Source organism: Athene noctua, chromosome 2 (assembly GCF_965140245.1).
Source record: "Athene noctua chromosome 2, bAthNoc1.hap1.1, whole genome shotgun sequence".
NCBI lineage: Eukaryota > Metazoa > Chordata > Aves > Strigiformes > Strigidae > Athene > Athene noctua.
Genome location: NC_134038.1, coordinates 68,050,630 through 68,122,718, shown reverse-complemented (window position 1 = coordinate 68,122,718; position 72,089 = coordinate 68,050,630). Strand labels below are relative to the sequence as shown.

Genomic DNA, 72,089 nt, shown 5'->3' with positions numbered 1-72,089 from the left:
ACTCCGCTCTCTCACACACCCACTCCCTGCCTCCTGAAAATGTATTTTTTTAATGCCCACACTCAGAAGGAAGAAATAGAAGTGCTGCAATTTCAATATACTCGTTTTGTCATGAATTTATAGAACCTGCTTGCTTTCTGCTTCCCCCATCCCAAAGACTTGGAGAGCCATGCAAGATTCTTTCGGCCGCTGCTGGCAGCTGATCCCAGCTACCGAGGCATGCCAGTGTCGGCCGCTGCATTTCCCTGGTGCCACGCAGCCCGGATCAACCAGTCCCTGAGCTGGTCGTACAGTGCAATCAAGTCCTCTGTACCGAAGAATAAAACTTAGCTGTTATGTAAAATATTTGTGATTTCATCTGCCACGCAAAAGATGCCTTTGTTTAGTTCTGATTCCTGCCCTGGAGGATCACACAAATGAGATGTAAATCCATTCTTGTTCCACCAGCAAAAGAGGTGGATCCTGCCTGCTCTTCTGTTTCAGAGGGCTGGCTCTCACATGCCTTTACACACTTGCATTGGGGGGGGGGCAGTTTCTGCCTCCCCCACATCACTCTTACATCTCTCTTCTTCCTTAGAGGGCTGTTACAGTTTTGAGAAGGCCTAGCTCCACTCCGTTGGCTGTCACAGGAGAAAAATTCTCCCTTCCCGAGCCTCATGCTTACAGGAAAGCCCATGCAGACTTTTTAAATATGTATCATCCCACTGCCTTTTATCGAGGAGGACTGCTGTGGATTTCCATTGCTTCATTATGCAAAAAAAATATAATCAAATATTCTGCCAACCAAACTGGCTGTGAAAATGAAATGTTACAAGTGACCCAAATAAAATTTAACCGCTATGTTTCTCATTCACTCATAGCAAAGGTACAGCCATCGCCAGCTTGGATCCCTGACTACAGATTACAGAAGCAAAATTCCTGGTGTACTTTAGCAGTTTATATATTTTTAAAGCAAAACAAAACAATTAATTCGGTGTAGAGTGATTCAGATACAGGATTCTAATCTGCATTTCTAGAGTCTTTCAGGAAAACACTGGTTTCCACCTAAATGGACACAGGTTTGCCACCTGGATGATAATCCTGATGCAATTTCACACTGATTATCAAGGACTTTTACTGTGGCATAGCTGATCAGAGAGGAAGCAGGCTCATAGGTGATTCTGTAGCTGTCTAGGTGGTCTGTAAAAGCCTCTTACTTTCTTCATTTTTAATACCACCCAGAATTGCTACATATAATGCAGCAAAACAGAATAAAGAACTAAGAATATTAAAAATCAGTTTATGCTGTGTGAGCAACAAGGTGGTGATGAGACCCCAGAGGAGCCTGCTGATCGATTTTGTTGTAGGAGAGCAAGGCAATTTCATTGCCAAGAAGCACCGCTGAAGAGGGGAGAATTACTAATAGCACAGCAGCTCCACATAGCATCCATAGTTCTGCTTAATCTTGTGCTTGGGCAACAGCACGGGCAGCAAAGCTTAGAGATGCTACCTGTGTCCCCAGGATCAGCTGATGGTTAAACTCCACAGTATCCATCAGTGACCACTCTCAGGTAAAGGATTTAAATTATATAGAACAAAATTTTGTCAGGAAAGCCTCATTTTGAAAAGTAAGGGCTGCAGTTACCAGGACTAGACCTGATCCCTCACCACACTGCTTCTGCCCTCCTCATCTAGACAGGGAGCCTGTGCTTGGCTTCATGCTGACCTGCTACAGATTCATGTGTTTTAAGGTCTCATTTTGATCTGATTTCTATCAGCTACAGTCCCACCACAAGTGGAGTGTTTTAGGGAAGATCACAGCCAGTTCCCCAGCAGCTCTCAGCCTCTGCCTCCACCCCACCTTCCCCCGTCACTCAGACGTGCCTGGTGCCAGGCCGCTCCTGTAGCTCCTCTCACTCATCACCAGCTGTCCCGGCATGAGGCAGGTTTCCTTCCGTTTCCTCAGCCTTCTCTTCCAGGCTGGAATCCAGGCCAGTTTCTCCTCTCTCTAAACACAAGGGAAGAAGCAAAGAAGACCTCTCCTGAGCAGTGTGGAAATGCAGCCGATGCTTTTCACCCTTCAGACCGAGGACTTCAGCTTCATGTCTAACACTGTCTACTAGGAACTTGCAGGTGTACACCCAACACATCTGTTTAAGTCGAATAAAAGCCAGGCACTTGTTTCATCCTCCAAATGGAAACATTTTTGTACTTTCCTCCAAGAACATTAATTGTTTCATAAACTCAATGTTCAGCTTCTTTCTTCAGTTAGTTAACAGTGTTTCCAGAAACACTCAATCATCTGCTGACTTTGAAGGACAGCTAAAACACACAGCAGCAGCAATCAGGGTGCATCAACTTTTAGGCCAAAAATAGGAAACTCTCCTAGCAGTAAACTTTCTTTGTCACTTAATTTTGCAGTTACATTGATTTTTTTTTTTTTTAACAGTTTGGGCCACTGTTTGCATAAAAGATGCTTTAAAGAGGTACACTATATTGGTTTTCAAATTATTTGCTAATGCATTCCCATACCAATTTCTGTTACCTTTGCTGTGTGTCCCCTTATATTAAGAAGGGACTTTAAATGACTATCCTAATTCCAGAACAAACAAGATAGGAGTGCCAAGATGTATTCTTTCTGCCTACTCCTGCCATTTTCAAAATCACTGAATTGTCCAAACTCATTGCTGCAATTCTTTTCAAAATCCCATTTCATTGTTTCTACTGGGCTGCTTAGATGCACAAGTGACTTTCCAGTCAACCCTTAAGCAAAGAAAACCATTCAACAAGTACACCCTACACATTCTGTACTCCTAATAAGCACACAGCTTTTTATCTGCCCTCTGGTAACTTTACCCAGCAGATAAACAAGGCTTTTCCTCTTTCAAAGCTTGGAGCAGCCTCCAAAGCCTCCCCAGGTAAGCAACACCTCCACAACCACCCTCCAGCCAGGTAACCCAACTCTGCATAAAATACAGGATAATTACAGCTTAATTTCAGTAGCAGGTGCCACTCACTAACCCACTTGCCATCTCCTGGGGAGCAGAGGCAACTCGACTTCACCAGAGTGGGCCCTGTGGGGAAATACTGTGAAAAGCTGAGCCTGAGAAGATGTTTAGGCCATGCATTTGTTTTTTTTGCAGCTACATATGTTCTCTTTCCTCTGTGGTCTATCTATCCTCATAGCCAGGGATCCTCAGCCCTGCTGATTTCAGCTTGGTACCTGAATCATCCTCAGGTTTTCTTCACCTACATAGGTGGCAGGTGGGCAGGCATATTGCTGGCCAAACATAGGCAAGTGGCGGCTGGCATCCTCACAGCCAGACTCCCAAGCACCCCAGCCACAGCTTCCTTATGCACGTTCTGCATTGCAGCTTTGTCCTTTTGCTGATCACCCTCATGATGCATTTAAATGTCTGACACACTCCACGTAGGACTCATCCATCAGGCACGTACACCTGGCCCTTTATGGAGTTATCCCACACATCAGGGACCCTTGCCAGCAAACTACAGTGTGTGTGTAGCGAGCTGTGCTGTCTGCCTAGGCCAGGTCCCTTTGTTTTCATTCATCTGCGGCCATTAGCATTATTCTGCCCATGACAGGAACGTGACATGGTCGCCTATGTTTTTGTAACCAGTCTTAGATTTCAGTCACTAACAAAACCAAGCCAGGATGGAAAATACACTTTTTCACATGGCTGGGAATTGAATGGAGACTAGCTGCTTAACCAACAAGAAAGCAGTTTTATTCTTTCAGGTGCTTTTTCCTTAGCCTAATTGGTGTGGTTTATATTTTAATTAATGTTACTTGGTTTGTTCAGGCAGTTTTAACTTGCTTGTTCATCCCTCTGCAGGTAGGAGGTGTCCTTTGTGAATACAATCAAGTCTATTTGTAAGACAACAGTAAGGAAGTCATAAGTTTTAAATAAAGCATCTTGTAATAACTTAGAAAATAAATATCTATAGTATTTTGAAATTGCAATCAGCTAGTCCCTCTACTGACACAGAAATCTGGTGGAGGAACAGCAACATTATCTGAGGGAAACTGAGGAACCAAAGTTTAGTGACATGCTGAAAATTTCTGATGGAAAGAAAGACAAAGCAAAGTTGTGATCTGTATTCAATTCAGCCTACTGAAGGTCTGCATGCATTATCCTCTACACCTCCTTCCCTCCTTAATTATCTCTCCAGCTTCAGTGGCTCTCAGTCTCAGGGTCACCAAAGCCACTTGCTAGTAACCTGATTGCCAATGACAACAAAAGACTCAGAATTGCCTATTTTGATTATTGTTTCATTTTCATTCAATTCACAGCCAGTCCATAGTGACAAGGGCTTCTTAATGTCTGTCTGATGATCTGGAAATTCACATGAGTGAGTGAAAATAGCTGCCCCTCAGAAGGAAGTCATAGTCCAGAACTACTGGTCACTTGAGGACCCCCAAATGCCTGCAGGAGCTATTTCATTCTAAGTGCCCAGATGTGTACTTATTCCCCCTTCTCCATCACCATGGGGTGATACTTCAGCTTCCTCTGGTAAAGCTGCCTGAAAAATATTTGCTGTGCAAAGATCAGAATGAAGCAACAATTAAAACTGAGTGAGGGCATTGCTGAAGTTTAAAGGACAAATGCTGGCAGACATTCAGAGAGAGAAATATAGAGATGATGGGCATGTAATTTTGCAACACCAGAGCTCTTTCTGATGTGTGATTTCACACGGCCGTAACTGGCAGAAAATTTCCAGAAGGCCTTTTAAAAATGAAGTAAGTTTTCGAAATACTCCAAACTTCCTTAGGCACAGCTCAATCAGCCTTGAGTGGGGGAATGAGAAGGCAAAGATTAAAAAAAAAAATAATGGAACAGAGGCCAGAACCCCTCCCTTTGCTTTCTAGCTTTTCACCACCCACTTGTCAGGTAATAGCAACGCTAAGACTGCTGTTATTGCAAGCAGGCAGTTTTCTTTGGGCTTCCAGATCCGGTTGGGATGACAGCCTTACGCAACAAAGCTGCGGGAGCCTGTGAAGGAAACACCGTCAGTGCTGAATTGGCAGCTCGGCGCAGGAGGCAGAGCTGGCAGTGATTTGATTTAATTTGTCTTCCTTGCACAGGCACTTCCTTGCTACAGCCACGACAGGTGTCTGGAAAAAGGGCTGGGAGAGAGAGGTGCATGGGAGAAAGAAGAAGGTTTTGCTAAGCCAGCCAGTACCTAATGCTCCTGTTGAAATACTCAGGGAAAGAAAAAGGTATACTCTGTCAAACGCCTTTTCTCTTTCACTCCCCGGATCTTGATCTCAGTGGTTTTCATGTGTGAGAACCACTAGCTACCTAGTAATGCCTTTAAGATATTTAAGGTCTCATCCTCATGACATAAACACAAGAAGGACAGTTTCAAGGTATTAGGGAGAATGAAGTGGTGGGATCGTTGTGCAGAAATAGTAATGATCTCATTCACAAGAACTGGTCAGGGCCAGAGAGATGTGTCTTTTAATGAAAAAATGTAATACCAACAAATATCTGTAACATGACTCCAAAGAAGCTCTCAGAGTGGCTTTTAAATAATTGAAGAGGGAGTTTAGATGTTGTTGAATGGTAATGCTCCGGCTTTCAGGCTAAGTTTTCTAAAGTTTACTACACACTCCAAAGACAGAGTGCATTCTAGCTTGAAAACAGGGCTGAGCGAGCTTTGAGCTGCACTGGGATCAAAGTTTGTTAATATTTTAATGTTTCTAGCATGATGCCGAGTGCATGAAAAGTCTGAGCCTTGGGGACCATCTTGCTTAATTTATATAGTGAATCACTACCAAAAACCAAGGCTGTAGTTTTGCCTTCCTGATGGCAGATTAAATTCTAGCTATTCTCAATAGTCCAAAACTGATCACTAAAGCAACCTCTTCTTCCCTTTCTACATTTTTAACAAAGAAAATAGAAAATAAATCTTGTTCAAAACAATAATAGGCAATCAGGAAAATATGTTGAAGCTGACTGTCATTAGTTATACTGCTTTTCAGGCTAGTGTAGAGATAAATCAGATCAGCATTTGGCAAACAAAACAGTCATGCTGGCACTGGAATGATTACATGCACTGTCAGAAATGCAAGTAAAGGCCCTGTCCTGGTTTCGACTGGGGTAGAGTTAATTTTTCTTCTCAGTAGCTAAAATAGTGCTGTACTTTGGATTCAGGATGGGATTCAGTATGAGAAGAACACTGATAATACACTGATGTTTTCAGTTGTTGCTAAGAGATCAAATGCTTTCCAAGTCCCCATGTCCTGCTTGTACACAGGCGTACAAGAAGCTGGGAGGGAGCAGAGCCAGAGCACTGGACCCAAACTGGCCAATGGAATATTCCATATCATGTAACATTGTTCTCAGTATATAAAGCAGGGTTGGCTGGGAAGGAAGGGGCGTTTCTTTCTCACTCTGGGATTGCAACTGCGGGATCTTGGTATTTCAGGATTGCTATCCAGGAATGGGCTGGGTGTCAGTCAGCAGGTGGTGAGCAATTGCATTGTGCATTACCCATTTGTACTTTCTGTTATTGTTTTATTCTATTTCAATTATTAAACTGTTTTTACTCAACCTACAAATCTCCCTTTACCCCTCCAATTCACTCCCCTGCCCTGGGGGGGAGGGTGAATGAGCAGCTGCATGGTGTTTGGCTGCCTGCTGGGTTTAAACCATGATAGGCCCTTCAAACATTCTGTCTATTTAAAGTTAACTCTGGTCTACTTAAAATAGATGACTATGAGCAAACATGATCTAGTAAAAGGAGCACTGAGAAGCATGAATGAGTAGCAGTAATCACAAAAAGCTGCCATTAGCAGTGCACGTGTGAAGGCCTTGACCATTGGACAAGCAGTAGCAAGCTGGCTGCTCAACAGCAGGACAGGCAGGTGGATCAGGGAGAAGAGGGACCTCTCAGGATTCTTCTTTGTCCCTAATATTTCCACATAAAAACAGGAAAAGCAATGGTTCCCCAGCTCCATGGGCAGAGGTGTTAAAACAGGAGTCTTTCTGCTGAGAGGGTGATGTAGCACAGATCTCTGTATAGGAAAAATTTTTGTCAGCCTTAGCCTGCAAGCCTTACTTAGTTCTGCAGTGAGCAGAATGAACAAGAGTCCAAAGCTCAAAATAGGTTTGGACACTAAAAACCACTGTGCCATCCATGACACATTTTAGCTCCCCTGCTGTCCCCACTGCCCCTTGTAGTTCCGTTTTGCTCAGAGAAAATATGCCAAGGTAAAACCCAGGACAACTCCTTTGTGGCCACTCAAATAGTAAGAGAGTTGATGAGAAGGGCTGTACCTGTCCTCCTGACAACAAACTTGCTGAAAGTCAGAGATGTCTTGGGAGGCGTCCCCCATCCAAAGAAGTCCATACGGACGACACTGCATTGCAATTGCTACTACTTTCACCCTCCCATTACACAGTACTGGGCATTACGGGAAGATCTTCTGTGCAGTGGGTGTTTTGATGCAGTTCTAGTTTCTGGTGTCCCAAAGCAATGAGCTGTCTCATCCTGCTATGGCTGCTGCCCTGCAATGTTTATAGTGGGTGGGATGGAAGTGGAAGTCCTGGGTGTGTTGGACCTTGCCACTTTTTGAAGTGACTTGAATGCAAGCAAAGGCTGTCTTATTTGTACAGCTGCTTCTGGCCAAGCTATAAACTGAATTCAGCTATTTTAGGTGAGCTTTAAGCCTCAAAGAAATAAAAAGAAAACCAGATTAATGTTTTCCCGTGTCTGATAAAGCAACAGACCTCAATATATCAGGTAGTCTTTTAATGTGACAAATAAAGAAGCAAAAATTGTACAGCTCCATGTATACCAGTATGAGTGGTTTTACCTCATTCTAAAAGACTATATAAAGTGATACAAGTTTTTACCCTAGTTTGAAAAGACAAAAAAAACTCTGATGATTTTGTTACAGCTTTGCTCATCCCATCACAACATGATTCCCCAGAAGGTTTCTCTAAGAATGATGCATTATTCTGTTTGTCATGAGAGACTCACATCTCAGAGATGTTGCAACATGACATTGGTTTGGTGTTTGTAAAAGACTTCATAGCAGCTAGACAAGCCAAGGGCTTTAGGAAGCAGAATGACACTGTGTAGAGGCCAGTTAATCCTGTGGCAACCTGGAGAGTGCTATTGCCTGAAGCTTTTAAAAAAGCACCAATCACTGATCTGGGCCTGCAGTGGATCTCCCAAAATAGCCTGGTACTGACTATCCTACTGGAAAAGAGAATAGCACAGCCAAAACCCTGCTAGCATCTGGCACCAACATGCCTCCACATGTCGTGAATGCCTGCTAGCAAAGATTCATATGGCCATTATCCTATGAAAGGTTCATTTGCATATCTGTGCCACTTGGGAAGTGAATATTGTTTATATTAGCCAACAACTGATGACAAAAAAGAGAACGTCTGCCTGGGACATGGTGTGCTTTCCAAAGCCGAGGTGAATTGGTCGTCTGCAAACACAATGCCATGCGACATGTCAAAGTGCTTTGAGATTTGAACATGGGAATGGCATCAGAATCCAAGTCATAATTCTGGCAGTTTCAGATGCCACCCTGTTGACAAAATATTGTACATGCCTAAAAAAGGGTTTCCATCAGGCTGAGGTACAAGGTGGAAAGATGTCTGGAAGAAAAAGACCCCAAAGAAGAACAACTCCAAGCCCTTGCAGCCCAGCTGTAGGAAGATCAGGCTTGTCACCATCACTAGCTGAGGGAACAGTGCTGAATATGAATCCCAGATCCAAAAGCACCTCAGCCTCCACATTGACCTCTGAGCCTGCCACACCAGCAGCTCTGTCAAGAGCTACTCTTATCACAGAGTAAACTATGTCCCAGTAACTCAGCACTTATGGCACTTTTAGAAGAAAACTGGAATACAAGAGCTTCTTCAAAAGCATATGTTCACCTTTCTCCCACACCTACACAGAAGCACAAGGTGCAGAACAGGCTCCACACACACACACATCACAGTCATCACCACAGGCAGGGGGTTTGCAACCACTGAGTTCTCAGGCAAATCTCAAAACGCTGTGACATTTTCATCTGTTGTGGTTCTGCCACACTGAAGCTGTGCTTGGGCTGCAATCAGGTATTATTGCCCAGTTTGGACTGGCTCTTTGCCTGTGACTGGAATACCAGTTCTCAAATCAAACAGCCATCAGGGGAGGATGAGATAGGAACAACTCTGGGCAATGCTTTTCTAACATTTGTTTCCTCTCAGAGGCGTATCAAAACAAAACATTCATTTGCTTCCTCAAGACATTTGGAGACGAGTGGGCACTACCTTTTTACATTACTTTTCTTAATGGTTAGTAGAACACATTTTGGTGTGGTTAATCCCCTCGATGCCATAACAGAACACATCTCTAAGACCAACAGCACAATCTTGCAAGCCCTTCCTTTCTTTTGGTGAACCTCTTTTAGACGCATTATAGTGAGTTGTGGAGGAGCAATGACATGTTTCAAACTTCATTTGCTTTTTAAAAGATCTTCCTGGTTGACAAAATGCTGCCACAGAAAAAAACCCACAAGTCACTGCGCTGCTCAGTAGCTCATCAGGGTACAAGAAGTCCCTCCTATGTTATACAAAAGGACAAGCTGAACAGCTGGAGCACTTTCCCCTGGACTTAAAAAATCAAGGATATTTTTTGTTTTAAAACCTGTAAAAATCCTATGGAGACTTTTTCCTCTCAGCTAATTTTGTTGGCAAGGTCAACTGGAAAAGGTTTCTGGCATTTGTCATGTCTGTTGGGAGGCCTTCCACACAGTGTGAAAACCCATCTCCTGACGTGGCTGGAAAGGCTCTCACCGAATCATAGAAGTCACTCACCAGCCTCCTCTATTTTTACTGAGTCAATAAAGGAAATTCTCACCACCGTGATTGACTGATTCTTTGACGGAGCTGCAAATATGCAGGAGGCATAATATCAGCTGCTACACAGACATCCCAAACATATGCTGCCAGTACCTTCAGTCTTGGGTTGCAGCTACCCTGTTATTTTAGTATTAGGTTTATCCTTTAACAGCAAGTGCTAATCATTCCACATCATGCAGTGATTCTGAGGCCTCTGCAACTTGTCACTCCAGACCGGAATGATATTAGAAAAATCAGTTTATGACTTAAATGAGGAAAGAACAAAACAGTTCAAGAACAAGAAGCTGCACTCTGTCACAAATACCTAAAAGACAGCATCATGTATTTTAAATGCTTTGAATGACAAAGTTTTGACTTGTTTCAAAATTAAAAATAAGATTATTTTCCAGTACTTTAAATAAAGAGTTTGGTCAACTAAGCACTCCTGGACAAATATTCATAAATTAAAAGATGCAAAAAGAGTAATAAATACCTCTTTATTGTTAGAAATATTGCAGTGCTGGGGAAGAGGCAGTAACTTCGAAGAAAAGGAAGAGTACAGCTGCCATAAAAGGGACACTTAATTATAGCAGGACTCTTCAAACTGGAAAAGAAATCCATGGGTGGGGAATATGCTAGAGGTCGATAAAATCAGGAATTACAAGACAGTGAAAAACAACTAAGCCTTTTCTTTACTAATACAATAACAAGGAGGCATTAAATGTTTAAAACAACAGAGACATGCATCTTACTAGCACAGACTTAACCTGGGGAATTCTTTCCCCCTAATCACTGGGGGAATTACAGGTTTACATGGATTCAGAAGCAATTGGACAAACCCATGGAACAAAAAGGAAATTCATTGATAGCTAACAGGCACAAGGGCGCTTCCTCTGGTTTAACATGTTCCTGAAACATAAGTCACTGGAGTCTGGAAGAGTTTCATCATATGATCTGATATCATTACTCTTTGCTTACAAATCACAGCTGCCTTCAGGAGGTGCATGGGACTTCATGAGCTTAAACCTTTCCTGGGGCATCCACATGGTTAGACCACCTTTCAGAATACAAAACACATGCAGGAAAGTCAGTTCCATTTTACACTTTAATAAAGTAAAGTAAAAAGATTACAGTTTTTTATATCCTCTTCAGACTGAGATTTTGGGGTGAGGGAGAATGTATATGACAGACAATAAGACCCTGTGTGATTAGGAGGTGCTTATCACTTTCTGAAGTTGTACAGTTTCCCAACTGCAGGATGAAGACAGAAGAAAGAATGTTTTCAAAATCAGCATTTCATGATGATAAATGCTTATCACTGAAACACTGTATTTAAACAACTCAGAGGAGACCAAATACCTGTCATCAAATGTATTTGTAATTTATTTCAATTTTTCGGGTATACATGGCAGGTGCTGGAGACACGCACTAATCCTTTTTCTTATATTGCCACCTGGCGGTCGTAGGCATATGGAAGCAATAAACTCACAGATTTTTCAGTTAAATGACCATAGTTAAGGCATTTAAAATAGCATCCATTCTTTTTCCTCTGAGACAGCAGATAAGTACTTTTTAAATACAGGATTTGTAGGGTGAGGGGCTGTTTGGCTTTACCACCAATATGATAGTTCCTGGGTGTAATACAGTTATCTCTTGATTATCTAAATAAATGTCTGTGCTGGCCACCCCAGGTCACAGGGAAACAGTTAGTATGGATTGCAGCTCTGCTGTGGGCTCTGGACACCATCTTGGGCTGGATGCCATGCTTCCCTGGGCAGGCACCCCACATTCAGATGGAGGCAGGAGATGAGCAGAGCTTCTAGCCAGAGCCAAATCATCATCTCTTTCTTCTGCCTGTACATTTGCCACATGGTCACATCTTGCAGAGATGTCAGTGTATGCTGCACAGTGGGTATAGGGAAGGCCCCAGCTCTATAGATACACGTGTTAAAATCTGCAGCGCTCAGTCTCAGGATTGAAGTGCCACCACACACAGTCCAGCATGTGCAAAATAATATTGTAGGAAAGGCATGTGATAAGGCTAGTTTAAAGTAGAAAGGATTATAAACTTGGACTTCATAGGGGAGGAAACTGTAAAAGACTTTAGACTGGTCTACTGTAATGAATCCTTGTCTACTGGCCCAGTTTTAGGTCCTCCAATACTGGAAAGATGTAAACTGGAGCAAGTGCAGCAGGGGGCTAACAAGATGGTGAGGGAGCTGGAGCAGTTCCCTATGAGGGAAGGCAGAGGAACAGGACTGGTTCAGCCTGGGGAAGAGTGGGCTTTGGGGGCACCTGGTAGCAGCTTTCTGGTATCTAGGAGGAGGCTGTGAAGAAGATGGAGCCCAGCCCTTTTCAGTGGTGAGTTGCAGGAAGATGAAAGAGAGGGCATATGCTGAAACAAGAGCAGGTTCAGTCCCCCTGTACTCTGCACTGGTGAGGCCACACCTGGAATATTGTGTCCAGTTTTGGGCACCTCGATACGAGAGAGATATCGAGGTGCTGGAGCGAGTGCAGAGGAGGGAAACGAAGCTGGTGAAGGGCCTGGAGAACAGATCCTGTGAGGAGAGATTGAGGGAGCTGGGACTGTTCAGTTTGAGGAGGAGAAGGCTGAGGGGAGACCTCATCACTCTCTACAGCTGCCTGAAAGGACATTGTAGAGAGGTTGGTGCTGGTCTCTTCTCACAGGTAATTAGTGACAGAAGAAGGGGGAACAGCTTTAAACTGCAGCAGGGGAGGTTCAGACTGGACATTCGGAAAAAAATTTTCACAGAAAGAGTGGTCAGACAGTGGAACAGGCTTCCCAGGGAGGTGGTGGAGTCACCATCCCTGGAGGTGTTTGAGGGTCGTCTGGATGAGATGCTGGGGGATATGGTGTAGGGGAGAACTTTGTAGAGTAGGGCTGATGGTTAGACTTGATGATCCCAAGGGTCTTTTCCAACCTGAATGATTCTATGATATAAGAAGAAACTTTTTCACCGTGAAGAAACGTGTTGCTCAGAGAGGCTGGACAGTGTCCACCCTTTGAGATTTTTCCAGACTAGACTGGATGAAGCTCAGAGCAGCCTGGTCTGATCTCATAGCTGACCCTGCCTGGAGCAGAAGTTTGGACTAAAGATTTCCTGACCTCTCTTTCAATTTTAATAATCCCATGACCCTATTGCTCTGTGAACACAGTCTGCTTTTATTTTAGTTAATGAAAGCTCTGTGCTAACTTTCAGTACCACTAACCTACAGAAATGCATTCCTGAGCAATTAATGGGAATTGCAGAATTTCACAGCCCAGACATAAATGCTGTTTTGAGTTATGATAATACTTTTTACATGATAAAACATACCCAAATTATTTTTGATGGGTAGAAAATATTGAAGCTGTCCTTAGACTAGTAGTAGCTAGCCAGAAACAGTATTTACACCTTTTTGTTTGCTTTACCACACTACATTTCATGTAGCTATAACTATAGGGGCAGTCTACCAGCCTGAATCAATTCTCACCAGCTACAGAGAGGCTCCCACCTCAACTAATACCAATGGGCTTAGTGAACTGGGACTGTTACTGAAGGCACAGCAATGTTTGTGATACAGAAAGACCATATGCACGCACCAAAGAAATGGAAGTTTGACCAAAGCACCCATGGTAGGTTCCTACATTGCACCTTTAGTGCCAGTGTAGGTTGGACAGACTCACCTTGAAGACATACACAGAGCAACCTACAGACATCTTAGGCACTTCCCCAAGCTGCAGCTTCTTCAGTCTCCCTGGCTGAACCTCTTCTGCAGAGAAACACAGGGTGAAGCTCCGTGCTCTCTGCAGACAGCGATGACAACTTGTAGCATGTAGAGAACCGATAGGTGACTGTCCCATATAGGACTGCCTACCATGTCAAAGCAAAGAGCTTAAAGAGCAGAAAGCTCCTATGCTCTAAAAAGTGTGTCTGTGGAGTACAGATATTCTCTGAGGCATGTCTTTATATGAAAACTCCTAGGATGGAGACTCTCCGAGATTATGAAACAGAAAGGCAAACATAACGATTACTTTATCTTGAAAAGCACCAGGAGGGCTTCCCTTGGGGAAACTGTAATCAATTCATTTTTGTAGAGGAGAAGAATTCCCCCCAGTGGCAGGTAGACAACTTATGCTTTAGCAAGGGAGGGTATGCTGCTCACACATATGCCAGTAATTTGCTGTCAGAGAAAAAGGAGGTAATGAGATTGGACAGCCCGTGTAAATACCAAAAGCCTAAAACCTAAAGGAAGAATCAGACACAGAGACATAGAAGGCAGAAGAGAAAATACCAAGAGGATGTTATACTAGATATGCATAAACTCTCTTAGGATCATGTATTAAAAAGCATAAGATTATCTTACAAGAACAATAGGAAGGGAGAAGAGGATGTTGAGAACATAAAGATTGTTTATATGAGGATTGAGGGGCCTGCAAGAATGGAGAAGAGACTAAGAGCACAAAACGCCTTTAGAAGAACAGTAGATGAGTAAAAAGGCTTAGGAAAAAACCCACAAGATCAGGCATCCTTGTTTGTACAAGCTCTTGGTTCAAGGGGAAATAGCTTCTCTGCAGTAAAAAATCTGGTTGCTGCATCCCTTGTTATTTCAGTTGGGATCGGCTAGAGTCTATGTAAGGGTGACACTACTGTAACATGGCAATTACCTCAAGCATAACACCTCCTCTCCTCTTGTCTGTACAGCAATAATGTTGGCTGAATCAGGCAAACACCAATTACATTGAGCAGCTCTCAGAGAGCTCCAAGTCTAGGGCAATGCCTGGTTGGTACAGGTACCCCGGGGTACTGGAACTAGCCCTGTTATTTTACAGCATCAAGCTTTGTCATATGGTCTACTCTAAATTCCTTTCAGAAAGAGCGAGAGATCATTTTTAGCTTTATGACTGCACTACAACATAGATGAATTACTGCAGAAAATAAAACGATGATGCTAGCAAAGTTTAAAAATGCCATTGAACACAAGCTACTCAGATGCAGTCACCAGAGCTGGTCACACAAGGTAAGAGCAGGAGCTGTGCTTGAGTATGAGCATCAGGGACTGGCAAAGGGAGCCCACAGCCCTCAGGCTTTCTATCAGAAAAATCTGGTGGTTGGCAGAGGCACAAAGGCAGCCCCTGGAGTGACTGAAGGAAGGTCCCACAACAGTATGAAGATGTGCTGCTACACAGGGAAAAAGCGGGAATGGTTGGAGGGTCAAGATCTGGGAAAGGTGTGGGGTAAACACAACGCCCTACCACCTCAAAACTACCACCGCAGATCCTGATAAAGTACTGCTGGTAAAGGAGCAGTAGTAGAGCATTGCTAAACTGTGCTCAGCAACTCCCACCTCCAACAGCTTCCTAATGCACTAAAGGCAAATTCTGATTTTTGTACTGTCAGAGATTTGTCTCATCCTTTGTACAGCTCCAGATGCTCCTTAAAACAGAGCAAGCAATATTTTTGCTGCCCATTTCAGTTATTTTAAAGTTTCCTTATTTGCAACAGCCACTTCTTTAAAGTGAGATTCGAGTCTAAATGAGGACACAGCTGTTTCCTCCTCTTCCCTCATCTCCGCAATAGCTGCAATCGGCAGTGAGCCTCGGAGCATTCTTATTTCTTCCCGTAAAATATTTGGGAAAACAGAGATTACTCAGAGTTGCAAAAGTGGTGTTTTCAATAGCTGAGAGCTCAATAATTGACTTCCTTGAAATTTTCACCAGCTTCTAGTTACTTCTGGAGTCCAGCCCACAAGACAGATGACAGCAGAAGATTATACAGGGGTTTTTTAAGGCTTAGTATTACATGGAACCTGCTCCTTCTTTCCCATTTCATAACTGAAAAATGGGCACAATTGATAGCTCGCTGCGGGCAGAATCATTTAGCAAGCCTGCCACGTCGAGCCCAGGCAGGTGTTCTAGGGCTGAATGTCAGCATCTCTCATCTTCCCAGTTTATACAAGCAGCTCGTTCTGTCCTCCAGATCCCAGTGGACTCCACAGCATCCTTGACACTAAAGTCAGTGACAGCACAACTTTTTGGTCCAACACGGACCTGAGGATGCCCACCTCCTGGATTGACAGATTTAAGATGACTTTGGATAATATCAATAATAATTTTATTTTAGTTATAGATCTCAGATTATAAACAATACCCATGCCGTTTCTTGCTTGCTTTTTCACAGATGCCTCTACTGTAAGACAAAACAATCCTACTCCTTCGAGTCTGACTACATAAAACAGTCTGTTCATATCCTTGGCTATGAAGTCTCCTCAGAGCAAGCATAAAGCCAGTAAAATACTTTTGATAGTGTACATCTAAAATATTGATGGGATGGCTTTACCTCAAATATATCAAGAGGTATTAGAATATTCTTTGCAAAACTTTATCCCATCAATTTTTTTCAACTCCATTCTCAATGGCACTGTACAGTGAGCAGAGAATTTCAGAGTAGCATGTACATTGACAACAGCTCATTTCTTAAAGCATTATTTCAGACTAGTCCAAAAGAAAGTGTAATAAACTGTAGTCTTCTAGTGCATAATGTTTTATAATCAACAAAAAAATAATTTTACTCGACTAGTATCAAGTCTTAAGTTTTGATCTCTGAATAATTCTAGAGCTTCATTTTCAGAAGCAGATGATGTATAAGGGCTCTTATATGTTCACTAAAGCAGAGGAAAAAGCCTCAGAGAAACAATAAATTGTTTGTCTTTCCCATATATTAGCTCTTTAATTTGTAAGTTTAAAGAAGTCTTTAAACATCTTTGCTCAGTGATAAACGGACCTTTTTTTTGTCCATGTAAAGACGCCAGAATTGAGATTTCCCCCTGCAGAACATGACACTCTCCTTCCTAATGGTTCATTTTCCAGGTGCTCTTTAATGGGACAGCTTGGAGAGGCTAATGGCACCAGCTTATTTACATCGCTTTTGAATCAGGTAGGGGGAAATAAAACACTAATACAACCTTACAATGAAAATTTGAGTGGAAATAAAACACTATGTTGTGTAGTATTTGAAAGCAGATGCCACCGAGTTTCAGGCTGAGATGATTATAGGCTTTTGAAATATATTTATGGCTATATAGAGTTGATGCAGAAAGATGCAACAGCTGATATTTTAAAATGAAAAAAGAAATAATTTGGAAACTTACCCACCAATTGCAGTGTAGGAAACAATTTGCTTCCTGGAATTGAGATTTTGGGGGTAAAACCCGATGTCATTATTGTGATATTTTCCAATAGCAACCACATGGACAAAACAATAAAGGGGTTTTAAAAATAGATATTTTGTATTGTTTTTCTTTCAGTACCATGCAAGCTTTAAACCTACTGGCAGAGCCCATCATTAAAAGATAAAACATTAATTACATAAGGGCAAAATGAGCTGAGTGTTGATATTTCGTCAGAGCTTTAGTTACATATTTGTAAATTGGGTTTTTTACCTGGGTACTCTTAAGAGTACACCAATCTTGTCTCTCAGTTTACACACATGGGCACACATCCTTACGTGTTATTTTAATCAACTGGATCATTTCAACCCACGTCTGTCTGAAAGGTAAAATGTTCAAAGATAAAAATCCACAGATTTTATAGGCTTGAAATAGAAGAAAAAAAAAATCCATCAGACAAGATGCTGCACCTTGAGGTCACATGCTGGAGACGAAAATCCACACATAAAAACTGTAAAAAGTAACTTATCACAAGAAAACTGATGAAAAATCACAATCTGCAAAGGGTCTAAATCCGTGGGAAACAAGGCCTCATCTGTGTCTGTGCTTATAGCAACATTTAAACATACGCTATAATTTAGTGGTAAGGTACATGAATGCATATGTCAATCAGCCCATGGTACTTCAGAAAGTGGCACATGAGGGCTGCAGAGGCACTAAGCAGCTTAGCTCTCTAAACCTGCATAGACACAGTTCTGTGCATTTTGGATGCAAAGGTTGGTTAAAAAAATCCTGTACAGTAAAGCGTAAGTAGCACTAAGGAGAGCCTCAGTTTATAGGGGATACTGCGACAGCTTTGTGTCCTGCTAGATCACAGCGGTTTAATGTAAACACACTGCCTTTGACCAAACTGGTTAACAGAAACGAAGACAGAAACTCAGAAATATGTAATGCTATAGTTAGAAAATTCATGCAGACTATTAGATTGCTATAGACAGGTGCATTCTGATGAGTACCATCTGCCTCTGGGCCTTCATCACTTGAACACCACCTTTACACCTTACCTTAGGACTGGCAGGAAATGGTAGTGCAAAGCTGGGACCACCCCAATTCCAGACAGCCAGTTTTCACCCCTGACCACTGGATGTATCTTGCATCACATCGTTAAGAGAAAAAAAAAATTGCAATATCAGAGGCTCTGTTGTGAAAAGTCAGAGCTTCCTAAGATTGGAGTTGGCAGGACTATTTGATAGTCTTGAAGATAAATGGAAAGAAATAAGATCACATTTACCTCAACTTTGGTTTTATTGTATGACGCTTTACTATCTGCTATAAAAAGAGTGATACAAGCAACTTGCAAAGTACAGAGGCTAACTCCATCTTCCAAAATACACCTGAGCACAATTAGAGTTTTCATTGAGAGGAGGCCATGAAGAATAATCATATTTTAAAAAAATAAAAAAAAAAAAAAAGGATGGGTAGGAATGAAAAGAGGCATGGCATTTCACAAAAGACATCAGCATTTCACAAGAGACAACAACAGAGCATAGAAGAAAATGTAGAATAAAAATGGATACATATAGAAGATAGCCATCTCGGTAGGTAAACAGGACTACAGTCGGGTCAGTCAGGTGAATATGACTGAAGCCCTTTTTTTTTTTAATGTATTAAATACTACATGAATGTATGCACTACTTTTAATGAATTAGAGTCTCTCTGAGTAGGTATATACAAAAGCACATGGAAGAAAACAGAAGTGGTAGCCATTCAGTGAACAAAACCAACAGTAGATTCTTTCAAATAAAAACCCAATTAAGACAGTTTTGGGGAAGAAAACAAAAAGGAAATATAGAAAGAAGGCAATTGATTCCAGAAATATTTATCAAACCAATATAACAAGAATAATGAAGTAGAATGAATATAGGAAATGTCTGGCAAATGTTTGCTTTTCTTCATTTTTTAAAACAAACTGAACAAACCCTAAATTTTCTAGGCACTTATAATAAGCTTAAAGGGTACTATTTTGCTGTTTAAAGAACGCTGTTCTTCATTAGGCAGCCAATGATATCCCCAGAATGATCACTATAACACTGATTTTTCCTTGATATCACACTTACATCGATCCAAATAATTTTTTTATATTAGTTCAGATAATGAAATCTGTATCTGACTTGCTACCCCGATGCTGATTTACATGATGGTTTGAAAAGGCTTTAGTGGATTTACTGAGAAGATAAAGGTGTATATAAAAATTGTGCTTGTGTTATAGCAAAGTGATATGTGAACAAAGATGATAATTTTATTTTTTTATGTACAGTGTTATGTGTCAAAGTGTCTCTTGACAAGTTCTAACTTGAAAATAAAAAGTGTCTGTTACAAACATTTACTTTGGAGATCAACAGACTAGTCTGATGTAAAGTGGGAACAATGAGGTATATTCTTCAATGAGATTGAGTCCCACAAGTCCCAGGGGTAATGGAATGGATTACTCAATCATGTAACAGCTGATGCTTGTTTAACGAGAGAATTTCACAAAATAGGAGAGAGGGACAACTAGTATGATAGTTCACTTTTGCCTATATGCAAGAGTGGCCGCATGGCAAGACATACTTTCCAATTGTAGTATTATCATCAAGTTGTAGGTAAGATATTAAATTACAATTGTGTCATAGAAAAAAGTTCCACTTTTGGCAGCCTTCTGAAATCTTATGAGTGATAAGTTATGTCTTTCTTTTGCCAGGACACAGTCTACGGTTGTTTAAAAATTCCTGGACAAGTAAAATACACTACTCAAATGCTTAAAGCACACATGTAAGGAAAGCACTGGGTATCACAACTTAAATGTAGCAAAGCATCTTTAATAAGAAGTCACATTTTTATTCCTCTAATTTTAAAGGATTTTCTTTTTAATGACGAAAACCAGAATTGAAAATAAGAAGTGAAAATATAAAAATCTTCAAAAAATAATTATTCTGAAAAGAGTTTGACCCACTGTAAGAACTGTACTCTATCTAAAGATGCAGCAGTAAAAAGTTAAACACAATTCAAGTTACTTCTGCACTAGCAGTTCAGGTAGCACGTGGTTCTAGAACAAAAGTAATTGAATTCCCAAATTTTAACTGATTTCTAAATTAGACTTTGGAATCAGATAGAGACCTGCTGAAGTAAAGGTTTCTTTCTTAAGTACTCACCATCTATTACCATTCTATTTAAATTACATTGACAACTCAGTTAACCTGTTTTCACCAGAATAGATAAGGAATTCAAAAGACAGGAAGAGTCCAAAGGCAGTGTAAGGAATGGTTGCCACCTTTTAGTTCCTGCTTACTGATATCTGTAAGCTTTTCCAGGCCAAACTGTAGAGGATAACCCTCAAGCAGAGTAAGAGGCAGCCCTTCTATAGCACTCTGCTCAGAGAGGGCTCACAGGTACACAGGGAAGACACCAGAAGATTTAAGTGGTCTCTGAGTTAGGCTTCACGCCCCATATGACCAAGAAGCATGAGCCCAGCACTCTGCACAGCATAAGAAATTAATAAAAACAAACAAGCAGGCCTGTCCAAGCATGCAAGCAGAAACTACTGCTTCTAAAGTAAGGTGGTCTAAGACTTGGACCAGGACTGTAATATATATTCAGAAGGCAGCTGGAGAGAGCTGTATATTTTACTTTGATCTCTGGTTAACTGCACATGCTTAAACATGCAATATCAGCACTGGCAGGCCAACTGACAGTTAATTTTAATAGGAATAAGGAGTTAAAAACTCAGTACTCCACTCACAATCCCAAGCACAGAACCCCCGAGTACCAGCAGCTTCCTGCATACCCTTGGAGTCAACAGTGAACAAAACTGTCTCATTATTCTTCTCCCATGCCCTACCCCACCTCCCATCCCTCAGTTCCAGGATATTCACAAGTCAAAACATATAAAGTATTTCCTATTCCTGGAACTGCAGAATTAGAAAAATAGTTGACATTTCAAACTACCACAAAAGTTGTTTTAATAAGTTACATGTCAGATGTTTCACTTTCCACAGCAGAAAAGAGAAAATTCAACAATCAAACTGGCTAAAAGAGGAAATAAATCGTTGTGAATCTGTTTTGCACAGACAGGCCTGCTGTCTTTGCTAAAGAGCAAATCTGTTGACATTGAATATCTTAACACAATGATCAGCTCCACAACTTGCAAGCTGCAACCACTCGCTGCTGTTCAGGTCATTATGTCCAGCTCTGCCCGCATGATGCCTCCAACATAAACGTTTCACAGCAAGAGCATGACTTTGGCTGCAACAAAAAGAAATCCGTACATAACTGCAAAATCTCAAACACCACTGGGCATGTGAATGTAAACATCAACATTTATATAATTAGTACTCTTCTGTTAACACTACCAACTGAGGAAAAACTGACTTGTGACAACCAGCAGGTATTAAGTTCTTAAAATAAGCAGGACCATTAACACTAATGACATTTTATCCTCTCACTCATCAATAATTTAAACAGCTATTGATTTCAAGTTTTACCACATTAAGCTGCAGTCTAGCATCTCAATTACTGAGATATGACAGATTTCTGGCTTTTAGCCTGCGATTTCCTGTTATCTGGTGTCTCTTTCCAACTCACTTCAAACACACAGAGGCCAAAGTCACCATCGAATTTCATTTCTGGTACTACCAATGCCAGTATATGAAAGAAGAATCTAGGAGAGTGCTTCAAGTGAAACATTCAAAGTCTCTCTACAGAGAGTTTCTCTAGCTGTCACCACAGCAGGACCCCATATACCTTGTTATGCCTTTGGTTTCTGCTAGAAACCGCTCTTGAAAGCTTGCTATTGACCACTACAAAATGTTTTGCTGACATATAGACAGTGATTCTTTTCCACCCCTCTGCAGTATTTTTTATCTATTTTTACGGTTAAAGGTAATAAAGCTTTTTTTTTTTTTTTTCCCCAAAAGTGGAGCCAACAAAGGGTAATACTTCTCAAAGCATTTGTATGGCATGAAGTATTTTGGGGATTAACCTCCTCTCCCCCTTGGTTTTCACTGTGGTTTGTTGGGCTTTTAATAAATCTAAATGACCAATATTTTTATTTCCAGGTTTTGCTTAAAGACATCTTTAGTCTTTCAGGGACCAACCTTTTCCTAAAAGGATAACCATTTTTGATATACAAATAAACCAGTTTCATATGACTTTATACTATAATAACAGAACTTCATCATGATTAGTCTCAAGAATAATATTTCCTTGCTCTTAACTTAATTCAAAAGACATACCTGTTATCCGTCTCGACACATATGGTCCAATCAGTTAGTGTCGGTTCTTGCCCACTCTGTTTCCATGTGTACAAAATAATCTTCCCATTCTCTAAGCCTACTGCAACAATATATCTGTCAAGAAAATAACAGCATTAGTTCTGAAAGAGATTACAGTAGGCAGCTCAGTGCAGCTGGCTCTAATGCAAGCTAGAAAGAACTAGCACTCAAACACTGTGTTGCACCTTGCCCTTCAAATCAATATTTACTCTTCCATTAAAATAAAATTTTAAAAAAAGAAAAATCACAATTTAAATCAAAGCTTCTTCATAAAAAAAATAGCAAAGCAGAAACCTGCAAAATATATTTGGTTAGGAAAAAAATGAAGAGTTTATTACAACATCAATATTGTCAAAAGAATTAATGTATTTCAAGTCTGTTCATTCCCCTTCCCCCCTTTTTTTTTTCTTGTTACACTGTTTGGAGAAGTCACCATACACCTGAAAAGAAGGCGATGAAAGAAAAAAGTAGAGATCATTCAGTCAAAGAATGGTCAAAATATTTGACGGGTAGATTTGGGGAGCTGTTTAGCCACAGAAAAGAGGAAAAATACTAATTTCAAATTAAACACACAATGGTATTACAGAAAAACACCAATACCTTCCATGGGGAGTAAGCACACGGCTGATGCCAACAGCAGTAACAGAATCCCCGGCATCCAGTATTGTTGAACAGGGCTTGATTGAATCCAACATATTCCCTTCAGTAGTCACAGATAAATCGCACTGGCCCCAGATAATAACCTGAAAAAAAAAAACCAGAATCATCTAGGAATTTTCACTTTAATGTTCTTGTAAATGCATTTACAAAAACATAAGAAATAAATTACTTTAAATATTTCCAGGACACAGAACAAAGTGGATGACACCAAAAATAGTAAACAATGTCTATCTGCAAAGATTCAACTTTTTCGACAGTCTGCCTGACTTCATTAAAGATCCTGACAACAAAACCAGATTCTGTTATCGAAGTTAAAGAAAAATTTAGAGACCCGTAAGAGTTATGTGACATATGTTTGTATTGCTGTATGAAAAACACAGAGAAAGTCCAACTGGCAGACCAGTCTTGTACATACATACTCGAGCAATTTAGCATATGAAAGTCTCACTGATTTCTGTGGAAATACACACAACAAACTTTTTGTGCATTTATAGAATATGAGCTCATTATAACACAGCATTTACTAATCTAAAATACATTTTAAATAATTCTGGTCTTCTAAAATTGCTTTTATATTGAGTACCTTTTTGTCCCGACTGCCAGTAATAAAATACTTGCTATCTGGTGTCCAATCACAAGACCAAATGATTCGACTGTGAACAGCTGTATTTTTGTCTGTGTATGCACAGCAACTGAAGACTGGTCCTGGAATAAAACATATAGAGCAAAACCCTTGCTTCAACTACTTTACATATTAAAAGTAACTGTTACTCTTACTTAACTCTATGCAAGAACTGCAGGAATACTCAGACATTACTCCGCTCATCTTCAAAGCAATTGGGAATACTTAGCACCACATAAATATATTTTTTCCAACACTATCACAATGAGAATTAGCACCCGTTCCAGACCTTATCAAACAGCCTTTAGAGCACTAAAACAGAAGGAACAGTTTGATCTTTTACACAAATATCTGTTTCAAAAGAATTTAAGTCCCAGTATAAGACATTCACCTTCTTTCTATACGAGTTTTTCATAAGAACACTGACTTCCAAAGTTCTAGTACAGTGCAACATTTACCATGTGTACATGTATCCTAAATAATTTCACTGCAGTTCCTATTTACCAGTAAAGCCCGAAGAGCTCAAATCATATCGATCTATTTGTAAAGATTAATCTGTTTCCAAAGAGACAGGCATGCATTCAATCAGGCAATAAACCTGATCAGCAGATCAGTAAATAGGAATGCTTTTCCTAAGTAGAAAAGTCTATTGTTTTGGAGCACAGACTTTGAGTAACCACTTCTTGGGATGCTAATAACAGCAGTTTTGTTTTACACTGATAGTGATGTTCTTTGTAGACAGAAAAGTTATTGATGAACAGATGAAGAGGATTTCCTCTACTTCCTATGCGAATTCATACTCCTTATCCTGAAACATCATGTAACTACTGTGGACAATACGCCAGGCTTTAGAATAGAAGTCTGAATAGAACAGAAACCTAAAGCCAGGATACAACTGGACATATCTGAAGGGGCCAAATCTCACTGCCAAGTCTCTAGGAAAACTCTACAGAGCCCAGTAGTGTTTATGTGCTATTTAAGCCAACAGTGCAATGATAATCATTTTCAGCACAAGCATCTGTTCTAGGAATCCATTAAAATGTTCAATAGCAATCTCCTCATGATTTTGCAAGGCTCAAAGTCTTAATGAGAAAGTCAACTGAATCTTTACTATCAGCTTTTTCTCCAGACAGAGCCAGTTCCAGTCAAATTAATCAATTGTGTAGGATTATCAGAAAGCCACACCAAAGATAGAGATTAATCCCGTCAAGAGTCTCAAAGTGTCATGCCCCGCAAACAGGGTCAAGGCAGCAGTATGCTGGACATGGGTGTAGCAATGAACCTTCCAGCCTTGCCCTGCACAGACACCAAGAGAGGAAGGTTTTCCTTAACAGAATACCAGTTGGAAGTCCAAGCATTATACTCCAGCATACTATATACTTGATTTCAGTAAATCTGTAACATATAATCACAAGCAGAAGGCAGGAGGACAAACAGCAGATTTCATTACATCTATCAATTAAACAGTATTTAAGGCCTGATTATATTCTTATCCACATTTTAATTCTCCTTCTAGCTTTCCTGTACTCCATTAACTGCACTTCTTAAAGCCACAGGAGGCTACAATTCTATTAATTCTTAAAAGTTGCAAGGAAAAGGTCCATTAAAATATTTTACCAATTCTCTTTCAAGTATTTTGAAGCCAAATACATTGAACAAACTACAAAGTCTTCAAATGTGTATATCCACTTCACGTATCTTACCTGACTCTGATGAGTCTTGTTTCCTCCACAGTGACCAATTCCTGTCTCTAGAAACCGCTAATAAAAATTTGTCATTAGGAGAAAATGCCAGCTGAGTAACAGTCAGATTGTGAAATGGCAAACTCTGCAGTTTCTTCCAAGAAGTAGTGCTCCACAAAATAATTGCTGCATGTTCTTTTTTGGAAGCCTGTATTGATGGAAAAAATATCAGTGAGAATTAACAAAAGCAAATATAGAAGTCACATGTTTCAAAATACTGAGATGTTAGGGGGCTTGTTGTAAGGCTTACAATCAAGTTTTCCTCTGGGAAGTTCCCCCAGCTTTCCTCTGGAAATTTTCCCCACTTTCTCCTAATCCTAACAATATATCAGCATGAAAATGTTTTATAGCTATCTTTGTTAGGATTTATCTTACTAATATCTTCAGATGAATCATACATAATTTATGACTAAATAACTTACCTGCATTCACTCTCACCTTTGCAAGGCAACTGTCATCTATACAAAATCTTTCACATTTAAGTGAAAGAACAGAATTAGGACCAAACTGAATTCTGACTCCTGCTCTGTCAGCCCTAGAAATTTAGTGGCACTTTTCACTAGATGGTGCTAGAATCTTTTCTTACCTTACATGCTGAGGCAATCACAGTGTTTGAATTATTGCAAGCAACACAAAAAATTTCATATCCATGTCCATACCTGAAATGAATGTGAAAAGGTATTTAACACACCACAGTCGTTTTTGCAGTATACCACAGTCATTTTTGCAGTATGCATCGAGGTTCTTATGTTAATTTAAATCCCTTTGATGATGAAAATGAAAGGCACCTGCCAGGAACTTCTCACCACAGTTTCAGTATTATATACCAAATAATTCCTAACAATGTTCAGCATTGAATTTAAACATCTGTATAAATTTTCACATTTAGGAACTGATTATGGAACAATCTCTCCAGCTCATTCCATAGTCCTGAAGCATCAGCACGGCAGAAGCTACACTAATGATTAACAAAGCAAACTAAAGCAATGTTTAATGTATTCTTACTTCCTTGGAAAGCAATTTTAGCACTACAAATAAAAGCCAGAAGCCACATACTTGAAGATCACCAGAGAAATACACCACAAACACACAGCCAAAGGATGCCTGATCTGTGAAATATTGAAAGAAAGATTTCTGAACTAGAGGACAAGAATCATATTGGAAAAGGAAAACACTAAAAACCTCAAACTTCTAATTTTCTCCAGAAATAGATTTTTAATCAGTCTTTGCATGAGTTCTGCTGGAATTCATGCTCACATATATCCAGACTGGGATTTAACTAATAAGCAGAAATGCCACACAGACTAACACAAATTAAAATCAGTCACAAAACAGACTGGAAATAAAATAAAATTGGAAATGCTATCTATAAACAGTGGACAGCTATCAGCTAAATACCAGTTGTGAGGGGTGGTTTCCTTTGATTCCTAACTCTGAAGAGATGGGCAGTTCTCTTAATAAACTGTTTTGGTCAGTAGTATTGCAAAGAAGTTCTTATATGGGATTGATGTTCATGGGATTTCACTTACTGCCAAAACAGCCATCTGTTCAAATGACAAATTACTGCCAGTATCTGTTGGGGTCCAGAAGAGTCGCTGCTGGGCATATCCCATAGACAGACTGCCACACTCATGGCTGAAGACTGGGGATGCACTGGCTTTTCATGAAGAGTAACTTGCCTGAGCCTTCAGGGGGGAGAGGGCTTGGTAGCTGTGCTTAAATGTAATCTTAATTTGCAAATTGCATTGTATCTTATAATGAGAAAGGTACTATTACGTGCCTTTCTCATAATCTGCCACCAGCAGTTTTATCATAATGCTTACTTTTAAAGTGCATTCCTGGAGACTATTTTGTAGTGAAAATCATTGAAAGTCAATTTTCTAAAACTGAGAAGTATTTATTCCATGAAAAGTACAAAATTACTGAAATTCAATGAAGGAAAAATAACCTGTGAAACAATTCCTCAGTTACACTGGTTTTATCTCCTAAATGTAGTATTGAAGAGCACTTGACAGAAACATTTTGAGCTTCTCCATGCAACTATGTTCTTGCTAAATAGAAGCATTAAAATGTAATCTTTCTCTTAAAATAAAACCTAAAATACCATCTTTTGCAAGGACTATCACAGGTCAGACCAACAGCCTATACAGCCCAGTGCTGCCTCCAGTAAAGAGAATAGTTAATGGCAATAGGAGATGCTGTTTATAAGAGTGCATGAGCCTTGCAAGTATAGATGCTCCAGTAAAACCCTTCCCCCCATACATGCAAACCAATCCCTTCATTATGCAGTCCAACACCAAAAAAAGGTTCACAATGGAGAGAAGCAACTGCATGAATGAATAACAAAATGACATTTTCAACCACAAGCAATTTTGCCTCAGCAATGAGCAATTCATAGCAATTTTTTATGCGGAGGTAAACTGACTAGACTTTCAGTGTCCAGACAAATGATTACAGTAATTTTCTAGTGTCAAAAAGGATCTCTCAAGACTTTCAAGTGTATTACATGAAATGCACATGCATATAAACATCTATATTTATGTCAACACTTAGGCTTTAATCTCAGCCTGCTGCATATAAACTCTCTATGGTAATTTTCCAAGAGGATAAAGATTAGCATACTCTCACAGGATTTATTATATTTTTATTTTAAAGTTGTTAGATTATGTAAAAAAATTCAGCAAGTTCTTCATACTAAAACCTACTCAAGCAAACACTTTTCAAATCCCAACACTAATCCTTCAAAATTTGGTGTCAAGTTAGAGCTGGGAATACACAAATGTCAATGACAAACAAGCTATTTTTAGCAAGTCAGTTCCTCACACTGTTTTTCTGCTGCTATGGCAACTTGAAATCTACATTATGCGATTTCATGTTATTTCCTTCAAGATTATCCTCAGCAAAAAAACCTGAAAGTCTCTGAATGCTTTACATCTTGTTGCCCTTGCATAAAAGAACTCCTGTCATTAGCAGCATCTCTAAAAAACAGGAAAAATTGCTCAGGTAAGTCCCCTGACAACCATCATAAAATGCAGTTATTTTAATGAATGCAGGATATAAAAGCAGATAGGCAATAGTCCTGTAGCAGAATATCAAAGATTAATGTCTCACTAGACTTTGAGAAATGTCAAAGGCAAATGAAGAAAAATTTTGGCCTTGGCGCCTTTTCACCACTTAAAGATCCCTCATCAAACTACTTACGTGAGTAGATGCATTAGCGGGCCCAGTAAGCACAGGAGAAGCATTTAATGTAACAGCTGGAAATTACAAAATGTGCAGATATGGTCTAATACCTACCAGCTTCCCTCTTAGAAGCACTTTTGAGTACAAACACAGTAAAATTGCTTAAAAGCATACAAAGAAGATTAACTGCCCAGTTGAAGGTAAAGATGAGCTTCTACAGAACCTCCCACTTGGTCAAATGAAGGCAACCTGCAAACTATTTTCCCAATGTTTTTTTATTTCCCGTCCCCTCCAAGTGAAGTCACAAAACTGGTAATGTATAAAAGTAGCTGTTAATCATCAGCAAAGGCTCAATATTCTCCTTGTTCCTGCCTGAGATCACTCTTTTGGGAGATTCAGATAATTAACCCATAAGAGCTTGAGATGATTTGTTTCTTTGTGCTATACTTTGATATTAAACCTTTTAAGATTATGGAAGTATAGCCTAATGTTACTGGGATCGTTAGGGAACAAATGAGGTGACAACCTTTATCTACAAGTTGTTGTGAATCTTAGAAAAGAAGGAACAAAACACAGCTCAAAAATTCTAAAATCCTGCAACCACAAAACAATTATTGCCATTACCACATAACACTACTGTCTTTGTAAACCATCACCCTCTGTCAGCATTCAATACCCAAACTGAGTTCCTCACAGTCTTACTCAACATTCATCACTTTGCTCTACTGCTAGACACATTCTGTTTCGGCTGCTGCTTCCATCTATTGCATCTTGATGACACCAAGTTAAGTGGGAATGTCAGTCTGCATGAAGATAGGGAAGCTCTAGAGAGACTTGGATAGACTGGATTTGTGGGCCAACGTTAACGGGATGGGCTTCAACAAGGACAAGTGCCAAGTCCTGCACTTGGGCCACAACAACCCCCTGCATGGCTACAGGCTTGGGGAGGTGTGGCTGGAGAGCTGTCTGGGAGAGAAGGATCTGGGGGTTCTAACTGACAAGCAGCTGAACATGAGCCAGCAGTGTGCCCAGGTGGCCAAGAAAGCCAACGGCATCCTGGCTTGTATTAGAAATAGTGTGGCCAGCAGAAGCAGGGAGGTGACAGTCCCCCTGTACTCTGCACTGGTGAGGCCACACCTGGAGTATTGTGTCCAGTTTTGGGCACCTCAATATGAGAGAGATATCGAGGTGCTGGAGCGAGTGCAGAGGAGGGAAACGAAGCTGGTGAAGGGCCTGGAGAACAAATCCTGTGAGGAGAGATTGAGGGAGCTGGGACTGTTCAGTTTGAGGAGGAGAAGGCTGAGGGGAGACCTCATCACTCTCTACAGCTACCTGAAAGGACACTGTAGAGAGGTTGGTGCTGGTCTCTTCTCACATGTAATTAGCAATAGAACAAGAGAGAACAGCCTTAAACTGCAACAGGGGAGCTTTAAACTGGACATTAGGAAAAAATTTTCACAGAAAGAGTGGTCAGACAGTGGAACAGGCTGCCCAGGGAGGTGGTGGAGTCACCATCCCTGGAGGTGTTAGAGTCATTTGGATGAGATGCTGGGGGATATGGTGTAGGGGAGAACTTTGTAGAGTAGGGCTGATGGTTGGACCTGATGATCCCAAGGGTCTTTTCCAACCTGAATGATTCTGTGATCTTACAATTCTGTTAGGCTTTAGGGGAAAACTTCTTATTTGATGCCTCAGCCTTTACTTCCATACCAGAAAGACAAACTTGATCTGCAAGTCTGTTCCACAAAGTGGAAAGAAGCAGAGAACTCCTTATGCAGACAGACAAGGGTTTTTCAAAGCATATGTGCTGAGCAGACTGACATAAAGGCTGCAGCATGGAAAGATACTGCATCACATTCCAGAGCACAAATAATACCACGAAAATGTGCCACAGTTCCTTAGTGAAGACCTGAAATGTTACTATTCTCTTTGAACAAGGAGGGAAAAAAAAAGAAACAGGAACCAGTGCCCTAAACAGACTTTCAAAAGACAAACATCCAAAGGGACAATTAAAGTCTGATCATTACAGACTCAAAAGAACACCTTTGTGTTAAAAAACATACATATTTCACTGGTACAGAAACAGCTAGTGAAATAAAATTGTGTGACATGACAGTCCTAATTGCCAATTTCTGCATTGTTCCCTAACTTTTATATACATATAATTTATTTATTTTACAAGCAATACACTGCATACAAAGTCAAATCAGGTAGTATAATAGGAAAAGTTACAAGACCAGACTACATTAATACTTAACAATAGCTTTCTGGAAATTTTGCAAATTAAACGAAAGAAAAATAAAACTTACAACTTCTGAATTTCAGGCCACAAGGTATTCTGCAGCAAGTGATCCTCTGGGGGAGGTTCTAAAAGACATTTGTACAACATACTCAAATATGGTACTAAATAATCTGAAATCAGCTAAATAATGTTTCAAGTTTATATCCAATGACCCTAATTCTCTAATTCACACAATAGAAATGAACCTCATACCTGTAAGGATCATGGGTTGAAAATAAATCTCAGGATACTGATTTGAAATGGTATTAAATGTTTCTTCATCCTCAGCTGGTTGAACAGCCATATCTCCTATTCAAAGTAAGGACTTCATTAGCCAGAGAGAACATGCTTGACAGGAAGGAAAATATGAGCATATATTATACAAGTAAAAAACATCTATTGTTTTTACAATATAAGTAATTGAAATTAGGTTTCTCTGCTTCCAGAGTTACAATGATGTAACATTGTAACAAGAATCTAGTTATTTTAATGCACATAGGAATGAACAGAAGAAAAAAAATTCCAATCTTTGGACTAATTCCATTCTGAGACTGACCTCTCTCCATCAGCACAGTCCTAGAGATTCTTAAAGATTTTGATTTATCTGAAAGAAGAGTCATCAGGAGTCAAACCTGAGCTTCCCCAACATTAAACATTTCCTTAAACATTTGAAAATGTTTAAGGCAAAAATCTCAGATAAAAATGATTAATTCCTAAATTCAGTGTAGACCCCTAAATAAAAAGTCCTATCTACTTGCAGAAGTGTATCTACAATTTGCAAACTTTAGCAAAATTACCGAGGGCTCAGTCCTTAGCTAATGAAAAAGTACCAGAAGTAACTGAAACTACTCCTGTTAATTTTAAGGTAAAATTCAACTCTGCCCTTCACTTTGAAGATATTACTTAAGAAAAAAAAAAAAATACAGAGTTTGGCAACAGTTGCTCTCAGACAGAATCTAACTTTTTGCCAAATGCACATTTCAAATACAGCAGTTGAAAAAAGCAGGTACAGAAAAAGCAGAACAGAAAGATTATCTTCTCACTCATCCTGTCCTCTCTCCTCTTGAAAATGAAATTAGCAACATCAATCTAATTTGAGACCACTATCTGATCATCACTCACCATGAAGATTCCTCTGCAGAGTAAGCAAGAAAGGTCTTGGGGCTTTAACCTAAGCCACCAATGCTGATAGCACTGGGTGGGCAATGGTGAACAATGCAGGAAAATTTAACAGCTTTTCTACTCATAGTGCTGCTTCCGGGTGTGCCACATGAAATGAATGGAAATTAGTTATTCTGAGTGTAATGATACTCTACAAGGAATTTTTTTTCCCTCTCAGCAGAAGGACTCATGAGAAATCAGAAAAAAAAGTTTTAGCCAAAATACATTTTATGTTACTTCAAGTACAACTGAGCTACCTTTCTCTAACAGAAGATTGAGGAAAATTTAGCTGCATTGCCTTTGAAGACCCTGGAGACAAAGCTTATTAAAATGCTTCCTTTTTTAATTCACACCTTCTGATAAAACTTTAAGTGGAGAAAAAAACGGGTCTGACCCAATTTGTAGACTCCAGTGTAAGTGCATTTTTACCAGAGACTTTATTAAACACCAGATTACCAGTTCATCCCCCATCTCGAGACGCTACTCAGTTGTTTTTATCATTCTAGACAGACGTTTGTCTTTCCTTCCTTGTTCCCCCACAATGCAATCCCCAACACCTCTCCAATAACATTAGTTACTGCTGGCTAACTAATTCTGCCTTCCCAAATACTTTCACAAAACATCATTTATCTGGAGGTTTATGGCTATTTTCACTGGAACAGAAAATGTGACTAATCCCCCTCAAATCATCATTACTTCTGCAAGCCTCTACAAGGGTGCTAAGAGTTGAGGAGAGAGTAAAAAGGACTCTAGAGGTCATGGAGGTCATGGTATTTTACAGAGAAATCACAAGTAGGAACAGGTAGCTCTGTTTTAACAACTGTGAACCTAGATTTCACAGTACACTATCGATACTAATTTTTTTGACTAAACCTCATCAGTCTTAGGGGGGGGCAGTGGGGAGGGGAGGCATGGATAGTGAGCACAGAGAAAACAGGAACAATAGCAGTTGGGGGAATTCAAATAATATCCTGCCCTGGCTACCCCAGACCCATCACAGGAGAGCAATGAGCCCCAGCATCCACGTGAAATTCCTCAAGATCAGTCAACAGAAGAGGCTCTCCGGAGCACTGTGCAGAGTGAGGTTACTTCCTACAGGGTGTGGGACAGTATGAAAAGCAGGGAAAGAGCATTTTGGGTTTGAACAAGACATTAGGGGGTGTTTAGGGGAGAAATCAAAGGCAGAGAAAGGGAGGAAAGACTCTCACTTGTGCTTTTTTTGATTTTTAAGCACCATATCTAAGTGCTACCAGAGAAATAAACACTTTGTGTTAATTTACTTCTAGGTGCTAAACTTGCAGACAAGCTTACAATAGAGACTTAACAAAAAGATGTACACTAAAACAGTAATTTTAAAAAAAGTTTCACATGAAGCACCATCATCATTATTTCTCATTAGTCATACCTTCAAAAACAGCTTTGTTGGATAATCCCAAAGCTGGCACAGTTGCACCTTCTGGAAGATCAGATGATTGCTGGGGTTTTTTTTTTGTGTTGGTGTTTGGTTTTTTTTTTTTAAAAAAAAAGAAAGAAAAATACAAAAAAAGGTTACACATACACAGATTGTCAGGTAGGTTCCTATTTCAAAGGCCACAGTTTAAGGAATCCCTATGATAAAAAGTGACCTTTCTAGAGAAGTGAAGGTGGGCACTTTGAAAAACTCCCAACTCATCCAGAACATACCCTGAACAAAACAAAGACCAGTATTCTGCCAGGTAAAAAAAGCTTTTCCAAGGCCTCAGCTCAAAGGTTTTGCTATAAAGCATGCATCCTTAACCCTAACTACAGGTTTTCTTCCATAACTTTATTTATTCTAGGATATACACTTGGGGACCTTTGTGCAGAGATGGAAAATGATTAGATTTAATAGCAGTAAAACCTCTTCCTTACACTGTCTGAAAAGTTCAAAGACTGTTTTACAGAATTGGATTAATAATTTAGGTGACAGTTGAAAATACTATGTTATTTATTTAAATGTTCATAATTTGGTAAGAAAACGGATGAGACGCGCACACACACACCCCCAGTCTAAGGCCTCTAAAACAAACACAGTTCTTCATTACAACCCAAAGTCTAATACAATCCCATGGATTTGAACTGAATATGATCCTATTCAACCCTTTTTGAATATAAAGCTGGATTTTTTGGTTTTAAGTATTTTTTGGGGAAGGCATTTGAACAAAATTAAGAAAAAACTTACCCACTTCAATGAAAAAAAGAATTCACAGAAAACAATTTTAATAAAGCTATTTAAAAGTAGCTGTATCATTCGAGCTCATAAAGCCTTCCTCTTTAAACAAACCCCATGTGAAACACTTCATGGCATCATGGATCAAAAAACAGCACTCGGAGGAAAAGCTGATAAGTAAAGTCTACATAAAAGTAAAATAATAACATCTGCCAACATTATAAAAGCGCGATGTTATTTGCACAATATCATTAATGCAAATGCTTACAAAGTCTTACAGAATTAATGCATTAAATAGCTACTTAGGTAACTTCTTGCTATCAAAAATGAGTAATTTCTTTCCAAGATACTTCAACTGTTAATGAAATGGAAAGGCTAATCTATCTCTGAGAAGCTGCAGAGAAAACACCCGTTTTGAGCCAGAAATGCAAAGAGCACACAAGGCACTGTATAGAGCAGTTATCCTGAATGAGGTCTGCTCTACAGAATGCAGAGAAAACCAGAATTAGATCTTAGAGCAAATGGGGAACAAAGAAAAGATGGCAACTCTGCAGTCTTGTCTTTCCACAGAGTGGAAAACTATACTTAACAGCAAAGAACTAGAATGTAAAGGCCTCAAGAAAATTTCCAGTGCCAAGAGGAAATAAAGCATGAACAAATACATATTTATAAATATTTATATGCAACAACTTACAACAGTGCTGAAAGCTTTAAGCTATTTCCAAGCATACAATTAAAAAAACACAACAACACATAACCACACAACAATAATTACATATAGACAAGACTACTACACCCCTAAATTAAGGGAATCACATTCCCAGGCTTTATTGTTTTCTTGCAAATCGCCAAGTTTGTATAGCAGTCTACTTGGTCTGACTTATTTAAAATTTACTCATACGCTCTGCAATCTTCAGACACTAGGTCTTATTTAGTTTCAAATATAAGCTGTTTTATAAGACAACACCATAAAAAATACATATGAAACAACACACATAGAGACAAATAGAAGGGAAAGGAAAAACAACATTACAGTTTCAGAACCATTAAAAGAATTTTTATGGAGTTTAGTGCAATTTAACATTTTCTAAAACATTCATTTTATTTACATGAAAAGAGGGCTGTCTTCATTTAGCATTGCTTTAGCACACTTACATGGGAGCACAGCTTCTCCACTGGAATACCAGTGATGTTACTGAAGTTTTCTATAAAATTCTTGGGAGCACGAAAAACTCGAAGCACTTTTTCATCTGCTCCCGACACAAACTGAAACCGGCCGATCATTGCCAGACAACGCATGTCATATCCATGTACTTGAGGCCTTGCAATTTCATGCCACGTTACCTAAACGAACAGACACACAGTGAGTTCCAAAAAAGTACTAATACTTTACTTGCTGACTTTGTTAACATAAAGGAAAGTTAATAGCAACTTTCTACTGACATTCATAAATCTGATGTATGCTCACATACATCAGTTAAATCCTATTTTTCCACCAAACAATTCCTGTAATTACTAAACTGTGTTCCTTCACAGATATGTTTAAGGCATTTGCTTATTTTTGTTACTATGGGCACACTGCACTTACTATGACTTCTTCATGATAGACAGTCAGGAATAGGACATAATTTGCTTAAACAAAAGAGAATTGTATGCTACTTACTACTTTAAAAACTGTAGCTCTGAAAGATGTAAGAAAGGTAGGGATAATTACCTTGCTTCATTCATCTGTTTTTCACAAAGCCCAGCAGCACTGCTGTCAGCAGGCTACAGGTTCCTACTTCCCCCTTTCCTTAAATACTTGATTTTAGTGAGACCATTTAATAGAAAAAATGACACAACCAAAATAGCTTCTTATGGAAAATCCTATGATTTTAGAAGTGTTTTCATTTGAAGTATTAATTTTTTTCTAGTTTCCTGAAATACTCATATCCATGCTTCACGTATTAATTCAAGAAAACCAGAATTAACAGCTGACCAGAAATTAGGTTGGCAAGTTAGTTTTACAGTCACACTAAGCAAACTATATTAGCAAAAGACGACATTCTTTATATTTCTTTTCTAAAAATCTAAATTATTCTACATTAAAAAAAATCAATCCTTAAAAAAACCTCTTTGTTTTCTAGCAAATACACTTTCATTAAGATTTTTAGTAAGTGTCATTTGCTACTACTCCTACACGATACTTCAGTTGGAAAAATACAGTATGCACTTCTGAGTTGACTGCTAGCAGAATTAGAATTAATTTAATCAATTAGAATTAATTTAGACTACTTCAGTATTACAATTCCTGGAAAACTGCAGCCAAGACAAAATTTGCATTGCACCAGACATCATACAAACATAAGGAAAGGCATTACATTGGCTGTAAACTGCATAAATTACACTAAAAATTCAATTGCATTTTGAATGTTGAAGCTTCCAATAAAATCTCAATGGAACATCTGAGACATCCTACAAAATCTCATGTTTTCACAAGATCTTGATTATTTTCTAATAAGAAAAAAAAACAATTCTTTAAAAACAAAAAACCAAACAGTGCAATAAATCCCTTTTACCCTTTACTAGTTGCATCTTTGCATTTTTTAGAACACAACATGTAACAGCAATGAAAAAAAACCAACCATGGAAAAAAACCAAAAACACCAAAACCAACAAAACAGATAAAGAGAAGGCTGTGTGAGTCATGCAATAAGCTTCTTCCAGAAAAATCAGAGTGCAAATTTATATAACAAATTGAAGCTGATTGTTATCCCTTATTTCTGACATTTGAACCCAGTACAATATCATAATTGAGATTTTAATAAGGGATAATTATTTGCATTTAACACTTAGTTCCCTTTTTATGGAGAAAATGTGAATGCTGAGCTGCAATAGTAACTTTTCATAGATATCTGAAGCACCCATTGTGTCTTGTTAAGACAAGCATCAGATGTCACTTCTTGTAATTTTTCAGTTGTTAAACTCAGTATGGTAAAGAAAGTAAGGCATTGTAAAAGCCTGTGTTATCTAAGGTCATGAGCAGCAGAACAACCTGCCTGGTTTTCAGGGTTCAGAAGTCTTGAATACATGCCTTCAAATGACCCATTTCTATCTCAACCCTCCACCTCACCCCACCAACAGGATACTATAGCTTTCTCCCACACCCCATGCTGCAAAAAGTGTTGATGCTACTTGGATTTACTCCTAGTCAAACTAGCCAGGTGGCTGCTCTTTGTCAGGACAGGAAAAGAAAGTACAATAATTCAGTTCACATCAAATTTAGATATGAAGACTGCAATCACTCTTCTAAATCAAGAGGATAAAAACTTAGCATGCAGCATACATAACCAAGAGTGGTGCTTCAGTAGGTCACAGAGAACACGATATTCACAACTCTCTTGAATGCTGCCAACTTAGATCATGTGCTAGTCCTGGACTTTGTTTCTGTATGTCAAATCCAACATGCTATCTTTTTCACAGGGCTGTGGTACCCTCCAGATCAGAGATTAGGGGAAGAGGCAGGGAAAAGAAACTGGAGATGCCCTTCCTACAACACAAGGCAAAGCTTAGCACTTGAGCTGGGATTGCCACCACTCTGTGTGGCCTGAAAGAAGGAAACCAAGGAACCGATGTCAAATTCACTCTCAGAAACATCAGACATCCTGTGCTGGTGTACACTACAGAAGCTTTGGTAAGACAGTTGTAATAGCTGCCCTTCGCCTGAACAACAAATAGCACAGCTTGCACAGGGTCTTACATGATTTCAGTCTAGTTTTTGCCAGTTTCCAGAACAGAACATTAGTATTGTTCTGCCAGAAAAAGCTGTATTTGTGGATGAGGAAAATGCTTGACCAACTAGAAACAGGAACATCTGCATTCCTAGACAGGTTTTCCCACACCAAAATTTAGACTTATTTTGAAACACACAAAGTTATTCAGGAACAATTCTTCCTCAAAAGTTGCTTGTACAGGTACCAACTGCACTCATGCAGTTCAGCTAATCATTCTGGTAAAAGTCATAGTCATAAACAAAATAGTGTAAAAAAAATACAGTGAGAACTTTGCTTAGATTAAGCTTGTGTAAAAAACCATAATCCAAGTTGAGTTTCGTTATGACTATCTGCAGCTGTGCTTAGCCAAGTGTTAAACAAGGACAATAGATGGTTATTAGAACCAGCCATGCGTTCCTCCTTCTAAATTACTGCACAGCCTCGTTTTTAAGACCCTGGAAGAACACTTACCGAAGGTAATCCAGAGGTGAACTCAGGATTAAACTGCAGTCATGCTATGCGATTGCTAAAACTTTTCCACTAGTATTTCTGGAGTGAAAACAGCACATACTGAATAACTAAACTCTATTTACACAAACAGTTTTGAATAGATCATGGCTTGGGGAAATTTAAAGTACGAGTTATATTCAGGTGACTTGTTCCAAACTAAGGACAGAAAAGTCCTCTTTACCAAGCTTACAAAACCTTTGAAGATCATACCTCTGTCTCTTGTTTTCTTTTCCATGTAGCAAAGAGTCTAGTAGTTTGATCAGAACCAACACTGATGATAAACTCTCCTTCTGGGTCCCACTTTACATCTTCTACACTGTTAAAATGTCCTGAAATCACAACTTCTGGAGTCCATTCTTTCTACCAAAAAAGTCATGAAAGAAGCAAGAAGTTTTCAATTGACTGACAGGCATATTCTAACTGAAAGCATCAATGTCCTTATTAAGAAAGCAAAACAAAAAAATGACATTTGAAAACAGCAAATTATTAGAACTCAGAGTGGCCAAATAAACACAAATACTGATTTACTGCTCCATTCTAAAAGAAACTTGTGTTATTAGTTCAGCTGCCACTTCTAAACAAAGCACAACCACAAAGGAGTTCAGTCTATTCCACTGACTTTATGGTTCTCCCACTGAAGCAACAGGTTTTAGAGCCTCAGAGATTGCAACCTCCTTTCTGTGCAGGAGCAAGACTCCTACAGAAAATTATCTGCAGAGAAGGACTATTTCAATCATTAATTTTAAACTGTACTGTTACACTTTTCTACTAACAACACAACTTACCTCAAGTGACAGATATGTGTAATTCTTTTAAGTAATAATAATAATAATAATAATAAAACTGCATACCTTATTAACTGCAGTCTGTTTCCAAAGGTGTAGTGCTCCATGAAAAGCATGAGCAATGATCATTGAACCATCTGGACTAAACTGGCAGTCAAAAAATCCAAGGGTATTACCACCCACTTCACCTACCCGCACCTGAATTAATGATCAGAAGTGAAATATTAATGAAAATCACCTTCCATTCATATAAACTCATCCTAATCTCATGGGATGAAACTTTAGCTATAGGTAACAGTTCACATTACACACAAAAAATACATCTAAAGAATATTTTAATTGCAAAGATAAGTACTAAAATATCATGGGAATTAAAGTTGCATGCCAGTTTAATGAAGCCTCCCTTCATAAACATCTGAGGATAGTATCTCACTCAATCACCCAGGGGAAGAAAACACTACACCAGATGAGACGAGAACCCAATCTTTTTATGTTTCAGTCCAGTCTGTTGGATGCGAGTTTCTTGTCATCCATTGCTTTCCTATTGCTCTGTTGCACAAAAATGGAAAAAAGGTCCAAAGGAACAGTGGTTCCCAAATACTCTTTTTTTTGTCCTCTTCATTTCCAAGATTCACTACCACATTTCCACCTTCCTCTTTCTCCATGAATCCCTGCATTCTCCTGAATGCTCCACATTCCTTCTGTGGCATATTTTGGCCTCTGTTTTGTGCTTCCCTTGTGACTTTGCATGTATGTAAGCATGCATACACACACAACCCCCTTATAGTTACTCTAGCACTCTTCCAAGTTTGTAATTACATTAAAAGATGATTACAGTTACATTTTCAAGTGTTATTCAAGAGATGAAAACAGAATTCCTTTCAAGCTTAACTCTTAACAATTACCCCATTATTACACATCTGCCTTTAAAATCACAATGAAATGTATCTATACCTCATTCTAAATGACAGCATGGACTAGTTCATCCATTTTATTAGCACTTATTCCAAAAAATACCACTCATATGAAAGTGACTGATATGCCATGCTAGAGGCAGAATTCTAGTCTCACCTCTAAGCAGAGGAATGATTTTGTGAAGACTTCTTGTTCATCATACCAAAATGGCAGAGAAAATGGGACGTTCCCCTTGCACCCCTCCTCCCTCCAGGCTTCCAGCTCAGGTTTCTGTCCCTCAATGCAAAAAGGGCTGTTGCAGTTAAAATGTCTGATCAAAACTGTAAGCTTCACATCTGAGATCCAGCCAATGCAAATGGAATGTACAAAAAAAGAGTAACAACTTGGAACAAGTTTTACTGCACAAGCTGCTTTAGAAGTTTGTAAATTTAGCCACAACTAAGTGTTACAACTAGGGACAACAAATGGCATCTCTATGTGATCACCCTATCATGAACTAATTTCTATTTCAAGTCGAAAGGCACAAGAGCTTTTCAATGCAACAGGGAAAAAATTAAATCTACCTACTGTCATTCTCTTTTCTTCCTCTCCCAAGAGGGGATTAGAACTTTCTTTGTGACACAAAAGACCATAAACAATGGTTGGCATAAACCACCACAAACAATTTTGGCTGAACTGTTGCTATTTGGAAAAGCAGGTCAACTGAAAACAAAGCCATCTACCAAAGCACTAGATAAATCTGGTTGTACTTGTTTGTTTAGGATGATCCCCATTAGAACAGCATTCAAAATACTGTAGTGAAACATGAGTATCCAGCTCAAAGGGAAGAAAAACCCTAATCACAGCCCATGAATAAGTTACTGTGAGTAAAACCAGGCTTATGAATTGCATGTCAGCTGCTCTGTAGTAACTGCTTGGGTGCACATTCCCACAAGGATTAACTACAAATAATTAAGGATGGTTTCTTCCTCTTCTTACCAGGAGTACACAAAGTGTGTTACTATGCAGCACTGGGGTTACCATACTATGAGTGCCAGGTGAGCACAAACTCCCCTTAGAAACTCCCCAATATGGTAATAAGAAAGCAAACAAGCAAAAAAAAAAAATACTGAATCACATCATTTTTGAAAAATGTAGTTTTACTTACAACACAGCATCAGAATGAGTATTTTTGCAAGAAAAGGCTTTTGCCTCTCTCACCCAGCATCTTATAGTTTTTGTTTCCTCCAGTGCACACACAACACTGAAACGCAAATTGAATACAGTACATCTTGTAAGAAAGACTGACACTTGCCTGCTCTAGCCAGACTCCAGATTCCTTGTCAGGTTCCCAGATGATCACAGTTTTGTCCATTGATGCAGACAATATCCTCATTGGTTGTTGCATGCTGCCATCTACAGTACACAGAAAACAATTACCCTATAACCTATAAGAATACTTTCTTAGAGTCTGGTATACTGAAATCCAAACACACTAAGAAAATTGTTCAGCATCAGACATTTGCAAAGCAGTACTTAAATGCCAGACTTAACAAGCTCTACATTCTTACTAGGCATTCATTAGGAAGTATTGTTATTTTTCAGCCATAATCTCTCAAAGGAAATATAAAACATGTACATGAGAACCACCATATCCTACTGTTTATTTGCTCCATATTAACACTGAATCAAATGTAATTTGGAGGAAAAGATAGAGCTTCACAGAGAGACTGCATAGCAATTCTCAGTCCTACTCCTCAAATTAGTTTTTACAGAGAAATTTCCCGTTTAAAACAAAATAATCTCTATCCCAGTAATTACTGTATTTTTTCCAAATTAAATGTCAGATTCACTACAGACTTCAATAGACTCTAGCATCTTACAGCATTAAGGACTGCTCCCCAGAACGCAGTTAAAGACTCCAGACAACTGCCCAACACAGACAGAACAAGGAAGAGGAAACTGGTTTATCTCCCAGTTGGGAAACCCCTAGAACTGCTGGGGAACCTTTCTTGAGAACAGAGACATTGGTGGGCATCTCTTGAGGCAGTATCTTGTGTCACACCAAACCTTCTACTTTCTGCACTGAGAACGTCTCTCTCAGACCAGTCTGCTTCTACTGAAGAAAAGCTGTTTTGGGGAACTCAGGACTGGGCAGGCCACAGTACGCAAGCAGCTGCCATGTATGCAGAAGCGTTATATAAGACACCTGGGAAACTTCATGGCCTAACAGTACAGTTTTTCAGATTGTAATGCAAGACTTGCATGACTGTTTTGCCTAAACCTTGCCTTAATGGGCAAAATCTTTTATTGGTGCTTAAAAAAATAAATGAACGAACAGATAACTAAGCCAATATTTCTAAAGCAAGTCCTGTGTCTTTCACTGAAGGTATTTTGACATTCTAATTGCATTCTACTGTTCAACTGTTGTATATACACTGAAAAAAAGCTGTGCTTTGTACTGGTGAAGTCAGCTGCCATCAGTAACTCCAAAATACCTCAGAATAAAAGGCACTTTTGCCAATAATAATACACAAGGGCATTCTGAGGATGCAAGCATGTCAAATCAAGAATCTCCTTCCCTTACACTCCAGGCAGACACATACCAGCAAATCAGCACCACAAACAAGGCTGTCAAGAATTTAAGGACTCAAAAAGAAAGATAAAGACAAGGGCAAGATACAAAATTAAACTGTAAATAATAATTTTTTCAATAACTGCACTAATGCCTTAAAGCTACATACTAGCTATAGAAAACCTACACTCAAGGAAACTCTGGCATGTTTTATTAATGTACAAATGACTGAAGATTGATCTTCTCAATGCTGCTATTTGTTCCTTTCTAGTTCAAGAAAAAGAAAGGAGTTCTCTTGAGCTAATGCTGACCTTTCAAAGAACAGACACTTCAAATATATGTATTAAGGTAAAATATTAGAGCTATTAATTCATACTGATTAAACTAATTTTTATTCCATAAACAGCAAATCAATTACAATAAAGTCAGTACAGCTCAGTTATTTCATTCATTAAACAAAACATGAGCAAGAGAGAGCATCATGAAATACACAATGACAGACAGAGCCTGTGTCGTAAGATATACTATTGTGGCACAATCAGTCAAAACATCCATTTACTTATAAAATGACATTTGGAGAATTTAAACATTTTCATAGTCCACAATAACAAGTGACCATGCAAATACAATACAAAAACATGTGACTGTACTCCGTGTATACAGTACTTAACTGCTAAGTGTTTGATATCTTTTTACCTCGGGAAAACGAAGGTTGCCAGTGAACTGCATACACCCAGTTTTCATGACCAGCCAACACAGATTCCAAAGTAACTGCATATGTTGTATCAGTATCTACCACAAATCAGAGAAAAGCACATTTCTTTCTAAAAGCCAAGAAACAGCAGGTCATTTCTGATATCTTCAGGGAAAAAAAAATCAACTGCTTGCACCATCTACCAATATCTCAGTAGACTATTGTCACTGAACAGCTCCTTGAAAACTGACCTTGCCACAATCCCCGAGTATCGGATTGACACTAAGAGGTCAGCCTATTGCCTCAGGGTGATATCACAGAATTCCTGGAGAACTCTCAGCAATTTTGAAATAGACTCTCTGACATTGCTTCTACCCATACTCTTAACTTAAGCATATTTACATCTCCAAATGACTATAAATACAAGCATTAAGATACTTCAGACAACTAATCAGAATTTGCTGCAAGTAGCACGAGCACTTTTTTCACATAACATCATAAAAACTTCATTATATTACCTAAGTTGCCTAATAATTTACCCCACAATGTCAGCATTGCAAATCTCTGATGTTACAGTGCTCAAAGAGTATATTAACCAAAAAGCAGGCCTACACATACTTATCTGTAGATTATCTCCAGTATTTTTCTAAGATTTAAGCTACAGTAGCACCTCTTACTGCATTGAATTCAAAAGAAAATTAAAGATATTAAACTGGAGAACTGCACAACAGCTTACCCCCCAGACTAATATATTTTCAATGTGCTACATTTTGAATATGTGTAACAATGCATGTTGATATTAAGCTCTTTCACCACTTCATCACTTTTTTAAACACATCATTAACTTTACATAGTCACAGCTTTAAAACAACAACTCCACTTTTTCTTAGAGCTGATTAAAAATAATGAAGTCAAACTGGTCTCAGATTCTTTTAATACAAGCAACAAAACAAATGATATGGTAATCACCTTGTTAGCCACCCTGAAACCACAAACAGATACACAAGTGAGAAGTTGTAGAAGAGAACTTTACAGCTGTTACCTACCTTTGACAGTGAAAACATTCTCTTTCAGTCTTATGGAATCATCTTCAGTTTCTGGAAGTTGCTTTGATTTTGTACACACTTTCCAAATTCTTATCAAACAATCCTGAGCACAGCTTGCTAAGAAAAGGTCTTCACCTATGTGGTTTAAAAAAAAAAAAATTAAAGCCATGTTTTCATTGCAATCACTGCCGTGATTAATCCACCATCTTTCCAAACGTACTACAGCATTATCCTATTTTTTTCCTGTTATACTCAATATCATAAGATGCTGGTTTATTTCAACAATTTACTCTCCCATTTCAACCTCCCTGCTAGTTTAAAACAAACTGACTATGGATATGTTTCTGCTTATAAGACATACAAGACATGGTAAATACTGTACATATTGTATATATGCTTCCTTACTACCTATGGCCTTCACTTCTGACAGCCTCAATTCTCTTCAGTAGCTCCTTTCCTCCTTCTCTTTCTTCAGGACTGTAGCATCCTCTAATTCCTTCTATTTTATTTTTGCCATTGCAAGAACTATCCGATTAGTTAACATCTGAATATTGTCTTCTTAATCTCCTATTCTTAAATTAAAAAAAAGAGAGGGGGAGAATAAAAGTACTATTTCCTCCTACTTCCCCCCCCTTTGAAAAAGCAGGCAACTATTCCTCACTCAGATACAACATTGGCATGTTGAAAAGGACAAGGTGCTAAAACTCCTATTTGTTTGCATTTAGCTACCCGTCAGGTAAACATACTTAAAGCAAGCAAGACAAAATGAAGGATGCAAACAGAAGATTTAAGTGTTCTTATTCTACTGCGTATCAATCCTACTGTGGTCATAATTTTGATAACTAAAATATAACTGTACAACAATTCAACAGTTCTTATGTTTCAACAGGACAAAAAGTTCTACCTTGATTTTTAATATTTGTACCACAATCTCAAAAAAAAAATTCACAACCGTGAGAGCTGAAGCGCTCCTGTGCATCAAAATCATTGGTTGGAGAGGTAAAACAGTAGTACTGTCGTTAAACCAGTATTCTACTTTATTCATCTTTCATACTGACCACAAACTGCCCATTCTATGCCTCTTATCCAGTCTTCATGGCCAGGGAGTATTAATGTTTTCTGAAACTGAATAAAAATTCATGTTATATCATAGAAATGCACTTTACCACACACATACGAACAATTACCTTTGGATTTTCAAGTCTTGTATGTTTACAGCTTCTATTGTTTGAAACTGGAAAAATAAGCTGTTACTAAGGATTGCAATTTATTTCTAGGTTCTACATATTGATTTTGATTAATCTTGATTTTGCCACCATTGGGTGTGTGTCACATCAGGGCACTTTCCACATATGAGCAGGCAAGAATAAATAATTGAGGTGCTTCAAGAGGCTGTAGTCTCTCTATGATATAGATGAAAAGTTTATCAGGCTTATTGTAGCACAAGAACAACATAATGCAGGTACAACATGGTAAATTTGTATTACATGTGTGACATGATGCAAACACAGATGATGTGGAAAACTATTTCAGGTGAAAATCAAGTGTAAAAAGAAGGGTAGATGTCTTGAAATTATTTCAGTATTTAAATTTGTGATATAATACTATTACTTATGGGGCGAGAAATATTCCTTATGTTTAAGTTTATTGACTAAGTTTCTAGGGAAGGCATACATCAAGAACTGTATCTGCTGATGAAAACCTCTTTGTGAACACAGACTCAAGAACACAGTCCAGATTTCCTAGTAAGAACTTTCATTAGTAGTATATTTTCATTCATGACATATAATATCACCATTCTGATTTAATTCAGAAAAAGATTTTTTCATCCCAAGTTGACTTAAAATTGTCTGAAATAGCTACTATAGTTAAAATGTTAGCATAGTTTAGTACAAATTAATAATTATCACATTATTTCTTGCATTCTGTTCTGCTAAATCCCTTACCTAGGCCTACTAAGAGTTAAAGATTAAGTGACAATCTTATCTCTCAGCACAAGACTGCAACTGAGTTCTCTTTCCCTATCTGTAACAAAAAATAAAATTATTTTTTGCAAAATTTAAAAAAGAGCAACACAATGACTCTCTCAAAAATCTGTATTCTGCTTCAGAGACAATAGCAATTGTAATTCATTCACACAATTTTACAGCTAACTAAACGTAGACAGAAATCAGTGCCTCTTCCCTTTGGTCCACACTTTCCTGAGTATTCACACAAATCACCTTCCCATCAAAAAAACAGTACTCAGCTTCTCCTCATTCTACATTTGCATTGTTAATGTTACAGAAGATACGTGACCAGAACAGCTTAACAGAAACTTCCAAATGTTTTCGTCTTGATTAAGAATGTGTTCTCACAGCCCCCTAAATCTCATCAGGCTTGTCACTTCTGCACTTGTTGGCACTTCTGGATGTGGAATTCCAGACAGATTTTTATGTTACCCAACTGATTATGTGTAACTAAAGGCAGGAACAGCCCAGGAAGTGAGATTAGTGATCTAAAAATTCTTCCAAAGGCTATGTGTTTCTAGCAATACACAAAAAAACCCCAAATATCTTTTTAGCAATTCACATTTCAGGTAATAGACAGAACACCTATTTACATGATCTTTGACATAATGCTCTGCATTTTACATTCATCAAGGTTAGCTGGTAAAATTATTCCCAAGTGAAAGATCGGCTCAGGCTGAACTGTTGCTAACATTTTTGTGTTTTATGGTTCCTTTCATGTTGAACAGTGTGCATATCTCCTGAAACTTGACTTTAATATTAATCTAAACACACATCTATTAATTTAATTTCAAGGTGTTGGGTGGGTTTTTTAAATTACCCTCACCTCATCTCACATCAAAGAGAACCATTAAGAAAAGCAGATTTTTTTTTTCTCTTTCAAGAGAGTAAAACTAATTATTTCGAGGTTATTTGTACCAGCCCAGGTTTCTAATTCACTTCCTAAATAGGGTTCTAGGCACTACTTCACCTGAAGTCAAGCATGCAATTATTTTGTGCTACAGAAAAAGCACTCAAATTTTTCAAGATACCGTTTCCCATAAAAATAAAAGTTGTCCACTGAAACTGTGCAAGGAGTAGTGTTGCTGTTATGACCTCTGCCTGGGATTTTTTGTATTGGTTTTGCTGTTTTCTTTGAAGTCTATGTTTCTTGGTATCACACATTCAGTTTCTTCAGATGTATTCTGTTCTAAAATTGCATCAATTTAAAGCTTCTTGCAGATGAACACAGTCATTTTAAATGATTTGGTCAAAGTTTTTATTAGGTTATATTTGCAAGTATTTTGAGCTGTCAGTCTTCTCATTTTTACAGATTTGTTTCTACAGTCTCAACTTTCTCCTTCTCTATTTCAGTTTTTCCCTTGGTCCTATTGGAAGTTACAATACCAAGAGCTGAATCTAACAAAAACTCATGGTCTGAGTCACATACTTCACAGGCTTTCCCATGCTTCTTAACTAATCTCTGAATATTCTACATAGCAGCCATCTGGTCTCTTTTCTTTTAGGCAAGTCTTTTCAGTCATATAGGTAACTGAACTAATGAAGCCTGGTTGTCTGTGGACATGCTCAGCATGCCCTGCACAACTAACTCTGCCCACACTTTGGGTATATGTCTTTTAGGATCGGGCTGGTGGTACTGTCTGGCAAATTTGGCAACTGCCACATAAGATAACAGAGGTCATAATCTTCTCATTTTTTCTCCACCAGACACTAGATATCCCTCCTCTATCCTGCTGTTAGTCTTGTAGAACTAGAAAGAGCCTGAATTATCCTTGAGTCTCTTATTCCACTTTTCAATTAGGCCAAATTATTTAAGGGAAACATACTTGAACATGCACAGCAAAAATCTTCTCACAGAAACCAAGCTCAACATAGAAATGTTCTGTTTTAAAGCTCTATTTTGATCTTCTGATTTTACTTACTTCCCCTCCATAGGCCTGTAATACCTCAAGCAAGAAGACATATAATGGCTTCTGAAAGATTTTTCCCTGGGTACTTTTATAAATCAATACACTCTTTCAAGAACTCAGATAAGCAAAGAGCTCATTTTCTCTCTACTGCTTAACACAGTAAGGGATCTCTGGGTAGAGTCTTAAAGGATTTAAAGCCTGCCCACTCAATTTCAAACAGTAGTTTTTATGAATAAATATATTTCAACGGTAGAATTCATGACTTTACCAAAAGGCAGCCTTTACCAGCTCACTGAAGATGCCTCATCCTCTCTCAGAGCATAAGAGTCCCCTCCAAGTTTCATTAGAATGTCCCGTTATGAATATGCATTCTGCCCTGGGGTTCATACAATCTTTTTTAGGACATTAACTAAAAGAAGAGGTTTCCAAGAGTCACAATTAACAGGACAGAACTACAGGCCCTTACCAGTTAGAGAAGGATGCAGAAGTTTAGATTCTAATCGCTGTTCTATGCTAAGTTCTTGTCAAAAATGACAGGATGACACTACATTTCCTTCAAATACCTCTAAAAGTAGAACTACATAAGCCATGAAAAGGTGCCAGCAGATCTGAGAGAAACTGACTAAAAAGGAGAACCTCCCTTTAGCAGCTAGGAAGGAATTTACTCAGAAGGCTCACAAGAATGTTTTTATTCTGTTAATAGCTGTAATGCACTACACAGGCACTTTTACTCCATGGGGAATCAAATCTGGGCTCTTCTCTTCAAGGTCTGTACAGTCTACTTAGCTAAAAGATGTTCTGGAAAGACAGACAGAAGTGCCACCTCATTTAAATAAGAGAGGCTCTGAACCCCAACTCTGCCAGGACAGCTGGTGAAAATACTTCCTAAAATTGAAGAAAAATGTGTGAAAAATAACACATGTAAATTAAGAGAAAACTCCTCATCCTTGTATGATTAAAGTTTCCTATTTAAAAAAAAAAAAAAATAAAAGACAGCAGCACAAACTTGCTTATGAAGCTGAAGATGGAAGGTTTTTTATTCCAATTACTTTCCTTTATCCTCCACAAATTGATTGCATTTAAGAATGGCTAAGACTGCTGTTATACTTGGAAGTCTGGTCAACAACTGGCAAAATAAGTTACGGATCTCTGAACACTTTTGGCAGTCAAACTGTTTGTTAATCTGAACCATACAAGAAAATAAGTTCCAGATTTTGAATGAGAAAGAATCAACTGACATAAAAGTCTTTCTTTAGCACACAGAGAACCATGAGTGGCATTCTGCCATTGCAAATTTCCAGAGAATGTCATTAAGCTGGTTTAACTCATGAGCTACCTAGTAAAAAAAAGCTAAGAAAGTAACCTTTATTTCCTGCTTAGTGGTCTAGAAACCACTGAACATACCGGATAAAGGATGAAGTATTTATTTTATGGACAACAACAACAAAAAAATATTATTGTATGTTGCAGTATGAACAGGCAAGATTATCCATAAAGTAGCTTTTCTCTCTTGCAAAAAGGAGTATCTATTCTTCAAACTAAGGGGACCGTGCCTGAACAAATCCAGAAAAGTCATTCCTACATACGTTAGTTTCAATGGGGGTTTCTGAATGGTAGGTTCACTGGTGCATTGTTGGGCAGTGTTTGTGACTTGAGGGTTTTTTTAAGGATGTGACAGGAGTGATATTGATTTCTGTTTTGGAAGACAGTCATTCAACATATGCTTTAGACTCTAACAAAACTTCTGAACAGATGCAAGAGAGGACAGAATTTCTCTGTAGTACTCCAAAGGAACATTTAAGTATATGAAAAACTGAAGATAGCTACAGCTTCCAAATAACAGATGAAAAATGTGTGTGCTTTTAGAAGATAAGACAGTTCTTCAAATATTTCTTTCCACATTCAGAAGCATTCAGCACAAAAGGCATACTTAGCAACAAATATACAATTCCACAGATAGAAGTCATAACAGTTTTATTATAAGACTTTATAGACTGAAAGTAACATCATTTCCATGTGAACCACTCAGTACATGGACACTGAGTAAAGAAGGACAGTTGTAACTATTTTATATCAGTGAGAATAGAAACACAGGCTATCTTTCACACAGGGAAGAAAATAAGAAAAACTAACACTTTCATGCACCGAATGCAACTTCAACATTCTGTATGTACATTTCATCATTACCTAGAACAATGGATGAACTATTTGAATAGAAGTAGTTGTATAGATAGTACTTACTGAAGAACCTCAAAAAAATCAGCAGGATATATGGAAAGAAAAGAAGCAGAAGTAGTGAGTAATCTGAGCAAGAGACAAAACCTTCAATTACCTGGCCATTCTGCTGTATAAACAAATATATTTTGCAGTCGTCACCACCACAAGCCAATATTGGTACTGGAAAAAAAAATTACTCAAGTTACAAAATCAAATATTCTAGGACATTGAAAATTATATAAATAACATGAAAATCAATATAGGATCAATAAATATCTTAATACAGACAGGCAAGCATGATACCACTTTATGTTTTCCAAATTTGACAGCTAATATTGTTTGAAATAAACCAGTATTTCAAGAATGCAAAACTTAAAAGTTATTTTGGCATGTAAATAATATCTACAAATACTTAAGATGCTAGAATAGTTTCCTTCAAGCTCACATATCTGTAGGAAGTTCAAGTATTAGGGAATTAGGGATTTTTAATTAATTTTGTCTAATTTATTGATATCAAAAAGCATTTGTTCCAAATACAAAAGGAGCAAAGCAGCAAAACAATGTGATTCTGAGCCAATACAGTTCAAGTCCTACCTAAATCAATAGGTATATAGATGGACGTAGCATAATTATTACAGAGCAAAAAAGACCAAAAAAGGAAGGCAGACCACTACTCATTGTACACAAGGACATGAAAGCAGTTAACATTATTAGACACCTACTCAAGTCTCGCATAGCGGTTTACTTCTACAAGCGATCTAGAAAGTATGCAAAAAATGTAAGTCTACTTAATCTAACAAGACAAAGATATGTCTAAAGGGGAAAACAAGAGAAGTTAGGCAGTGTATGAGTTCATGTCTCCCACAGAAGATGATGGTGAAAAATAGTTAACCCTTACTCCACTCTTTTTGGGTCATAAAGATGAAGTTGTACTGCTAGAGTTTGAAACAGCAAAAGAAAAGTAATTAGAAAATTATGAAGAAATAAGTTATCAGGACTAGATATTCACATTTCTCAAGTCTAGGTAGAAAACAAAATACTAAGTTTCACTAAAATCAACTACTTAATTTAAAAAAACACCTAAATGTCATCCTTTAAAAGAGGGAAAATTATCTTTATTATGGATAGACCAAAAAAATCAATCTGAATATTTGCAATAAGTTTAAGTTCTATGCTAATTTCCTCTTTCTGTCTGTAGCAAATCTGTGCCTAGTTATCTGCACTTCCTCTCGAACGTCTAAGTCACATTTCACATTCTCACACCTCCACCTGCTTCTCTCTAGTGTCTAAGTCACACTTCACCTCCATCTTCTCCTTGCCTTACACGGGGCCAAAAAAGACTGCTTTGGACTGGAGGTAATGAGTTGTTTTGAAAGAAAACCTGATCTTTAGGTCCATGGAAATTGGGCAAGAGTGAGGGTTTTTTTCCACAAAATATGATACAATGTATGTTCTTGGACCCTGTATCACCCTTTCCTGAGAAATACATTTTAGGGGCCATTATAGTAATTACATATTTATTCAATGGAATAAAAGTTTGATTAACAAAAACAAGATGAGAATATTGATCTAGTTGCTGTACCAGACAAATGCAAAAGATTTCACTCAAGAAATTCTATCAAAAAATATATAACTGGCAAAAACAGACTAGTATATAGTTTTTCACATAAATGCTCTAGAGTATTAGAATTTGGTTCTGACTCAGATAAAGTCTGGCAAAGGAAATAGAAAAAAAATGAATTGAAAACTGTGGTCCAATTGCGATGGGGACAGTGTGATAGGCAAAACTTTTTCAGGTTTGCTCACTCTTTTCTTCGCCTGTTGCAGTTCAGTTCTGAGGAGGTAACTTTGTCAGAGGCCAAGCTATGGCACCACAATTATCCAGGTAGTGAGAAGAATCAGTGTATGACAAAAGGGCGGATCAAGACATGTAAATTCTATTCCCAGCATTTCAGAAGCAGAGTTTCTGCAGACACTGCAAGGCAAAAAGCAACCAGACAAACAAAACAGCACAAAGCTTTTCTTCAAAAGTCAGAAAACACCTGTAAAGAAACTCCTTAACTAAGAGGCTGCTAGTAAAGTGCTTAAGCTATACTCCAACTGCAAATGATTTTTCAGGTTTTTGATCAGTCTGTTGGCTTTCCCCATTTGATTTCTTCACAGAAATGTGGTTTGGGTTTTTTTTTTTTTTTAAATCATTTCTTTTCAAGGACAATCAGTTAAAATACTAGGCATCATGAACTTCAATGTCTTTTGCAAGTTAAAGCATATAGTATGTATGATTGAATTTTCAATGCGAGCTTTAAATTTCTTTGCTTGGTGAAATTAGAGGTTTACTGTAAAACCTTATAGTTCAGGAGAGTAGTTTAGAACTCTCAGAAAAGTAATTCTGTATTTAATTCCTGACTTAGGAACTGCAGATTGTCCTCAAGAGAAAAGCTTCTTTAAATCTTAATACAGCTGCCAACACAGCCTTCAGAGATTTCAGAGCAACTCCTAAAGTTATCATATATCATTTTCCCCTGAAGCTCATCAAAATTCCAAATGGGCATTACAGATTAATGTTTCTGACAGAAAGATCAGCAGTGAAATTTTTAATAATATATTTTAACTACTTTATTTAGATTTCAGAGTTAACATACTCCTCTGCACAAAATCAGTTCAATCCTATGGAATACTATGTCAGGTTTAGGGAAAAAACAGAGAACATGGCTATGCTGTATTAAAAGCCCCTTTATAGATTTCTAGGGTAAACGTTTCTAACCATACATTTATGGTTCATAATCTAAACTGTTTCTTGACAATTTTAGCAGCACAGTTCATTCATACTGGAACTGGCATTAAAAACAAAAATGCATAGGATTTTTTTTTTATTTCTGTACAAGACCTACACAAATTATTTACCATTTAAAAATAATTTCAGTCCTTCAGAAAAGTGAAGTACTTTTTTTTTCAGGTTATGAGGACTGTGTTTTTTTGGATAACTAATTTGAATTGGGATGGGAAGAGGCCATAATAAAAGATTGTCCTGCTCTGAATGCAACTTTAAGCAACACTGGGTGTTGGGGACTCTGGGAGATTTTCACAGCAAAACAAAATGCTTGCTATTCCAACATTTAAAGAAGCTTCAAGCACTCCATGCAGTTTTGGTTCCAGAAGTAATTAGTTTTAAGAACATGATAAGCTTCATTTAACATTTTTCCAAAATGATGTCACTTCTCTTATATACAACATGATTTCAACATTAAATAGATGCACTAGAGTGTTACAGTGAGAATTTCTTGCCTGTACAGTATCATAAACAAAGAAATAATCTATTGCTTTGCAATATGAATTTTAGACTCATTAAACTGGCACTACAGACACTCCTAACAAAAATTCACAATGGAGGTAGTGATTTTAATTTACTCTCAAGCCTTTTAACTTCATCTCAGCAATCACCTAACAGAATATTTACAGGAAAAAGAGAGAGAAGTTTACAGTTCTTTAGCAGTGCAGATGCTGCTTTTGATACCAGACACACTCTGGAAATGGACATTAGCATTTCCAAATGGGACAATGCATCTCTATAGAGCTTTTTATATCTCCCAGAATTATCACAAGCCAAAAAATAAAATAGGCTTTTATATAACCGCTCTGGAGGTGTACAATCAAACAAGACATCAGTGTGGAATACATGTAGCAAATAGTTGAAAATTCTAGATACAGTAAGAAACTTTAGTACTTTTTCCCCTTGGTAGCCTGGCACTCCTCCATCCATCCAGGTGAAAGGCTCTAATGATACTTAAACACAAACCTAATTCAACATATGTATCTGTCTTGAGCATACATTTTTTTTAAAAAAAAGCTTCTACAGATTTGCAACAGAAGAACGTGTCTGTGGCAGGCTACAAAAACTGAACATTTATGTTAAAAGAAAACTACATAAACCATGCTGAACAGTCAGGTTAAACTTGTTCAGCATCTCAATTTTGTCACATTTAAGACTGAACAGGTGATAAACATTGCTCATTAATCTGCAATTTTTGATGTAGGCCTGCAGATTCTTTTTATGGATCTTGCCCTTCAATCCAAACAACAAGAACAAATATACACAGCAGCACCACAAGGACTGGATGAAACTAACTGCATCGTCCTATCCTGTTCACTTACAGCCCTGTTAACCCCTTCTTAAGCACTCTGTCTCAAGAGTTCAACAAAAGAATTCCATTTCGGCATCATTTTGAAGAAACTGTAATCATCCAGTATTTTTCTAATTGCCAAAGAGTTCAGTGAAAATCTTTAGAAACAAGCAACAGGTTAGGCTGATTCTGTAGAAAACAAAAAATATGGCACAAGGATCTTGAGTGGGTCAAATTAAAATCTATTTGGGACATTTCGTAGATCTTACATTTCCTGCATTGATATTCAAGATGTGCATCTGTACTTTACCATTGCTGCCAGGCAAGAAGGATAAGCAGACATCCATAACAAATCCATTTCCAAACTGCAGAATTTCAATGCATTTAGCTAGAAAACAAGAACAGACAGTGTTGATCTCATTCGTTGTTAAGTATTAGTTATACTGTCATTTCCTACTACATTATGTAGTTCAAATCTTCCATTCAAATTTATTTTAAAGAGCTGAAAAACTTCTACTTTTTTCAAAAGCCTAAATAATGTTATCTTCTGTGGGGCCACAGAAATTCATCCAGAGTTTGCAGAGTTAAAAGATAAGTCACTATTCTCTACTGAGTATTTAAGTTGTACAGCTTCACTGCAGTAACACATCAGAAGCGATAAATATGGCAAATTATATCCTGTGGCAACAGCATTCACTACACAGGAAGCTAAAATTGAACCCATTTTCTACAAGAGCAGATAGAAAACTGAACAAAAACCTACAACCACCCCTGAGATCCTAGAGCAGTTACACCAGTAAGCCATCAAGATCAGAGTAACCAACTGGATAGCAGAAAAACCTCTCTACAGAAGCAGACTTGGTCCTTCCATCACTGGAACTCACAATAGCGAGACAAAAAGTAAAAGGACAGGACTTCATGATGTTCTTTGAGAGCATAAGAAATGCCTTCCAGAACCCGGGGCTGAAGATTGGCAGCTCCCAACTATTTCTCTCATGTAGGCAGGGCAATCTGAAATCCTCAAGTTCACTCGGTGAGGAAGAAAGTAGCTTGAGAGATGCAGTCATTAAAACTCAACTAGCAAAAAACACTTTAAATTTAGATTATCCACCCTATCAACTTCTTGATATTTCAAAGAGCTGTTCTCCCATGAGTCTGTGCAATGACCTCATTCACCAGAGGTCATGATCCTGTTATCCCAAACTTCTTTGTGCTCAAGTCAATAGCAACAAACAAGTGACTAGTTTAAACTCACCTTTCTAATGCCAGCATTAATAATTTTACTAATTAATTTTACTTCACACACACATACAGCTAGTCTGCCCTCATGTTACAGGGCAATAATGGTTCAGGTCATCATATTTTGAATACACATTAAAACCAAGTAAATTTAGCCAATGCAACACTGATGAAAATTAAAGATAAATCATTCTACAGAACAAATCTAACCCAAAGCTGTTAAACTAGTATAACCCTCAGCTTTCAAAGAGCAGTACAGTTGTTTGATGTACCAGAGTTTGAAGAGAAATCAATGTAGCTGCATTAAAATATGTTAGTATTTAGCCAAGTACTTCAGTGGATTAAAGCATTCATCATTTTTAAGCCAGTATGTTGTCTCTAATGTTAAGAAAAAAAATGTTACCTTCTGAACCATGCCGAGACCAGATTCTCACAGTAGAGTCGGAAGCAGCAGAAGCTATTAGCAGATTTAGATCAGGTTCATCCGACTGGTAGACAGCATCCACAGCACAAACAGCTTCATCATGGCCTTTGAGAGGAATGCTTTTCACAAGCTGAACATATCAGAAAGTTTTTCAAAGTTTTAAATTCCAGTAACTTATCTGAGAAAATTTTTAAAGCTATTTTAAGAAATGAAATAATACTGAAAACACTGCAGTACACCTGCAATGGCAGAGCATCTGCCAAGCTATGCTTAAGCTATAGCATATTCCAGAAAAACACAGAGAAGGGATACAGCAGTAATGAGTATTAACTTGGTAAGATTTTGTTCAAAGCTGAGGAGAATTAAATGTTCGTCTGTACACTATACAAACCTCACCACTTCACCACAGAAGTTAAAAGCAGTTTGCCTTCCTTTTTCTCCTTCTCTTGCCCCTCACCCTAAGGAACATCTCATAAAAGTTTGGAGAACCTCAGTGAAGGAGACAGAGCAGAGAACACAATGGAATAAGTAGCAGCTACAGGAGCTCTGTCAGCAACGTTTAGTGTGTTCTCGCAAATCAAACCAGCTTTTTCTTCCCTCAGAATACCAACATGAAAAACAAAAACTCTAAATTTAGACTTAAGTACCTACTTTCTGAATTAGTGAATAAATACAGGTGATTCAATTTGCAATCAGTTCTTCATAAACACAAAGAGCAAAACAAGATACTTTTAATTCTGTGACCAGAAGTTGTTCAGACTAAATTTGGTCATAAACACACTTGATGTCTCCTTCCATAATATAGCCTGGTAGGCCCCAGTAAGAACTTTTGCTCGGTCCAACACAGAACTTTGCCAGGTTTTAAGAATTTACACTAGTCTAGAACTTCATTAAAATGTGCACATTTAGTCACATTCTTTTTCAAAGACTGCCACGAGGCTGTGCACCACATCAGCAGAAAAGGTCACTAAAGGAATCTGTAAGTCATTTTAAATAAATACCTAAACACTTACAATGGATCAGAAATTATTTATTTCTGAGAACATTCCCCCATCAGACTAGGTGCATTTCCCCCTAGTATGCATTTTCATGCATTTTAAAATGGCAAGTCTAATCTAGTTTCAGATAGCCTATGAAATGGGTTACCTACACAGCCATTCACAAACCAATGCCTAATAAGTAAGATTTTATCAGTTAGATAATAAAAGTATTTTATCTAAATTTCAGTTCATCCTGAAGGCCCTTTTACAGTATACTCCATTTTTTGCCTTACATTTTATAGTATGAATAATAAATTAGCATGTCTCCTTACTTTTCTCAATTTCTCTGAAAAAAAATCAGTCGTTGCACTTTTTTTGTTTTTAAACACCTACACCAACTTGCATATCATCCTTGCAAGACTACCTAGATAGAAACACTGCACCGTCACGCAGGTTGACCGTAAATCACTACAAAACGTATATAAAGAAACGAAGGAGAAGGGTACAGGAAATGTCAACTCAAACCTCATGGTTTGAAGATTTTAAGGCAGTTAAAAGGAAAGAGCTACATGAGATTAGAAAACTGATGACTCAAGAACAGAAAAATGGGATTTTTTTAGACATGCTAGACAAATCTACTTGATGACTGGCTATCTAATTTCTTCATAAAGGCTGATTTGAAAAAGAGAAACTAGAGAAAACAAGAAACAACTTTTAAAGTAAAACACAGCATGACAGAATACCAACAATTTGAAGGAGATACACACAACATTCAATAGTCAGGGTAAACTGAAGAGCTATAAATAAGAAATATAGACAAAACATAATTTGAAGTATGTGAGAAATGAGGGTGGGGGGAGCTTTAAAAAGAGGTTATCTTTGCTCACCTGATTATTCCACATTCCTGTTCCATTCCATTCCCAGAGAATGAGTTGTTTATCAGATCCACCAGAAACTAACTCTGTTTCAGAAGCTAAAAAAATACATTTTGGAAAGTTTTGTGAACACTTACTTTGTAACAACAGTCAACAGCATACACAGTTACATTGGTTACTACTCACAAAATATCATGTATCAACTGTAAGCAAAGTTTCAATCAAAATAAAGTATGGCTAATATGAGTCGTGCTGTGCAAGAGAGCTTAAAAGCAAAGGTATTCTCTAAGACAACATAAAAAGAAAAGTCACAGGAATATTTAAAGTTTTGTATGAACGTGATAAATACGTCTTTCCAAAAAGATTCTCAAATCCAACAGTGCAATTTTTTCTTTTTTTGTTTGGAGGATAGGAAAACAAAACAAGAGAAATCTAACCAGAGAGAATTCAAAGCTTCACATGAAAATTTAATTCTCAAGTTCCCTGAAAATAATTTATTTTAATCAGTTTTAAGAAGAAAAGGTTTTAGTCCAACGAGATGAAAGGATGGCAGTTTATATCACTATTAAAAAGGGATGTTTTCACTTCAGTATTTCCTCCCCCAAAAAGCAACAGGCACATTGCATTAACGGTCCAGTCAACGGCCCCATTTCACTTTGTCAGTGAGTTTCTATAAATGCCTAAGGGCAAGAATACACGCCTTTGAAAAGCCTGCACTAACAACTTTAAATTCTGAAATTACTCTCAAGCAAAAGCCTCATAAGGATCTCGAACATTTCATCTTGAAAGCATACTTTTTCGTGGATATGAAATTTACAGCTTTACGTCGGAGATTTTTTAAAAGGCACTGTAAATCAGTTTAAAAGTTAAACGACGCAAAACTCCAGACCCTTACTAAAGAGCCCGGTGGCAGCACAAGCATCAGAGCCGCGACCTGTCAGAGCCACCGCAGCCCCAGGCAGAGCAGCCTCCCTGGCTGGCGTTGACTGAGGGGCCCAGAGAAGACACCCCGCCGGACCCCCTCGCTTTACCGGGCAGCTCACCTGTGTTTCCCCGGTCCGATTCCTGCGGAGACACCTATTAAAATCCCTACAGGGAGGCTGGGCTGAAGGCGAGAGGATGCGCTGCAGATCCCTGTTCCTTCAAGTATACACCGCAGCCCCTCTGTTGCCGATCCTCCCTGCTCACCGCCCCAGCCAGGGGCTGGGCAGCAGCGCCCGCGGCCCCGAGGGGAAGCGGCCCCGGAAACCGCTGCGGTCGCCAGACACACACACCCGCGGCCTCCCGACCCGAGAGGACGGGGAGGCAGGGGAGAAAGGCCGCGCTACTCACCGCCGTCCCGCCGGCGGACCCAGCGCACGCAGTTCACCCTGCCGGCGTGGCCGCGGAGGGCGGCGGCCGCCCGCCTCACCTGCGGGAGAGAGAAAGCACCCAGCGTGAGGCCGCGCTGCTAGCCCCGGCTCTGGTTCCTGGCCCCAGCTCCGGTTCCCGGCCCCGGTCCCGGCCCGCTGCGCCTCAGCTTACCTCCGGCTGGTAGAGGACGACATCGCGGCAGCTGCCGAAGGCGAGGAGCCCCCCGCGCCCCCAGGACACGGCCCCGCCGCCCGCCCGGTTGGCGCAGCAGGCGACATGACAGACTTCCACGGGCGCCGCCATCTTCCTCCCCGCCGCGTGCGCGACCTCGCGCAGCTCCCGTAGCAACGACCCCCGCGCGGCGCCCGAGGGGGCGGGGCCTGAGGCGAGAGGGGCGGGGCTGTCCCGCGGCCTGAGGGGCGAGGGGGCGCGGCTCCGGCCCGGCCCGGCCCAGCCCCGCCAGAGCCGGGCGGCCGCGGGTTCGTGTCCCTGGGCTGGGGAAGCGTCCGCACAGGGCAGGGTGGCTGTGGAGAGAGCGCGGCTCTGGGCTTGGTGTGTGAGGGAGCCCCGCGGGCCGGGCCTCGCCACCACAGCCGCTAAAAATCAGGGCGTAAAGCCCAGTGAAACCGAAATTAGTTTGGGTTTTGATTCGTTGGGGTTTTATTTTTTGTAGAGGGAGAGTTCTAATCGTTATTGCACCTACACTCAAAGGTTTAAAAACTGTAAAACTTTTCTCTTTTTTTTTCTGTTTTTGTTTGTTTGTTTGTTTGTTTGTTTTTGTGCATATAGGTTGGTTCCACATGCTCTAGGAAAGAGCTGAGCTGAGTATCAAGAGATAGATGATTATGTTATTACCCATTTCCGATCTGTTTCCGTCACCTATAGAGACTCCTTCTGATAAAGGATCATTTTAAAGTCACTGAGTTCAGGATGTGTTTAATATTACAGTTTATTATGATATCCTAGAATAACTGTCATAGAAATAATGGGAATTTACAACTGAGCAATGTCCACGGCCCCAGTGGGGTGATCTGGGTATGTCTGAGTAACTTTATTTTTCAAGGCAAAAGATGAGTTTATAACAGATTAGAAAATTCTGTCACATTTTTATTTAATGATATATTTATTGCCCTTCCTACCTAAGAAATTAAAACCAAGTAAGAAAGTTAAATACTGCAGTAGTAGTCTAGTTTCAATTGCATGGTCACTGGCCTAAAGAAATGGGACGGTTAGAGGGTATTACACTGTATGGGTGTGCCATGAACCGTTTCAGTCATTTGGCTTCACAGGCTCAAGAATTTTGCAACTTGCTATCCCACAGGCTGTGTAGGAGTCTCTGCAGAACCTTCTGTGAGACATCCAGTCTGCCTCCCCCACAAACGCAGAAGGCCCTGGGGCAGAGACCGGGCTGAAGTATAAATGGACAGAAAGTGGAAAGTGAGAAGAAACATATATGACTACCTACAGCTGTCGTGTGCTTCCTGCCCCAAAACTGCACCCGGGGGTATCCTGAAATCATCAAAGCTGAACTGAAAAGCTGGAAAGCCTGTGGTGGGGGGAGAAGACAGCTCTACGTGGCTGTGAAGAGAACAGGGAGGCAGGAAGAGAAGCAGCAGAAAGCAAGCAGGCAGCCAGGGGAAGCACTCTGCATAGCACAGGGAACACTTAGGACCCTAAACCACTCCTGCCTGGTCTTTATCTCCCTGTGTGCCTGCGTGTTCATGAATACTGGCTGTAACCTGATATAAAAATATAGCTGGGCACAGCTTTTTCCAGTGGGTATGAGAGAGAGGAAACTGTGCCTGGTCACATACAAGATACAGCCAGAAATGTTAGCTGCTAAGGGAACAAATGACTCCTTGCACAAAAATGCACAGATCCAGTCATCAAAGCATGCTTTAACTGAGGAGTGCTGTCTCCAGCTGCCGAGGATGGCTGCGCAGCAGTCGGGTTGCACAGCAACCCCCTTCTCAACATGCCCTGCCAGGGTCTGAGGCAGCACTCTGGCAGGAGAAGGTCGGGCTCTGCCAAAAATCTGGGGCATGTTGTAGGAGTTGAGCTTGTTGCTGTGGGAAGGAAACAGGCTCTTATTGTGACTGTGGGCAAAGTTAAGGCTTTCCGGGATGGATCTGGATGGTGGATTCCTCTGTGACACAAAAAGTTTACTCATCTGATAGATAACCTGATGATGATGATGTCCTGTAAACAGGAGGGCCTTGAGTGCTGCTTGTGTCAGAGAGATTTGGAGGTGTGCCTGGGGGTGCGAGGGCACTGTGGCCCCATGCTGCAGGGTTTTGTCGGGCTGGGCATTGCAGCCTTAGGCTACCGCCTCCTGGATAGTGCTTTACAAGGCAACTTGATGGAGCACACTGCAGAGGACTGCTAGCACCAGGTATTGCCAGTGATTGCCCCCTCTCTGCCACAAAGGTCTGTCACTGTCACTGTTGTCCCCATGCCACCCCGACACCAAGAGAACTGGGATAAATCAACATGGAATATGCGCTTGAAAGCACCATGGGAAATGCTGTAACAGCACCACAGCGGTATAGCCAAAAAGCACGGGAAGCTGGGTCTGTATCTGGCCAGATCAGCCTAAACAATCCTATTTTCTTACTTTTTGTAAGTATGATGTCTGACCAAGTCTTTTCACATGGGATGCTGGGCCTTTGGGATAACTCAATAAAGTTTTTTTGTGAGTTCTGACATTAAATGATCTTTTCTTATGTCTGAAAATGGAAATATCTGGAGGATGGTGTATGAGAAATTTAGAATATTGGATAATTATAACAATCAAAACACTTTTTAAGAACACATGCATTGTAAGGAAATAATAGCGGTGGTCAGTGATGTTCCAAGGATGGAAAAGGACATACTCTGGGCTAGTCACCAACTGTCAGTCTTCATTCATGGCTAGTGTCCTTACTGGATTCAAACCTTGCTGTTTTCCTTCATCCTCCCAGAACATGACTTCTTCACTTTTCAGAAATACATGTAAAAATAATCTTCCTCTTTTTTTTCCCCTTTGGCGTAATTTTTGAGACACAAGAAGACCTCAATTCACTGAACATCAGAAAAGGTTGTGATGGTATCTAAGCAGACTTCAGAAGTCACTCCATATACATGTCCCAGTTTGGTTCTGCCAATGGAGTTACATCAACAAATTCCCATAAGTGAGATACTGTTCATCCTGACAATTCTTTAGCTTAAAAAATATTTGCCAGTTAGATATTTGAATAAGTTTTTTTACTCCAATAGCAAAACAGTTATTTTGATAGTAAACTCATGTCTACAAGTCAGGTTTTGCAGGCAGAGGTGGCTTAGTGATCTTCATGTGCTCCCTACCAAACTCAGTTAAGCCTGCAAACTTTTAGATAGAGACTGAGAAAATGAAACACTAGTCAAAAAATAAGAAATGTCATTTAATATATTTATCTAATTATGTCTAAAGAATGACATGAAAATATAATAATGTTACAAATATGTTTTCATTCAGAATGTTTCCAACCTATTATACAGCATACTTAGCCTCATCTTCTTTGGTTTTATGAGGAAAATACAGTGTTGGATATATATTGCATGCATTGTTAGTTGAATCCATGTTGAGAAGAAATCTGGTCTTTGATAGATTAAATCAAATATTTATGCTTTCCTTTATCGGGTGTGCTCTTGCTGGTGTACAAGAATATGTATATTAGACACGGGTCACTTTGCATGTACTATGAAAGCAACAACCATATGTTAAGTTTAAAGTTTATTTATATGCTGTTTAATTCTATAGAAGTATGTTTAAAAGTTGTTAAATTAGCAACTCAAAGGTTGGCAGCCTGTTCTTTTTGTAGTTGTTGAACTTAGACTATCTTTAGTTCTCTTCATCGTATACACGCCTTATGAAATAATCATTAATGAAGTTACTTCATACTCAAATTACTGCCTGCTATTTTTACTGTAGGCTGCTTGCCTCCAGTAGCAACCTGGATGAATAGCGCCTGGTGAATGAGGCAGCTATTCAGTATTTCAATTTCTCCTCATTAGTTATATCATGGCCTTAGGCCTAATTTGCTGTACAGTATTCTTAGCACAGAATTATCCTTCTCCTCATAGCCTTTTTTTTTTTTTCTTTTTGTGACTTTTACTGCCACAGAACCTGAATGTCTCAGAAAAATGTATGAATTATATTTTTTTATAATATCACTCTTAGGCAGAGGGATATTATTATATTCATTTTCTGGGTGACAATTTCCTCCTGGGACCAGAATTCATAACAAATGCACCATAGTTCTTCAGTGATGAAGTGCCCAATGTGGAAGACACAGAGCAGTGTTCAGGAGGGAGAGCTAACCACCCACAGCACCCATTGCCTCCAGCTGGCACTGCGAATGTTTAAAACTCTTGAAAATCAGATTCCAGCATGGGGACACTGCTGATGGGTTCTGTGGGGACAGAGTTTCACCTGAGGATCAGAGCTGGAGCACGGAGAAAATAAATAATAAACTATAGTGACCAAAAGCATAAAGATGAGTTTAAATTATTTGCCAGCTTTGCAGAGGATACCCATACAACAGCTAGGAACAACTCTATTGCCTTCAACATCTTGAGTACAAATCCAGCCTCTCCCTTTTAGCCAGCTGTGGGATCCACTTCAGAAAGAGTTTTGATGCATGAGGAATAATACTAACTCGTGGGTTTGCTGGGATTTCTTTCCCTAGAGTCTGCATCTACCAGTAGGCTACCAGAAAGGGTGACCAAGGACAAGTGTCATGCCTAAAGTTACTGGCTGGGTCCATTAAAATTCAGTATCAGACTAGTTTTTAACTGCCACTGATTGATACTGGAACTGTTGGTCCTGCATTCGATAAAAGTTAAGATTTTCAGTGTATGTTGAGCACAACGTAAGCCTGTGGCATCCTTTTCAAATACATTTCTCAAGAGCAGATACCGTCACTTGAATAGATTTAATTTAAAATGTTTAGAACAAGTTCTTAGAGACAATTTCTCCTTTAATTCATCTCACTGAAGACTGAAAGTTGAATGATGCTGGTGAAAAAATTTAAACTGAACAAATCATAACTATAGCTATTTCCATTTTTCTTGAAGGCGGTATTTTAAGTATTCTATGAATGGCTTAAATTCCCACTGCATAATGGATTGCTGATTTTTCAGATAAAAAATAAAGTAATTATTTATAAATACGATCAAAATTAGCTCTCCAGACAATGACTGTAATTGCTAGCTGAAAGAAATTCCACAGAAAATGTCTGATTTTCTTTTTTTTTTTTTTTTTTAGAGAAGATCTAATGCAAACATGACCTAGAAAATTGCTTGGGAAAGAAAAAAAAAAAAAAAAAAGATGAAACAGCTTGTCACATAATCAAACTGATTATGCATTATGTTTTTGAAGCAGAAGCTCTAAAATGAGACATGATAATAGGCATGCATTCTAGAGGGTATACACAAACACACACGAGTGCTTGGAAATGTAATCTTGAATAGTTAAATTCATATTTTACACTTAATATCTGTATTAGCAGCAGTTCTAGCAGTTCTTGTATGAGTTGGATAGGATATTGTTTCACACTGAAGAAGAAAATCTCACAAAAATAAACTCCAATTATTTTCCTGAGACGTCTTCATGGTCATTTAAAAATAAATGTATTGAATTAGTATCAACGGGTCATTTTATTTGTACACACACATATGTGTTTGCATGCAACTACATCCACTATACATATATTTACAATGGATTTGATACTGAAGCTCTGTAGCACAAGTTATGTGATATTTAGTAATTTCCGGAAGGATAAGCCTGATCCAAAGCCTTTGGGGGTCAAAGAGATTCCCAGCATTTGATGAGGTGTTGAATCAGGGCTCCAGTTACTGACACCAGGAGCTGGCAGACTTTTTTATCTGTATGGTAATGTCAGTCCTCCTTGCTGCTTGTCACTGTCTTACACCCAGTAACTTGGTGAGAACAGTTACAAAAAGTTATAACCTTCTAGCCTGCCGTTCTGGAGCTGTCATGGGTTTCAGTTAGGAGGAAATTCAAACAACATCATAGGTTTGTATGAGAAAATCCCCTTTCCCGGTGCTAAGTGTGCAGAAACAAATGTCTGCTGAGTCTCAGAGCTGCAGGGGAAAGGGGACTAGGGCACAGGGTATCGAATGCTCATACAGCAGCCTGCTTGTGTTGAGTAAAACTTTGTTTCCTAAGAAAGGTAATGAAAAACTCTCAAATTTCTGTCAAAATACAGTTTACTTTTTTTAATTACTTTTTTTTTATGTGAATATTGGTGTATATTGGTGTACAAAGTTTCTGTAGTAAACGGCAATTTATTTGGAGAATTTAATGAACTGTGGCCACAAAGTGCCCTGTGCCACTCAAGTCAGAGTTGGCATCGCAGGTGCCTGGTATTATTTTTCACCTCTGTTGTCCACGGTGTCTGCCCAGGCTACATCCCTGCATCCCACAGAAAAAGTGCTTTCTATTTAGTGTCTCTCAGTTTAAATAAGTGGTTCAGAAGCGGACTTCATACCACACTAGCATGTAGAAAACACTGTTAAAAGGTATTTCTTACAGAGCTATAAGACTGAATAATAGTTGATGGGAAACACATTTAGAAGAGAAAAATAGTGACTGAACATGAGGACAAAAAATCCCAATGGCAAATCAGATAAAGTATAGTAGATAGAGGAAATTGCACTGAATGGGAATTTTTGATACATCTTCAGATTTAAGGTAGTGAGTTTTATTTTTCAGCTAAAGCTGAAATTCAACCTCCCTCTTATGCATAAAAATAATTTATAAAAACATATTCTTTGGATATTGAGTAAATATTTTAGTAATTAAAATAATAAGACATCCATCAATAAATTCCATATCAATGTTGTTCTTTTTATTATGTAAAATTACTTTATTTACAAGATGACACAGATACTTTTCACATACGAAAATATGCAGCTAAAATGACTAAAATAACTAAACAACAAAAAGCCACACAACAGATCCCAGAATATCAGAAATAATAATTAAACAAATATCTATTTCATTATTTTATCGTTCTTGCTTCCTACATCCTAAATGTAGAATGCCACCAACAAGGCATCTCATTCTGTTACCACCAAATGAGGTGAAACCTGCCTGGTTTGTCAAAGTAACTGTTGAAGGGGTGAAGGGAAATGTTAAGGCCAAGGTTCAGATCACCGAACTTAGGAACCCAGTTTCTATTCAGTTGCCTAAAATGCTTCTGAGGATCCATGCCTACACTGTTTAGCTTAATCTGTGACAGTTGATTTGACTCACTGGATGAAATAGGAAAGATGAAAATGAATTTTCATCAGGAAAACACCATGATATCGTGAAAATATGAAAGAATGTTTTACAGAAACAGCAGAAACTGCATCAGTTTAATCACTTCGACAATCACAGACAACATAAGTTGGCTTTTCCACGCACCCGAGTTCTAACTCTCGTATGCTGATGCTTTTAGAGTCAAGTTATTTTGTTTCATTTTTCTTTACATTTCTAGTCACAAATATATCCATTTAAAGAAGTAAAATACTGAAGCAGAGATGTCTAGAGACTGAAGGCAAAAGCATCTCTGCACTAGTGAGCCTTGCAGGATATTCTGCAAGTAGCTTTGCACGAACAAACCAAGCCAAAGGGGCATGTACCTAAAAACCTGCAGCGTGCACTGAGATTCACTCATGAGAAGCACAGTCAGCAATAATAATACTTAGTAGATGTTTACCTTTCATGCTGCATAAACTGTCAACAAAACTAAATTTGCACAAGGCTAGAGTGAATTTTTTACCTCATTTTGAGTACATGAAAAATTGTCATTTCACCAAGGAATACTGTCAAGGTAAATCACAACATTCTTCATCATTCCTTCGCCAGTTCTCCCATTTCTCCCATCCAAAAAATCCATGCTCCATGTAATCAGCAACAGCAGTTCTTTTCTTTTGTTTCAGAGCATATTCTACAGATGAAGAAACATGCATCCACCCACTCTCTTCCAGTCTCTAGTCTCTCTTGAAGCTGCAGGGTCTCAGAGAAGATCCAGTCCCTCTCTTTCTCATCATCTCTGATGCTGCACAGTCTGCTGACCTCATGCAGGTCCTTAACTTGGTGATCCTGGGTGAGCACACATCTCCTACAGGCTAAAAGACCATCTCCTGATGCCCCGGCCTCAACGCGAGGCCCTAGGCACTCCCTACAGCCCAAGACATGGAGACCTGCATCGTCCTTCTGGAGCTCTGTCTGGGCCAATGCCTCTGGCCCTGCTTGAGCAGGGGTGTTGGACCAGATTACCTCCAGAGGTCCCTTCCAAACATGAGCTCCTGAGGTCCTTTCCAAACTCATTCATAATGTGATTCTAGAAATTGCTGCAGTACCTTCTGGGGACTGTGCCCTGCAGTGCATCACCACCATTGCTGAGGACATGGATGCTGTTCAGAGCAGTGTCGCTCTGTGCCCTTCTACACAAATTGCTGCACGAACTGCAGCATCTATTTCCTGTCTGTCACCTTCTTTATGAAATGTTTTCTTGACTGCAATTTATCCTTCCAGTAGCTCTTCTTTTGATAAAAGGAGTTGGATCAGGCAATCTTGAGAGATCACATCCAGCCTAAACCACATAATTCTCATAGTTGCTCTAAGAGCTGATTGTATTTTCTACAGCCATTGAATTCTAAGTCTATTTAGCTCTGCTACTCCACATTCTCCCTGCAGAGAATCCCTAGTCTGTCTTTATCTTCTACAACCTTTTTTTCCTTCTTGTCACCTGTTCCTCTCTCCTATTCCCTTCCCTGTTGTCCCCCTAACCTCTGCCCTGGGCTCCTTGCAGAAGACATTTTATTTGAGGAGATAGTGATCCTGCACATGACTGCTCTACTGGGCCTCATATGAAGGCTTGAGCAGCCTGTTCAGTAGCGTGAGCAGCATCTACATGGGAGCTTGCTGCCCCATGCCAGCTTGAGCTGTGTTGGTGGCTGTTAGATGGATATAACCTTCCAGCCTGTCAGGGAACTGTCTGTTAGCTGGAGAGCCTACTCAGATAATCTGTCATTTATAATATGGTTGAGAAAGGTAGATTGCGTGCGGATCAAGGGCTGGAGTGCAGTTCTCCTGCCCAGGAGAGGGCTGCCTATGGAGGGCTGAGTGACCTGCCTTGCCATTACCCCAAGCGGGTGCAGGTGGGTGCTGGGCTGCTCACCCAGCAGAGCCCTCAGGCTGCACTAGGCTGCACAGGTCTCCCAGCCATGGGGTCACCTCAGCTGCATCATGATCACAGAGCTGTCTGTGGGCAGCTCCCACACCATGCCAGAGAATTTTCCTCTATCATGGCCTTGCCTTTATTTGACTGGGCAGCAAGAAGTCCTCATTTGCATGTCCTTTAGAAACGGTTGTTTTCTTGTGAGAAAATCCAGTAGTGACTCAAATGATCAAAAGAGGGAGAGCATCTCCACATGGACAGGATCTGCTCTGCACAGCATCTGTTGGGAAAATCCATTTAGGCCCCATTGGATGCTGCATGAACATGGGGGTGCCCAGCATTTGAAGTGTTGTAAGATGTACTCGCTATCTGTATTCCTCTTCTTATCCTATCTTACAAAACCTGCTATTTTATTAAGCCATTTGTTGTCCAGCCTTTCTTGTTGATATCCATAACATAACCCTGCCCCCTTGGCCCGCCTCTGAAGGGCTCCATCATCCACCTCAGTGTGTTTGTACTGCGTTTACATTTCTCAAACTATTGCATGTTCCCTAAATTGTGTAAATTCATTGTGCTTATACTATAGGGAAAAAAAAAAAAAAAAAAAGAGTGCTATAGAAGTTGACAGATCTGTGCTGAAGAGTTGCATAAATGCCTCATACAGAAACCAGCTACGCTGAGCTGGGGAGCTGCATATTGTTCCCAGACTATTTGTGGTACAGCACATGTGCTTGATAAATGGTACCAAGTCAGGCAAAAACGTGTATCAAGCAAGCAAGAAAAAGGGAAGCTGCTGAGATTATTTCTACCTGCCTGCTTTTCTGCTTCTTGTTTAGCACTGTGTGAAAATGGCTTTAAATTATTCTGGTTTTAATGGCCTTTTGCCTATTTCTTTCTGACTGTTACTAGTCATTACCTGACTTGTACTGGAAGCACTCAGGAGCCGAGGAAGACAAGGCATTTTGGTTCAGCTGTTTACATGAGGCTTGTGACAGATGGCAGAACTTTATTCTTAATGAGAAGTTTTTCCACACAGGTCTCCAGCGAGAGAGCACTCCCAAAGACTGCAGCGAACCCAAGGTCACTGCAGTAGGACAAGCTCAGGTGGGTATCAGGAAAAAGCCCCGGGGTGGTCTGTAACAGTCTGCACACACCATGAGCTTAATAGATGGTGTTGTTACCCTTAGCACAGTTCTACCTTTTGAACACTAGGGCATAATAATAAGGATGGCAGAAGGATAAACCTTTAGCCTCGAGGAAAAGTGAAAAAGAAGCTGGCATATTCGTGGTGGAGCCAAAAAAACACTCTGTGTTATTTGCTTGGACTTTATTACAGCCTGCATCCAACTGCATCAAATATTAGTCGTCTTTATAGAATTTTTAGTAGAAGGAATGACGAATTTATAATAAACCCAACATTCTTACTTTGTAATGCAATATAAAACCAACTAATATATTAGCAGGTAAACTCTAAAACCATAGAGTCAGCTTCTGTTTTTATTTGAATTATATCATCTGTAATAATTCTGTCGTGCTTAGGTATATTTTTCCAGATGTATATCAATGGAATTATCACAGCCTTTTCCAAAATGTCCCAATAAAAGGCATCAATGTGAATAAAAATTTATGGCGTGAGGTAGTGATTAGTTTTAGGCTATGTAAGTCATTATGATTTCTATCTTGTAAGTTTGTCACTTTCTGTATCAAAATTTATATCTAAAAATATTTTCTGATCCCCTTTTAAATATGTAACATTTGTTAGAAAGTAAACACAGATTTTCTTGTACTGTATGATGTTCTAGAGATTTCTAAGAAAATGTTTTAAACATGATCTTTTTTTTTAACATGATCCCTTTTTTTTCCTAGAGATATGTGAAGAGAATACGTTTTCCTTCTTGCTATTTCCATCGCATACAGGAAAATTTTATTTTCCTTTATTTAATCAATTCATGATTCTGAGAATTCCTAAAATAAACCTAATCCCTCTCTAGACATGCAAAACATTACAGGAGTTGTCCCAGGCTAATAGAAATTGTTTTACTTCTATTAGAGCAAATCTTTGATTGTTTTCATCTTCTGAAGGTTTGCCTCTGCACTTTGGGAAAGAAAGTGGCATTTTATTCTTCGCTTTAGTAAGTGTTTGATATTCCCGGTAAACTATTGCATAAATCAGTTTTGCTATCTTGTTTTAGCCATATTACATTACAAAAATCTTCTTCTGAATATTGGAAATTTGATCTGCCTTCTTCTGTGCTGCAGTTTGAAAACAAATGGAATAAATTTTAGGTGGGCGTTCATGAAATTGAAAAAAAAAAAAAAAGGATCAGAGGCCTCTTGGGTAGTGTTTTTACTTTCTGTTATTTTCTTTGTTTTGCTTTTATGGCATATAGACAGTATCTACCTTCCTTATTTTATCACAGATAATTGCACCCAAATCTTTTCAGATATTAAAAACAGCTCATCTTCATGTATCTTTGTAAAATACCTGGTTTTTTTTCTATTTTCTTCATCACTATTATTCCACATACTGTTATTTCCATTTGTCCAGAACTTTTTGTTTTTTCTTAAAAGAGATAATTAGATGCAATGTGACAATATGTTGGAAGAAGCTTTAATAAATAAAGTGTGTCTAATGGGGGTTTTACCATCATTTCACATCACTGTTCACTTCCAAGTGAAAACATTGACCGATATTTTTAAGAAAGTTATTTGTATGAACAACCTATTGGTTTGTTCAGATAAACAGTGTAGAGTTATCATTTCTCTTTTTGTCCATATTTTCTCATATAGTAGTTCCCTTTCTTTCCTTTCTCTCACTTTAAGTCCTAATTTGATTCTCACAAGCACATTATCACATGAAAATTTTACTTTTCAGTACATGGACTTCATTCTGCTTTTAGCTTGTATATAGTTTGGTCTTTCAAAGCTTTAGAAATTATTTTTATTTCTAAGGGACTTAAATGTGTTAGCTGTTGTTTTGCTAAGTGATCTGCTTCATTCTGAGTATGACTGAATTCTAGATAAAATCTAGTGTCAAACCAAATTTTATACACAGCTACAAAATATATTAACTTACAGAATCCAATAATATGGCAATAGTTTCATGTTTATATCTGTAACAGCCATAAAAGGAGAATCACATTTTAACTTAAAAGTCCTCTTGAACGTTGGAGCCTGAGATAATCTGATTTAGGGTTTACCCTTTGTGATCATGCTGTTGATTCATGATGTCTCATTTGACAAGAAGGTGTCTGATAAAGTGTCTTCTGGATTATAGGACAGGAAGATTAAAGAAATTTAAAGTTTTCACATCTTTGGAACATGAAGTT

The 72,089-nt window shown here is 38.8% G+C and overlaps 1 protein-coding gene across 1 annotated transcript; it reads right to left on the bottom strand.

The window, feature by feature from the left end:
* Positions 1 to 18,366: 18,366 nt before the first annotated feature.
* On the bottom strand, positions 18,367 to 59,875 carry ELP2 (elongator acetyltransferase complex subunit 2). The gene is made up of 22 exons (XM_074899377.1): positions 59,720 to 59,875; positions 59,528 to 59,606; positions 58,208 to 58,293; positions 56,320 to 56,470; positions 54,988 to 55,065; positions 50,672 to 50,736; positions 45,479 to 45,545; positions 44,421 to 44,555; positions 43,377 to 43,472; positions 41,421 to 41,521; positions 39,278 to 39,409; positions 38,637 to 38,786; positions 35,320 to 35,508; positions 33,382 to 33,451; positions 31,029 to 31,124; positions 30,844 to 30,901; positions 25,938 to 26,010; positions 25,313 to 25,499; positions 23,571 to 23,692; positions 22,928 to 23,070; positions 22,289 to 22,402; positions 18,367 to 21,299 (listed from the first exon to the last, which is right to left on the bottom strand). Exons 1-22 carry the CDS (start codon positions 59,849 to 59,851, stop codon positions 21,143 to 21,145), a joined length of 2,481 nt encoding a protein of 826 aa, XP_074755478.1. The 5' UTR covers positions 59,852 to 59,875; the 3' UTR covers positions 18,367 to 21,142.
* Between the last annotated feature and the right edge of the window lie 12,214 nt (positions 59,876 to 72,089).

What these genes read in the sequence shown, in the direction of transcription:
- ELP2 (XM_074899377.1), bottom strand. Translation starts at nt 59,851, where the DNA reads ATGGCGGCGCCCGTGGAAGTCTGTCATGTCGCCTGCTGCGCCAACCGG. An exon ending in GCAACCTTCGTTTTCCCGAG is followed by an intron (nt 41,522 to 43,376) that starts GTAAAAAGATAT and finishes TGTGTACTGTAG; the next exon opens with ATGGCAGCATGCAACAACCA. An exon ending in AAAGAAAACAAGAGACAGAG is followed by an intron (nt 35,509 to 38,636) that starts GTATGATCTTCA and finishes CTGTTCGTTTAG; the next exon opens with GTAACGTGGCATGAAATTGC.